The sequence below is a fragment of the Tenrec ecaudatus genome, unplaced genomic scaffold (genome assembly GCF_050624435.1).
Source record: "Tenrec ecaudatus isolate mTenEca1 unplaced genomic scaffold, mTenEca1.hap1 Scaffold_2234, whole genome shotgun sequence".
In the NCBI taxonomy this organism is placed as follows: domain Eukaryota; kingdom Metazoa; phylum Chordata; class Mammalia; order Afrosoricida; family Tenrecidae; genus Tenrec; species Tenrec ecaudatus.
Genome location: NW_027458461.1, coordinates 14482 through 75694, shown reverse-complemented (window position 1 = coordinate 75694; position 61213 = coordinate 14482). Strand labels below are relative to the sequence as shown.

General features: G+C 42.4%; 1 long non-coding RNA gene across 2 annotated transcripts; it reads right to left on the bottom strand.

The window, feature by feature from the left end:
• Window positions 1-512: 512 nt before the first annotated feature.
• Window positions 513-45728, bottom strand: LOC142436342 (uncharacterized). Of its 2 annotated transcripts, none has more exons than XR_012781893.1 (3): window positions 45593-45728; window positions 45256-45298; window positions 513-707 (listed from the first exon to the last, which is right to left on the bottom strand). It is a non-coding gene; the product is annotated as an uncharacterized LOC142436342 (long non-coding RNA). The 2 variants fall into 2 exon arrangements; XR_012781894.1 differs by having other exon boundaries at window positions 513-680.
• Between the last annotated feature and the right edge of the window lie 15485 nt (window positions 45729-61213).

Genomic DNA, 61213 nt, shown 5'->3' with positions numbered 1-61213 from the left:
ATCAAGGGTTCATGATGGAGAGGCAGTGAGCAGGGAGGGGGGAAATTGAGGAGCTGATACCAAGGGCTCAAGTAGAAAGCAAATGTTTTGAGGATGATAAGGTAACACATGTACAACTGTGCTTGACACACAATGGATAAATAGATAATAAATAGATAAAGCTATCATGTTAACCTTGAAAAAACACAGAGCTCTTACAAGGCACAATGCACACATAGCCTCTCTGCACCAAAGGTCAACACTCACATTTATAACACGTAAGGAAACTTAGTAGACTCATAGTCACACTTGATATAAGAAATCAGTATAACACTAAGAGCCTTATATTCATGGGGAAACATGACATCATGCTCCTGAGAGGAAAGTACTACACTTGTTTATATAACAAAGTATTCCCATTACTCAGCTCACATACTGCAATAGCATCACTGAGTATGAAACATACACAAATATACATATACACACGCACGCACACATCTTTCCGTTTTTAATGAAAATATTCATACCTACTGAGGCCAGGTTTCTAAAAGTTTCCATCATCCCGTGTCTCTATAGTTTCCTCTCAGAAAGGTCCAGCAATGCCCATTCTTCCTCGGAGAAATTCAGAGCCACCTCCTCAACAGCCACAGTGTCCTAAAACATCCCGTATATTCTGGCTTGGCAAGGTACCATGCATTCCACTATGTGAAAGGATGAAGAAGACAGTCCTGGGGAAACAGAGACTTCACATGGGCATTAGACACAGGGGTCTTGCTCTAAGGATTTCCATCAGGGTTTAGCTAACCCACTTCACCCACTAGATCAGCTGTTCTGAACCTGTGGGTTGCAACTCCTTTGGGGGTTGAACAACCCTCTCAAAGGGTTCTCCCGTTCATAACAGTAGCAAAATTACAGTAATGAAAATAATTTTTTGGTTGGGGGGTGAGCACACATGAGGAACTGTATTAAAGGGTTACAGCATTAGGAAGGTTGAGAACCACTGCACTAGACACACTCCCTCACTAATTACATGTTATCCCAAGGACTGCATGCTTCTAGCATAATGAGTTTATCTCTGTACAGTTTGTCTGTGACCAACTGCAGCCTTATTTCTATCTAGCTGTTTCAGAATAGAGAACAGTCAGAACACATAAATCAGATGAATGATCAAAAATAAAAGCCTCGATTCCAAATTCATATCCTCTCTTCCATTGGAGGGAGGATTGAAATTAGAATATTTATCAGAACAGGAAGCACAGGGTGAAAGGAAGATGACAACTAGGAAACACTGCAGAATTTGTGCTTCTCCCTGTCGCCCCTCCTTAGCCATTGGAGAGCTGCTGGTATGAACTAACAAAGTAGGGACCCAAAGCCCTGGAGTCATGGTATCCTCTTGGAGAATTCTACGTGATCAAGAGCTGACGTGTTACCTGGTGATAGAGATGATTATTTGGGGAATTATGAAATTTTCTATAGAGTGTCTATGTTACTCGCCTACTTTCCAGTCACTCTGCAGTTGCACGCTTGTGTATTTTGTATTTTCAATGAGATAGGACAAGCTATTGAAAAGGGAAACCGGGCAAGAGTGAAAGGTAACAACAGAATATAGATACCCTCTGTACACTGGTACAGATAGGAACATGGAAACAAGGAATCCAAGGTGGATGATCCATTCAGGTCCAGTGGTGAGAGTGGCGATACCAGGAGGATGGAGGGAGGGTGGGGTGGAAAGAGCGAACTGATTACAAGGATCTACATATAACCTCCTCCCTGGGGGATTGACAACAGAAAAGTGGGTGAAGGGACATTTTGGACAGTATAAGATATGACAAAATAATAATTTATAAGTTATCAAGGGTTCATAAGGGAGGGGGTAGTGGGGAGGGAGGGGCAAAAATGAGGAGCTGATGCCAGGGGCTTAGGTAAAGTGCAAATGCTTTGAGATTGATAATGGAAATGAATGTGCAAATGTGCTTTACACAATTGATGTATGGATTGTGATGAGTTGTAATATAATGATTAAAAAAAAGAATATATGCAGATATCTTGAAAATTTTCCCACTGAGACAAAGCTACTGTCATGTAATTATTATGGACTGCTCCCCTCAAAAAATACTGGATACGCACATCAATACACACTAAGCTCATAGGATATACTGACAAAAGAGCACAATATATTCAGTATCATAATAGCATGTCCTTTTTGCTGATTGGGAAAATGTACTTAGGTTCCAATTTTCTTATAAGTTGACTGAACTTCAGTGCATTTCAATGTTAAACTGTTAGGATACTAGGACTTACATACCAGGCTTTGAGATGTTTTTCACATTTTAGATTTTTAAAGATTTTTTCACATTTGCAGATCATGGAAGGACGACTAGCTGAACATGATGACCACTAGCATTCTCTCAGCTGTGGGACTGGCCTCCATGACTTGTCATACTTTTGTTCCCGCATCTTTTCAGGAGAGACCAGTCCCTGGAGAAGGACATGGTGCTTGGTGAGGGAGAGAGAGGCAAAGAAGAGAAAGGCCTTCGCCAACATGGATCGACACAGGGGCTGTCGCAATGGCTCCAACGTGGGAACATGTGAGGATGGTGCAGGACAGGGCAGTGTGTCGCGCTGTTACATAGAGGGCTTTAGGGGCTGGAATGGACACGAAGCCACCTAACAACAACATAGAAAAGGTTGCACTTTATGCTAAGATTTCACAGCATGGCCAACTAGCTATGGCATAAAGTCGCATGAGCTGTCACGGTCACTCCACAATTCTGCTACAACAGTGTAACCTAGTGTCGACCCAATAAGCCTTTCAAAATCTCATCCACAGCAGTGCATCGGGTGCCGGGTTTTAAAGCCTTCCCTTTCCTTCATGATGAACCAAAACCAAATGGACTGCGGTCAAGTACATTTTAACTCATTTTGACCATAAAACAGGGAGTGGAACTGCTCGCTAGTGTTTCCAAGTCTGTAAATCTTCACGGGCCCACGCAGCCTCCTTGGCCTCCCTTAATGGGCCTGGAATGCTGGAGCCACAAAGGGTCTGGCCAGCGGCATCGATTAAACCAGTGAACCACTAGGGCCTCTTTCACACAACATGTTCATGATAAAACACTGCATTTATTCAGCAACCACGATTCTGAGGCAATTTCCAAAAAGATTTGGCCACATTGGCTCATTTAGTCCTCTTGTCACTCACTTTTAAGCAGATGTTGCTCCCAATGGGATAGAGCTGAAGTCACCAACATTACTCACAATTTCAGTATTGCTCAAATGAAAACTTGTTGAACCAGGTCAGCATGCAGGTCCATGTGTGTACAACTAAATGCCTGGCAATTACATTTCTGTTCATATGCCCAGAGCTTTTTATTCTGTCAGTCATCAGTTACAGAGATGATCTGGATCTTCTGTGTAGTACAAAGAGGAGATGAAGAAAACAATCTATTCAATTCAGATAACTGGAACGCATTGTCCTGGAAAAGCCAGGACCCTCAGACAATACTGCTTACCTCAGGGCCGTACAACTGGCTCTTGCATATAAGAAATTATTAGATTGATTGAGCAAATAAAAAACCATTGAGCAAATCAGAACAAAACCAGACCAATGTGTTCTGAGAGGGCACACCATTCCAAAACCAACAGTTCAACCCTGGACACATGAGGTGGCTATGAGTTGAAAACACTCCACAGTAAAAAACAAGAACAAAAGCACAAGGCCAAATGATAATAACTCTTATGAGAAATGCAACAGAGGTGGAGTCTAAGCATTAACACATACATATTTACATTTCGTGAGCTAGTGTAGGGAGAAATAAAATGATCACTTTAGGAAACACTAGCCAGAGAACCCTGGCATGATAAGGAAATTCTAACAACATGGGAAGGTTCTGTGATGAATTTGCAAATGCTCAGTTCGATTTCCGTTTCTCAAACATACAGGCTAAGGAGTCAAAGAGCACCCAGGTCTTCAGGGGCCGGAGAGGGAAGCTCCATGGTCAGCCACTAAATGAAAAGCTCGTTAGCAATAAGCATTCATGGAACTTCCCACACTGGAAAATAAGTGGAGCATGAAGAAGCACCAGCAAGAAAGTAAAACAAAAGAGGCAATAGTTAAAAGAAATGCAAATGAGGACGTTCAGGTTTATGACCAATATGTGAAGAGCTCAAAGTCACCATTCCAGTCTCAGAGATAAAAGCTGACCATGTTGAAGTCAGAGTACGGAGGTCACAGGGCATGTTTTTCTTTCTGGTGTACATTTTTTTAAAAAATTACTGTCATTGAGTCAATTCTGACTCAAAGCATCCCCACAGAGCAGAGTAGAACAGGGCCTGCGCGTTTCTGAAACTGCAACTCTTTAAGGGAGTAGAAAGCCTCATCTTCTACTGTGGACCAGTGAGCGGTTTTGAATGGCTGAACATGTGGGTACCAACCCAACGCATAGCACACTACATCACCATGGGTGCACAGTGTTGTAATAAATTGGAGAAAACTAGATGGTAACTAACAACAAGAAAAGCATCCTTTTAAATGCCTCTAATTAATTACTCTAGTTAGGACCCAGAGCAAACATCTGTCCTCAATACAGAGGGGCGGTGAAAACAGGTACTCTCTCAGCTGATTTCATTGTGAAATCATTCTGTGTACCTGCCTATGGGGCCCTTTTGTTTACAAGTGGTTTTCCTTATCTGCCCTTAGTAGTCTAATCAATTGCATTCATTGAAAACAGTGATTTGAAGGATGTGATGGGATTAACTAATGGGTAGTCCAAAAGAGTTTGTTCCTAGAGGAGAAAATACCAGACCACAGGGTATTAGGAAGAAATGTACTTGCTATGTTTTAAGGATAGTCAAAGCCCAGGTTGAACAAATACATTTTTATAAGGATAAAGGAAGTCAGAAAGGTGTGTCGTTGGGATTTCAATGAAGAAATGCAAAAAGATTGAAATCAATAAAAAAGTAGCATGTTCCAAAATTTCATACCATTGTGTGCTCACTTTCCCTATAAGATCACTAAAGACAAATGGGGGATGAACAACAGAAAAGTGGGTGAAGGGAGACATCGGACACAGTGGATGGATGTATGGATAGTGATAAGAGTTGTCTGAGCCCAACGTAAATGATTAAAAAAAATAGCATGTTCCAAAAAACTCTCCTCCACTAATATATCAGTTCCCAAAACTGTCAACAAAAAATATTCTATTTTTTGCACTTCACAAGAGTCCACAAAAAATGTGAATCAAATTGCATTTAGCCTCAAATAGCTAATAAGGGGTCAAGAACAAGGGTTGGCATTGTCCGCACATAACTCCCTGCCACCACATCTGGTCCAACTCACAGCAGAGCTATCACAGAGCAGAACTCCCTGTAGGACTCCCACGCCTGCACATCTTTAGTGGAGCAGGCAGACTCATCTTCTCTGCACATTTCTGGTGAGTGTGCACAGCTGCCCTTGCAGTCAGCAGCCCAATATTTAACCCACTGGACAAAAGGACTCCTTTGTTCACGTGTCCCACATACAATAAAGTATCATTACAGGAACTCATGAAAGACCTACAGAAAAAGAAAAGCAGCTCCAGAAAGGCCCACCAATTTGTAAGGGAAGCTAATTCCTGACACATCAGGCTACACAGGGCTCTGCCTGCAAGCACTCACACTTCAAGATGCAGGTCCCTAAATGGAGTCCCTGAGTAGTGTGAGCAACAGAGTGCTCAGCTACCAAACAAATGATTAGAGACTGAAGGCAACCTTAGAAGAAATCAACAACTTCTGAAGTTAGCCAATGAAAATCTTACGGAGCATAGTTTTACTCTGAAACCACATACGGTCACCATATGGAACCCAATGGTAGGCAAAATGATTGATATTTAACAAGTATTACTTAATTGAGATACAAGGAGCTCATTGGTAGCCAATCCTTCATGCCATGAATGCACAAGGGGTTTTTGAAAAAGGCCATGGGAAAATGGAATAAAAATAATGGAATTTTTCCATTTGGAAGCTACTGCATATCTTTTCCTAATAGATTATGCTAAACAGTGCAAAATTATGCTAAATAGAATAATGTCATAAATCTTTTTAAATTCCTCAAATATTGTACATCTTTAAAGTATTTAGGATCCCTGTTCATCTTCCATGATAATTCAGAAAGAATACTAAGCTATTTACATATAGCATCTCTCTTAAAGATCTATTAAAGCTGATATTAATTTTATTCTCTATCTATGGTAAAGAGACCAGTTAGGTTACCGTATATATGTACGATACACATAAAAACTTGAGAGCTGAAAATTTACAGAATGACTTTATTTTTCTGGGTCCTGCAAATTTTACAAATTCAACTGTGTGGTTTTTCATGTTATAGTTAGAAACTCAATCTCCTTGTAGTTTTGAATTTTCCTTCTTTGATAGATTGCCAGGTTTCATAGGTTCTGGCATGTGTGTACATACACACATGTGTGTCTTGCTTAGTTTTTTATGTCCCTGAGCATGATAATGGTTACCATGGATAGGTGTTCATGGAAAGGCTGGAAGTTTGTGTCTACTCAGTCTCCAGGGAAGAAAGCCTGGGTGATGCACTTGAGAAACCAGTCACTGAAACCCCTCGGCAACATCCCTGCACTCTGACTCACATGGAGTCCCCAGGAGTTGGTGTGGGTTTGATGGCAGATGCTTGATTTGGTTCATTCCTTTGGGGGAAAAATGAATTCTGGTATCATTTGCTACTCTGCAGGCTGGCAGTTCAACCTCACCAGCACATCTGCAAAAGGAAAATGAGGCTGGTTGCTTCTGTATAGATTTTGTTATCAGATACCTATGGAGGAACACTATGAGTCAGAATTGACTGTGTGGCAGTGAGTTTGTTTTGGGGGGTGGGACAAAGTTTCTAGGTGGCACAAACAGCTTGCACTAGACTGTTCCCCTGAGGCTTGATGGGGGTAAACAGCCCGCATTACTGTGGAAGAACAGGAGATCTGCTTCCACAAACATGATGCTCCAGAAAAACTATGGAACAGTTCTGCTCTATAACACATGACATAGCCATGAGATGGAACTAACTCCATGACACCTAACCAAAGGGGAAATTGAACATGATCACATATTCTTGTCTATGTATACACATGGATATTACATTGAAATTATGACTAAATCAAAAACAAATATAATTCCCATTAAGAATCACCATGTCTGCAATGAATAACATGTCAGTGTGGCCCATCTAAATTAGTCCGTGAAGAAGCCCCACTGCTCCAGTGGTTAAAGGACTGGCAGCTCCATGAAGTGGCCATCTGGTAACGCATGATTATAGCCTAGAAACCCCAACGAGGAGTGGAAGGTGCTGTGACATCACTCACAGAATCCACTGTAGCGCAGTGGACAAAACAAGCCTCTTATCAAGAACGCGTGGATAAAAGGCTAGAACATTCAAGCATTACCATGCAGTGGGGCACAGAGAAAATAACATGCTATCTTACTATATATAACAGTTATATATCTGGAGGTTGCCTTCTATTAGAAATAATCATGACACAAATTTTAAAAGGAGGAGCTATTAGTAGGACTCTGTTCTTGAACAGCAAATGCAAACAAATTGAAGAGCTAACATATGAAAAAAAAGTAAATCAAAAGATTAATCAGGGCCACAGGGAAAAGGATCAAATGCAAAGCTTCACTGGAGCTGGCCGCCAGGAAACAGCTGGCGCTCAATCCATCGGGCCCCAAGCGCACTACTTGAACTCTGGTTTATACAGCAAGAAACCACGAACGGTCGGGAATACTTTTCTCCTCCGATCACAACTGTACACGCTGACTAAGGGGGGTGGAGCAGCTAGGGAACTTCCTGCTGATATCCAACATGGGCATGGGCAGCAGCCCACTAACATTTTGAATCTGGTGGGTCCGGGGACCAATGCAGAAATAGCAAGCTTAAGCAATGGAAATATAGAGGCGAGTGTCAGCAGGTTAGCAAATGAGACTTAGGGTCGTTCAGTCACAGTATGCAGCCATTAGGATGTGGATGTATGTCCACTATTAATGATTTCAAAATAAATCATGTGGGGAGAGGGGGTTGGGGAGGATGGGGACCAACTCAAGCATAAGCTGGAAAATATAGAAGCTAAATTCATCTGGTTAATTAATAAACATCAGGATATTTCAAACGCTTTCTGTATCCAGTAGGATAAATGATGGATTTCAATCTATGTCACTGTGAAAATAAAATAACTGAAATTACCAAAAAGTGCTGACCTTGACCACATGTGCCACTAACTTACATCAATTCTGACTCACAGTGACCCCAGAGGACAGAGTAGAACTGCCCTGTGGATTTTCAAAACTGAAACACTACAGGGGAAGACCTATTATTTCTCCACATTAATATATAAAATGACTTGAAAATAAGTAAGTAAAATAATTGCTGGGTCCTGCAATTCAAAAGGATGTAAAAGGAAACCAAAACTCCCTATTAAAAATATGAGTGGATATTAAATCTGGGCCAGCAAGCTCTAAGAGCCAAGAAGGATCATAAGAGGGTGGCGGCAGGGGGGAAAGTGGCAGTTTAAAGAGAGATGAGCCATCAATGCAACCAATCTCTGAGATGAGGCTTATAGGGGAAACATCCCCCCCTGGGGCTCTTCACACTCCAAGTGGAAAAGTCCAGCATCCGCAGACACAAATCTCAGGAGCTGTATTAGAGATTAAAGTCTTAGCACTCCAGTGAGTAAAGCGCTATAGGATAGATGGCTGTAGATTAAGCCTCCATTGAATTCTTTCTGATCATCAAGCAAGGAAATAGATTAAATTGGCCCAGGGACAGAGGAACTGGGAAGGTGAACACCATTCACTGATCTCCAGGTAATGCAGAGGGTCCTATAGTCAGGAGCCCAAAATGCCTTAGCAGTTGAGCCCTGACTGCCTGGGTCAGAAGGACTTGGAACAATCTTGTAAAATGCTCTATCTGGCAATGAAGGTGGCTCAGTTACAGTCCTGTCCCTGCTTCTGTAGTCCCATTTATAACATGCTGTACTGATGCTCCACCAATCAGAAACGTGTGACCGTTTCCTCTGTTGCAATCTTATTTCATTCGATTCCCGACTTGACTGTTTCCCTGAACTGCACTATGATCTCCATCCGGTGATGGGTCCGTGTCTTTGTATTCTCTTTGTCTCTTTTAATAATTAATAAATGTTCTCCGTAAATTATATTTGAGATTGGAGTTCCTTTTGTAGTCCAAATCAGAGCACAAGCTAGTTTTTGATGGGCAGAAATGGTTAAGAACATGCAGTAGAGTAAAAAGGAGACCGCGTTTTAAATATAGTTTAAAGAGAACATCTATTAAATCTTATGAGACAAAGACAGCACAAGGGCACAAACACATCATCTGAATGAAGGAAGCCACCAACAGGAGGTGGAAATGGCTTCCAAGGTTCACAACTGAGATGTGAGCCAAAGAGGGTGTGGGGGAGGGGCGGGGCAAAGGAAACTCACAAAAGCATGCATCTCAATGGCAGACATTCCATCCTTAGATAGCAGGCTTACAAAATGGGTCCAGGGCCTCCTGACCAATGCAGTCAGGGAAAGGCTAAAAGCAAGTGGCTCCTGACTAGGAGTCCCCTGGACTGTCTCCAGTTTGGTGACCTCCATCAAGGACACACACTCAGGCAAACCTCCAAGAGAAACTGCTTCTCCATGGGCTGCCTGCAGAGGTGAAGCAAAGCCACCCTGCAAAGCCTGAGGGCCAGATTACCTACTACCTTGGTTCCTGGGCAGAAACCACTCAATAGAGGCTCACTCCATGTGGGGCTCTGCAATCTATGCAAGGACCAGATCTGTGCGGGGATTTGGGGCTGTCACTGCTCTGGTACCCCTTTGCAAAGCAGGGTGCTGAGAAGTTAAGCTCTAATACAGACCTCGGTCATCAGTGGGGTGGCCTGATGACTGCAAGGCTGCCTCTCCTTTCAGTAAAGGCCACTCTGGGGTCCCCAAGCTCTCATGCCCGCGACCTGACACGAAGGGACAGGCCCCAGGCAACCCCCCCCCCCAAAAAAAAAACAAAAAAACCACGCAATCGCGCCTTTCTGGACGGAGGAACTCTGAGCAGAAAAAGCGGCCAGAGTATTTCCGCGCCCGAAGGCAAAGGCCTGCAACCAATTCAATAAGGATTTAACTGGAAATGTCCCAGGGGGTCGCGGCGACCTGGAACACTGTTGTATGGGGTGCGGGAAGTGTAACGTCCACGGGAACCCGGACACAGCTGGGACTCCAGGCCTGCAGGGGATTCCGCGCCAGGGATCAGCACAGAAACACAGAAACTCACCCACAGAAGCTCTTGGGCCGCACTCTTGGATCCTTCTCACTCAGAGGAAATGGGTTCAGCAGGAAACTATCACCTGGGGAGGGGGTGGGGTGGTCTCTGTGGGAAGGGGCGGGGCCTGGAGGTAATGAGGGTGTCGTGGAGGGAGGTTCCTGGAGGTGAGGCTCAGGGCCTGGCAAGGCAAAGGATTCATTCTTAGTAGTTTCTTCTTAGTCTGGAAGCCCTGCTGAAATCTGAGCACTTTGGGTGGCCCAGCTTGCATTTGAAAAGCGTTTGCATTTGAATCCCAACACCACACAAGTCCAGGCACAAAGACAAACTGAAAGAAAAGTGATGGGTGGAAGGCATGCTTCCCAAGTGGGAATTTCCCCAAGAGACACTCCAGCAGCTAGGGCCACAGAGACACACACTTGACAGCATCTGCTGCCATCTGCTCCACCTGACCACATCTCTCCTGCTTTTCACCTGGACGCCTCTAAAACTCAGACACTGATTTCAGGCTCTGCTCCCTGTGCTTCAGGCTCTGCTCCCTGTGTATGATCAGGTGAGCATCAAGATGGGGAATCCCTGAAAATGCCAGTTATCCTGTTGTCTTCTTCTCCTCCCTTGCTCTCTCTCTCTCCCAGCACTGCTTAAGATTTATTTCCCCCCAATCTGTGGGTTCTTATGTTCACATAGGTTTTTATGAAACCTTTCTATGTGAACAAGTGTCTATTTTGACCAAGTTACAGTCAACTAATTGTCCTACACAGAATGTTTCCTTTAATATATTTCATGTGTTGAGGTCTCTCCTTTCTATTTCTATGTTATTGAGGGTTTTTATCAGGAATAGGTAGTAGATATTGTCAAATGCCTTTTACGCATCTATTAATATGATATGGTTCTTATTATTTGTCCTATTTATGTGGTTGGTTACATTAATTTTTTCTAATATCGAAACATTCTTGTATCCCTGGTAATAATCCCACTTAATCAAGTTGAAATATGAACTCAAAGTCAGGGATAGGCGCTCTCTAACTCAATCCATCCCATTTCCACAAATGTAAAGATAAATTGGTCTGATGTATGATCTACTCACTCACCTAAACCAATAGTTATGTAATCATCAAATATGTTCCTTTATTGTTAAAATATTAGTATAATATATTCTGTTGTAGAGTGTATTTTATAAATAATTTTACCCCATATTCTCTGTAGTCATAAAATTTTCTTTTAAAGTTTCTCATGCATTAATAAAAAGGTTTCTTGTACAAATCTATATTTATTCAATTTTGTCCTTTACTATTGATTCATATTGCAGGTATACATATTAAAACCATGATTATATTTTTTTTCAACAAGATTCTGGAATGATTATTACTTTACTGCTTATTTTAAAAAGAAACACTCTAACATTTCAGTACTTATTGTACATACAGTCCCTGTACAAGAGAGGTTGTTAGGTGTCACTAAGTTAGTTCCAAATCATAGTGACCATATCACCACAGGGAGAAACACTGGCTTGCCCTAAACCGTCCTCATAATTGTTCTTATATTTGAGCCCATTGTCTCAGCCTCTTTCAATCTAAAAAGTTTTCCTCTTGTTTACCAAGCTCCATGGTTGAAGTGATATATCTCTTGTTTTTGCCTCCGGTTTGCAAATACACAAAACTCTAAAGGTTTTACATATATGGAATAAGAAAATACATTTAAAAGAAGAACAATAAAGTCAGAGCTGTTGTGTGAATTCTGACTCATAGAACCACAGAGAGCAGAGAAACAGCTCCTTAGGCTTTTGTGTTTTACATTTTATAGAACATGTTTCATCTTTACCACAGCAAGTAGTGTCCTTATAGACAATAGTCCAAAACTAGACAGGTGATGCAGTGGTTGATTTTCTCAGTCTCAGACATGTATAAGCACCACCTGGAAGTTAAAATGTACTCGACTATCCAAGAGCTGAAGAACATATTCAGTTTATTTTGTATACAACTGTGTCGATATGGTAGAAGTGTATTCTTAATTGTTTTATGAGGCCCTGAGCACAGCTGTGAGATTCTGGTTGTAAGAGAATGACATCCTGACCCACTATCACAGTGACTCAGGCGTCACCTTTTCCGATGTGGATACTGAATGTCACAGGTTGGTGCTTTTAGCTCAGTGCTGTATGGGATATGTGACTTTGATCATACATGTAATACTAATCTAACCGTTTTTCAGGATAAGAATCTGGTGGGGGGGGTTTTCCCCACTAAGACCTACACATTGCATTATTTCCAACTCATCTGAATTATTTCCTGTATGGTCAGTGTTATGAAGAACAAACTTTCAGATACGTTGGTGGGAATTTAAGCACCAGGAACTACTGTTTTTGATGTCTCTGCCACATCCATATTAACCTCTACCACATCCATATTTTCCTGAATATCTGTGCTTAATGAAGTCTGTCCTGACTGAATTTTCACTTATGTGTTTCCCAATCACACCCATGACTATGCTTCTCCTATTCCGGGTCACGCTGAGACAGGACAGAAGTGGCAGTGTCCTAGCCGGAAGTGAGGGTCATAGCTAGGTTCCTACTTGCTGTGCACGGTGTGGAGCCAGAGAAGTGTTGCAGCCTGAGCTCTGTGTAGTCGGCGCGCCCACGTTGGGGTCGTGTTGGTGACCAGTTGGGGTGACCTTGCCGCACACAGCAGCCTGGCTCGGGTGCAAGCACCCTTCTCCCCTCACCTCCTCTTATCCAGTACCTCTCCCCTTGTACGGTGAGATGTGGGAGGGTGTCCCAGAGACTGGTCCCATCCCCCTGTTTGGGGATTGGTTGGAATTCCTTGCGAGAAACCTGTTGGAGAAAGGGGGATCCCAGACTGGCTTTGGGCGTCTGTGTTCCCGATTAGTCGCTTTGCAGGTCTCTCCTAAGCCCCCTGCATTGTCTCCATACAGTGTGCCACCTCCCCGAGACTCCTGGAACATCTTCAGCTCAAAGATGAGCCCCGGGTCCCTTTCTTCTCTCGCTATGAAGAAGTGAACGCTATTCAGGAAGCGAGTGGTTGCAGCTGGTGCACAGAACGTTAGGGCTTCCTCCTGAGTTTGCCCAATGTTGTGACCTGTGCAGTAACTTTCCCCGGGGAGCGGGGCGGGGGGAGAACCCAGGTCTGGAAATGCCCTGGCTCCTTGCCAGCCAGTAGGGTGTCTGCGGGGAGTACACCCACCCTTGAGGTTGTTGAAGTGATATTCCAGCGCACGCACGGCGCACTGAGACATGATTGGCATTCCCAGGTAGCTGGGCTAAGTCCTTCCAGGACTGGAGGCCTCAAGCGAGGTGACCCAGGTTGGTGGCTATCAGTCAACAGTCTGGCAGGTGGCAAGTAAAAGGAGAAAGAGACAGGCCCAGCTGTACAAAGATGGGGTTCAGTGAGCAGGAACTCAGCCAAAGTGAAGGCCAGTCTTTCTTTGGGAAAGCGTATTGGTCTCGATAGAAGGGCAAGAGCCAAGTACGGAAGATCTCCCTTCCCACATACACTCTTCAAGAATTTTGCGTTGTTTCTTTAATTTTTACAAAGCCGGGGGAGTGTGGGAGCTGCTCCTGCTTATTTATTGCCCAAAGGTAAATTTCTGTTTCCTCTGAAGAAGTTTCTAGTAGCTTGTCCTATGTTTAGACTTATGCCGACTCCATTTTAACTGTGTATTCCCACCTGGAGTCATTTATCTCTATTTTAATTCCCTGAGTGTGTTGCTTTGTTTGGGGACATTTTTTTAAAATTTGTTTTTATCTTGCACACTCATACAAGGTTGTGTCCTCAATTTCAATCCATTCATTTGCATAGGGAAAGTATTTTGAAATCATTTCTTGAGGTAGTTCATCTGCCTGGATTTGTGAAACATATTCTGCTGTGTGACCCTTGGCTTTATATATGGATCAATCTGTTCTAGTATATTCTCTAGAAACTAGCTCATTCACATCCAGAATACCTGAGACACAAGTGAGTGATTTTTTTTCCAGGTGGACATTTCCAGAGAAGACTGTCTTAGGGACTCAGAGACAAGTCTAGCGATGATCCACTTAAACTGTGATTGTCCGTTTTCCCATAGGTCAATCTCAGGTGCAGTTATAGGGATTGTCCCCCCACCCCCAAACACCCAACTTAACTGCTGTTGAATCAATTAAGATTCATAGAAACTGTACAGGACAAACCATCATTGCCCCTTTGGATTTCTGAGACTGTAAAACCTTCCATGATCAGAAAGCTTTGTCTTTCTCCTGAGGATTAGATGATGGTCTTGAACTGCAGAACTTGCAAATAGTAGTCTATTTTGTAATCTACAACACCACTGGATCTCCTAGGTATGGAGTGTCTGTGTAGTTTTGGCCTTTTTATGATGGACTTGTTTCATTTTTTTAAGTTGAAGAGTAATTTTTAATAAACCATTTTATTGGGGCTCATACAACTCTTATCACAATCCATACATACATCAATTGAGTAAAGCATCCTTATACATTCATTGCCCTCATCATTCTCAAAATTCGCCTTCCACTTGGGTTCCTGGAATCATCTCATTTTCCTTTTTCCCCTACCCCTCCCTCTTTTCTCCCCCCTCCCCCATGAACCCTTAATAGTTTATAAATTATTATTTTATCTTATCTTACACTGTCCGGTCTCTCCCCTCACCTTCCTTCCCGTTTCCCATCACCCAGAGAGGAGGTTACATGTAGATCCCCTAGATCGGTTCTCCCTTTCTATACCCCCTTCCCTCCAGGTGTCGCCACTCTCACCGCTGGTCCTAAGGGGTTCATCCGTCCTAGATTCCCTGTTTCCAGATCCTTACTGCACCGCTGTGCATCCTCTGGTCTAACCAGGTCCCCAAGGCAGAATTGGGATCATGAGAATTGAGGGGAGGAAGCGTTCAAGCACTAGAGGAAGGTTTTGATTTTCATTGTTGCTACACTGAACCCTGAGTGACTCATCTCCTCCCATTTCTTTTAAAATATGGTCAGTAATTTCCATGTCCTTGAAGATAGACACTGGGATCTTGGTCAGAAGTTAATTATAATGGTAATTGCATTATAATTATAGATTGCTTAGAGTGTGTTATTTTCACAAAGCTGAGCCTTCTGCTTCATGAACATGGTCCATTAGTCTCATTATTTGCATTTCTTTTGGTAACTTGGAGTAGTGTTTTTCTTATAGACTTCTTTCTACAAGACTTTGGTTCTCTTAGGTTTATTCCATTTATTTTATCTTTTAGGTAGCTATTGTAAATGATATTATTTTCTGATTTCCTTTTCAGAGCTTTCAACAATTTTCTTCTAGGGCTTTTGGATTTTCTATGTTTAGAAAATCATCAGCAATTACAGAGAGTTGTCATCAGCAATTATAGAGAGTTTTACCTCTTTGTTGCCATTTAGGATGCATTTGGTTTTCATTTGTTGACTGATAGCTATTGTTCAAAGTTTGTGTTAGTCAGGGTGGACTAGAGAAACAAACTCATAGACACTCAAATCTGTTTAAGAAAGACCTTTACATAAAAGAGCAATTGTATATTGAGAAAACATCCTATCCAAGTCCATACGTCCTATATTAACCCATATGTCCAATACCAATCTAAAAATACCGCTTCAGACTCATGCAACACATGCAATGACCCTGGATACAGGAAGATCGCAGGCCAGTAGGTGGAAAGACTTGTGGATCCAGAGGCAATGGAAACTCTCAATGCTGGCAGGGGTCTCTACAGGATCCTCCAGCTGCAGGAATCTAGTGTAGCTCCATGTGTCTTAACAGCAGGAACGTGTCACAGGGAGTGTGAGGTAAAGGTCAGCCTCCCACAACTAATTGCAGGTTTGATAGGCACAATAGTACAGTTGAGATATATAAAGATTATAATAAAGTCCTAGAGAATACGGAGAGATTAGAAGAGAGATTGAAATAATGGAGTCAGACACATTTCCTGGTAGCATGCTCACCTCAGCCCCACTTGGTGGTCCACGTGGAGATGGGAGACAGGAGGGCAGGAGAGAGGAGGAGAGGAAGGAGGACAATGGGAAAGGGAACAGGGGAGCAAGGATGGAGGGAGATGAAGGGAGAGCTGAGAGCCAGGGAGAGTGAGGGGAGAGAGCTTTATATTGTTAACCCAGGCTTATATATCTTCTTTTGGGTGGGGCATGTAAGCCCCCGAATTACAGGTAAAGACATACATCAGAGAAAAGGGTTGTGGAATAGGTAATACAGTAGTGGTACGGGGGGGGGGGTGATATAGGGGTACATACACTATAGGAAGAGGAGGGATTAAGGGTTTACATGTGATAAGATGGGTGGATCCTAGATTCAGGATGGCAGCCTAACTTTGTATGTCACCAAGCAGGTTTGACCTGTTTCCTGGCTCTCCATGGAAACCATTAACAGTTGGGTGGGTACCCCACCTAGAGTGGAACAGATGCCTGCAGGAGGAATATGTCTAAGCATCTGACCTCCCACCATGAGCTTTCAAATAACCTCTGTTTGTCAGAAATTTGTGTGAGACAAAGCTGGGGGGCATTTTGTATCCCACAACTAGAGTGAGTGTGTATCCCTCCTCCAGCAAGCTATTTATTTCCATAGCATTACCAAATGAGGTCATCAAGCTGTGACCCGATTGACAGGCTAAATTCCACCCCTTCACTTTCAATATTCTCAAGCTGACACCAGATTATTTAACTACCACAGTTTCAGCACAATACGAATTAAGATTGGTATTTAATGATAGCCTTATCTGATTCCAATTTGAAAGGTGAATGCCTTCACTTACTCTGCATTGAGTTCAATGTTTGTCATTGACCTTGCATTTTGCTGTTTTAAGTCCTATCAAATAAATTTGGACCCACAGCAACACTAGAGAAAACAGAATGAAGCATAGGTCTTGCTTCATTCTCACAGTTGTGATGTATGAGGCCTTTTTTGCAGTTACTGTGCCAATCTAGCTTGTTAAAGGTTACCTTTTTTAATAACCTTATGTTTCATAAAGCATTAGGTCCTTATCCAAGTTCTGATTTTCCTAACAAATGTCCGAAGTACTTGAGATGAAGTAATCACCTCCTCCCTTCTTTCTATTAAGCATTGCACATCATTCAATATACAATTGTTTGTTCTTCTGGTGGTCCATCCTACCATCAAATTATTCTCCAGTACCATAATTCAGGTACATCGTTTGATCTTTCATCCTTTTCATTCATTGTCCGACTTTGACATGCACATGAGACAATTGGAAACCTCATAATTTGGGCCAGGTACATCTGAGTCTTCAAAGAGACTTCCTTGCTCTTCACCTTTGACGAGGTCTGTGCAGCAGGTTTCCTCAACTAAATGCAGCAGTTGATTGAGTCAAGCTTCCATGAATATTGATTGTAGATCCAAGAGAGATGAACTTCTTCCAAATTTCAATATTATCCCCATTTATCCTGATACTTTCCATTGGTCCCATATTAGGGAGTTTAATTTTCTTTACATTGAATTTTAATCTAAAGTGAAGGCAGTAATCCCTGCTCTTTATCAGTAAGTTATACAAGTCATATTGTCTTACAACATGTAGTTTTATGTCATTTGCATGTGCCGGATTATGAACCTGGCTTCCTTCAATCTTGATGTCATAGTTTTCAGTTAGTACAGCTTCTCAGGTTATTTCCTCAGAACAGCGTGTTGCACAGAGAAACTACTACAGCTTTCAATGATTCTGTATTACTGTGATGCACAATGAAAATTCATGGAAAAAACAAACAAACCACACTACAGGTTGTATTAAACATATATGTTTTAGAAAAAATATTCCGTGAAAGTGCTTAAAATGTTTTCCAGAAAATATGGCCAGGTATTCTGTAACCATTCCAAGAAAAGATCTCAAAAACAAAGTCAACCAAATAAACAATAACACCACCAATGAGTAAGGGGAATTAACATATTTGTATGTGTATCTTTGCAAATTGAATGTCCCCTTTAGTCAAGTATCTATTCATGTCCTTTGCCCATTTGCATCTCAAAACTCTGTACATGTCCACCATCACAACTCGTGCTAATTTACATGTTAGGCTAAAGAAAGAGGACTGAATTTTCAAGAGACTATTCAGAGAAATGAGAGAACACAGTAGAAGTAATATCCACTGTCAGCTGGGGGTTAATGAAATCAGAATTTCTTAACACTCTCTAAGCTTTCTGTGTCCAGACATTTTCTCCACTCTTTGGTGTAAGGAACTTGAGTTCTCAATAAATGGAAGCCAATTCCAGAGAAGATGAAGACATTAGACTCTCTTTTCGGTTTTTTGAGAAAAGATTGAAAGTATCTCTACTTTGTTCTCCTTGGGCTCTAACATGCAGATCACTCCTTCAATTTCCAGGTTAAAGTTCAAAACATGGTGAAAGGCACCACACTGGTCACAATTCTCCAGAAACTGTATAACTTGTCCGCAAGTTTTTATTTTCTTTCATATATTCTTTGGCCTGGAAGTTATGTCTCTGGTAATAGCAAGAGACTCCAAAAATGGGTTAACATAAAAGAGACTTACATTAGTTGTCAGCATGGATTTTTTTCCTCCCTGTCCTGGGTGCCCCGTGACAGGTACAGCATCAGGATTTGAGCCCAGGAGTGATGAATCCCTCACAAATCCTCTCCCTAAGATTTGCTGTCTCTTGTGGCTCCATATTTCTGGACCTGAATCTACCACAACCAGCAGAAAAGTTTGCAGCACTTGTTATCAATATGTTTGAGCATCAGGAAACAATTACCTGCCTTAATGCAGCTGACTCTCAAGCGCCAAAAGCATATCCACCAAGCAGTTCTCCCCGCAGCTGAGCGCAATGACCACTGAGGGCACAGCTGTCCATTACTGTGTGAGAGGAACAGTGAGAGGACTCAGTGCCATCCAGGCACAACCTTCCCTGTAATAATGACCTTAGTCTATAGGGATCACATGAGCTGCACAGAACACAGGAGCCAGACTTCTGGGCAAGGGCAATGGGGGAGGCATGGGAGCAAGGAGCTTCCTCTTAGTATCTAGGGTTTCCTTTCCCTCCAAAACATTTTCTCTGAGAATCTTGTCTTCCTAAATATTACAAAACACCACATCAATTTCAATATTCATTCATTTATATGTTGTATGCATAAACACATTTAAATATATGTATGCATAAATGAATCCTGGTGGTGTTTTGGTTACTCATTAAGCTGCAACCTGAAATTTCAGGAGTTCTTAAGTACTAGCTGTTCCACAGTAGAAAAACAGGGCTTTCTTCTCCCTAAAGAGTTACAGTTTCAGAAGTGCTCAAGGACAATACTACGCTGTCTATAGGGTCATGATGAGTCTGCACTGGCTCATGGCAGTGAGTGTGAGTGATGAATATATGGATATATACTATATTATTTGTGTCATGAACATGTGTTTAATGATTTTCACATCCTAGATGGCTGTACTGGATTAAATGAAATCACAAGACAACAAACCGTGGGGTTCATCTGAAGAGAACTTAATGAGGAATTCATAGCAACACACAGTTGTATAGTGTAGAAGTAAAACTCTGAGATTGATTACTTCAGTTTCCAACTAATGGAACTAGAAAAAGGTGAGTATGCATAGGTAATATCCATGGCATAGGTAGCACGGGCCTGGGAGAGACAATAAAAAAGTAACCAAGATAAATGAAATAACAGGAACACAACCAGTAAGCTGATTATATGAAAACTGACTCTTTTAGAAGATGAAGAAAAGTGATAAATAGCCAGGTTTCCTGATTATCACAAAAGCAGGAGGACTGGAATCTCTCAGATCAGAAACCGGAGAGGAGACACCATTCTGCATGTTTTGTGGACATGCTTTATGAAGAACTTCCTGTCCATACTGTACAAATATCACTGAAATATGGAAATGCTTAGAAGGAAAGAAAATCAGTAAGGTTCCCACACAAGAAACAGATAATAGAACGGTCCACTATCATCATGTGAATCCACACCATAAGGGGAATCAGAGAGGATGCATTGTGAATGCTCATACCACTCAATTAGAAAGTTTGTTATGTATGTAATATAAAGTTTACAAATTGAAAACTATTTCTTAAAAAGATTGATAATTGATAACAATTAAAGCAATGCTTGATAAACAACCTGCTTAAGAGCTGTTTTCTGTTGGGAGTGCTCGTTCAGTCTGAGGGAGAACTCTTGTCCATATTCTCTACTCATCTGCTTCTAAATATCAGGGGACATGCAAATGCAGCTCTCTGCCTGCTGATAAAACAACCACAGGCCCTGATGTGGGACTTCTCAGAGGACAGTACCCATTTCTGGGGTCTCTGCTGTTAATATTTTGAAAGCAAGAGCTAGTCCAGAGGACACATAATGAATTTGGTACCAAACGTGGCTTTCATTTTGGCCATTTTACATGGTAATCATTGTAGAGCTTGCTGTGTGTGTGTATAATTGTGAGTGCATGTGTTTGTATGTAAGTCATCTAATCAGAGTGTCTGTTTGCAGGTGTTCAGTGTGAGGTGCACCTGGTGTAGTCTGTGGGCGATCTGAGAAAGCCTGGAGAGTCTTTGAGACTCTCTTGTGCAGCTTCTGGATTCACCTTCAGTGACCATGGATGAGCTGGGCCCGCCAGTATCCAGGGAAGGGCCTGCAGTGGGTCGCAGGCATTAGTACTGGTGTTAGTACATACTATACAGATTCAGTAAAGGGCCAATTAACCATCTCCAGAGACAACGCCAAGAACACGCTGTATCTGCAGATGAACAGCCTGAAAGCCGAAGACACAGCCATGTATTACTGTGCAAGAGACACAGTGAGGGGAAGTCAGTGAGAGCCCGGACACAAACTTCCCCTGGTGGGAGGATATTGGTCTCCAGGGGGTGCGCAGGACCCACAAAGCACAGGACTCAGACCCAGGAGCAGCTGGAGCTCAAGGCTGGTTTCCTGTGGTTATATGTGGATTCTCAGAAATCTCAGTTCCTTGTGGGAAATCTCTAATTTAAAAAATAATACTTCTGTGCCTACTCCTGGCATCTGTGAATTCAAAGTTATATTGTAACCAAAACTATATTCTGTCCCACAGCAACAATCCGCTTCTTAACCTTTAAGGACAGGAAATGACTTTGCCAGCGGTCCCTGCATCAGAGTTCTCAAGACGCTCAGATAAAATATTTTCCAATCAGACTTCAGGAAAATGGTGCCTGGGTAAAGGTATCTATTAAGTGTTTGAGTATTGGCTGAAAGTCTAACAGTATGTTCTTTCAGCACACTCTGAGGAATTCTGGCAATCATCTAGCTAATAATTTAATAAAAGATAGGCAGTCTGCCTATTTTATATTGAATTGTTTCTTCAAATGACACAATTTTTGTTGTTGCTGATTTTTGCTTTTTTTGTTTTCCTTTTTTTTACCCCAGGGTAGAGTGCAAACGCAGGGCTCTACTACCACAAATTATTCAGTCAAGTTTCCAACATTTGGGGAAATCTCAGGGGTCAGGACAGCTTTGGTTGTTTTTCCTAACCTTTGTGGCTGTGTGTGTGTGTGTGTGTATCTTTTCTGGAATCCCATCTGAAAATACATAAATTCGCCAACTGCATTTTATTATCTGGGTGTTAATATCCTATATCAGTCTATCCTTCAGAACCTGTAGCCCATGATAGTCCAGGAAACACACTACCTTTTTGTGAAAATTCAGGATTCAGGGAGAGCTTAGGGCCAAACGGGATCATTCAGTTCTTCATGCTGGATGTTGTATCTTCACCTTCACAGCCCCAAAGAATGTCGGCCACTCCTTCTGGTTTCACCCAGAGGGTCCACATTTGTCCTATTAATGAGCTCATCCTCCTCCTAGTGGCTTTGCTAGTATTTTGTTGTTTGATACCGGTAACATTCCCAGTATCCATTGACACACAACCTTAAGTGAAGAATTTCAGCTATTTTGGTATAAGATCCTGTATGAAATGTAAGATTAGGTGTGAATAACTTTATTAATGATGACTTTGTGGATACTACATGTCTTCCTGTGTCAAAGGTAATTTTTTTAGTGTTGCATGTACTCTTTCCACACTAGAATAACTCTTGAGTAGATGTAGGAGTGTAGTTGTCAAAGAAAAGTTCTTCCTTCTTAGTGACTTACAAAAGCCACTCCTATTTACAGCACACATTGAATGGGAGCTATTTTTGGCTGAATTCAATGAGATTTCTAGATTTAGCTGACCTTCAAATATTTGAATATCTAATTTTACATAATCTATTGCAGAGAGAAAATGTGTATCTGACAATTTAAATGCTCTTGGTTTTGTTCTGAGTATCTTAGAAAGATATAAGTCCCTGAGAGGAGAGGACTACTGCCTTTATTCCCAAAGCTGTTCTCAAACTTAATTTGTGTCTCCCTCCTCAACCATCTTCTTCATCACTTTCTGTGGCCTGAAAGAATAGGCCTTGTTCTTGAAGAATGGAGAAGTCACGGAAGGGAATGTGTTCTATGAGGAAGCAGCCAACATTCTCATCTCAGATTGACCCCTTTTAAACTTTATTACAAAGTTACCACTCACATGCAAATCTGCACATAGTCCATTGGATATAGTCTCATGATGTATTTACTCAAATTTAGCTCTTATTCTGATTTAATACACCTGGGAAAATAGGCCTCATTGCCAATATGTCAGTTTCTTCCTCTTCTTGGGGAAACTCTCAGAGGTGAAACGCTCAGGGATTGAAGCATGGGGTTTTGTGACTGCTTTATCTGTGAATCAGGCTCATTCTCTTCAGGAGAAGCGTATGCAAATAAAGGCCCTCCTTATGCTGATAAAAAAAACACCCCAATCCCAACAAAACAGTTCTTGGAGAAGATCCTCAGTACCATAATCTACAAGAGTCGCTGTTCTGAAATTTGTATGAACACAGAATCATCATGGAGTCTGTACTAAGCTGGGTTTTTCAGGCAGCTATTTTAATAAGTAATGCTATTGAGAGCAAGTGTGTGTGAGTGGGTATGAGTTGCACACAGTTGACATGTGTGATCGCTTTCATGACCGGCATATATTTTGTTTGAAAATGGCAATTGCAATGTGCAACTGGTTGAGTCTGAAGGAAACTTGAGGGAGCATAAGACATTTTTGAGATTCTAATGTGCAAACTCTGGATTTACATTTAGTAACTTTTCCATGACCTGTATGAGCCAAGTTCCAGGCCTGCAGGGTGTCTTATTAGTACTGTTGATATCACATATTGTACAGATTCCATGAAAGCTGGTTTACCATCTCCAGAGACATTGCCAAGAACACACCGTATCAGCGAAAGGACAGTCTAAAAGTCAATCACACGTCCATGTATAATGGTGGGGAAGAAACACAGAGAGAAGTCAAAGTGAGTACAGACACAAACCTCCTATGCAGGGAGGGAGCTGTGTTGCAGGGCTCTGTAAGGGCATGAACAGAAGGAATGATTCTGGATCATGTGCATTTGGAGAGGGAGTTTCTAGTCTGGATCTCTATTGTGATCCAGGGTTCTTCATCTCACTATTTCACACGGGAATTTATGTTTTGTTTTCTTTTTATGATTCAGTTCCTACCCTTAATATCTGTGAATTCAAAGTTGTATTGTAAGAAAATAAAACATTCTCATAGAGAGAAAAACAACCAACCAAAATGAGCTTGTCCCATAGGGAGTAGAAATTTTCCAGGGGTGATCAGCGTGTATTTTGAGAAGGTCAGTGTTTTAGTCCTGGTGGACTGGAGAAACAAATTCATAGACACTCCTATGTGTATAGGAAAAAGCTTTATATAAAGAGCAACGGTATATTGAGAAAACACACCAGTCCAGTGCAGATTAAACCCATAAGGCCAATATTAGCCCATATGTCTGAAACCATTCTGTAAATTCCTCTTCAGACTCATGCAATACATGATACAATGCCAGGTGCAAGAAAATCACAGGTTAGTGGGTGGAAAGTCTTGTGGATCCAGTGGCATTAGAAGCATCTTACTGCTGGCGTGGGCCTCCACGTGACTCCTCCAGCTCCAAGGTTCTGGCTGCCATTAGCATAGCTCCATGTGGCTTGTCAACAACAATGCCTCACAGGGAGAGAGTGTATCTAGCCTTCAGTGAGCTATTCATCTCCTTTGCACCTCCAAATGAGGTCATGAAGGCGTGACCTGATTGACAGGCTAGACTGCACCCCTTCGCAGGTTCACAGGAGATCATGTAACTGCCACAGTCTGAATATCTTTCAGGAAGACTCAGTGGAGTGCTAACCGTTAAGGCCTCAATTAATGGCTGTAAAGTTGGTGGTTTGAAACGTGGTGTCATTTATTCAAGTACAATATATTGTAAAAAGTTGCTTTCACCCAAACTAAAATTCTGTTGACATTGATCAGTTCCAAGTCATAGTAATCCTAGAGGACAGACTAGAACTGCTCCTACAAGATTTCCAAGCCTGTATTTCCTTATGAGATTATTCCACCACAAATTCTCCCACACAGCAGTTCGTGGGTCTGAATGACTGAATTTTCATTTAACAGCTAGGCAAGTCATGACTGTCCCATTAGGATTGGTAGTTCTTACTTATCTATCAGTTATTTTTAAAAAATATTATATCCTGTCAAACAGTCTTCATAGTTTAGAATTATGTTTTTCATCAAGCCTTGCTGTTTTTCATCCAGATTCTTCCCCTAGATCAGGGGTCAGTAAATTTCTTTTTTCAAAAAGACCTCTGAAAACTATAATTGATTATTCCATTGGTCATATAGACTTGGAGACAATTATTCAACCTTACTGATTGTGAAAACAACAGCAGGAAAGAGAAAAGGGCATAGCTGTGTGCTAATAGAATGTTATTCACAAAGACAGGCACTGGGCCATGAGCCTGTTAACCAAAGCCCTTCAATGAGGGTCTGTGTAAGTAACAGATGATCTTCTGTTTCTTTTCTAAAACAGTTTTATTGGAATTTCATGCACATGATATAATTCAATCATATCAAGAAGAGGCATATACCTGTCTTGATTTTCTCTGCAGTAGGAGCAGCTTGCCTGCCACTACCCCTCATCCCCTAAAAATTTTTGCCAGTGCCAAATTCTTCTCCACTCATCCCTTGGTCAGGAATGCCTCCCAGCTGATGAGGTGTCCCATCTGTGGCGCAGAAACATCCTAGACACTGACAGAAGAGCGCTTCAGCAGCTTGGCATCCCTACATTCCCTGACTTGATTGATCCCTAGTCACAGCTTCCAAACCAGCATATCTCAAAGGACATTGACACAGCAGCCAAGCTCATTGGGGCTGCCACAGTTGGAGTGGCATCTCTGGAGCCCGCATTGGGACTGGGTTTGGGAGCCTCATCCTTGCTTATGCCAGGAACCCTTCTCTGAAGCAGCCGCTCTTCTCCTATGCCATCCTGGGCTTTGCCTTCTCGAAGGCCCTCGGGCTTTTCTGCCTGATGGTGGCCTTCCTCATCCTTTTTACCATGTGAAGGAGCCATATCTACCCCCCACATTTCTCTGTCCCAAGTCTCTCTGCCCCAAATTTCCCTTCCCTGCACCTCCCCGGACAGCCTGGGGAAAATAATTGGCTCAAGGTTTGACAGAGACAAATAAATACTGTATTAATAAAGATGCTTCTTTTTTTTAAAAAAAGTGGGGGGCATACAATCATCATCACTATCGATTAAATTTTTTCTTCCTTTTGTTCATATCATTACATTTTTGGCAAAATGTACATAAGAAAACATTCTCCAATTCAACCACTGTTATATGTACAATTGAGTATCTTTGATGATACTTTTCATGTTTACAACCATTATTGATATCCTTTTCAAAATTATCCCATCACCAATAATATAAACTGAATTCCCCCTAAGCAACAACCATTTCACCTTCACCCATGGTAACCATTGGTCAAGCTTTGTTTGTTTTTATATAGTTTTAAAAATAGATGTATATAATATTCACATATCAGGCATCAAAGAACAAAAAAATCTTTATAATTGGGTGCATACCTCCATGATACAATCACCGAGGACAAACAGGTGCATATGCAAATGTGGTGAACAAAGCTGATGGTGCGGGCTATCAAAAGAGATAGTGTCTGGGGTCTTAAAGGCTTGAAGGTAAACAAACGGCTATCTAACTCAGAAGCAACAAAGCCCACATGGAAGAAGCACACCAGCCTGTGTCATCAAGAGGTGTGGAAGGGATCAGGTATAGGCATCATAAGAAAAAAAAAATCTTACCAGAGTGAATGAAGGGGAAAGTGCAGAGTGGTGACCCTAAGCCCATTTGTTGGCCACTGTAGATCCCCTTGCAGAGCGGTCTAGGGGAGGACTTGAGTCAGTCAGGGTGTGATATAGCACTGATGAAGAATACAGCTTTCCTCCAGTTCATAAATGCTTCCACCCCTCCCTCCACCCCACCCCACCCCACTACCATGATCCAAATTCTACCTTGCAAGTCTGGATAGAGCAGAGGATGTACACTGGTGCAGATAGGAGCTGGAGGCACAGGGAATCCAGGGAGGATGATACCTTCAGGACCAGGGTGTGAGGGGTGATACTGGCAGGGTAGAGGGTGAGTAGGTTGGAAAGAGGGAACCGATTACAAGGCTCTACATGTGACCTCCTCCCTGGGGGACAGACAACAGAAAAGGGGGTGAAGGGAGACTCTGAACTGGGCAAGATATGACAAAATAATAATTTATAAATTGTCAAGGGAACATGAGGGAGGAGGGAGCTTTGAAAATGATGAGGGCAAAGAATGTACAGATGTGCTTTATACAATTAATGTAAGTATGGATTGTCATAAGAGTTGTCTGAGTCCCTAATAAAATGTTTTTTAAAAATAGTATTCATTTACATAGATGTTTAAAATGTTGTACTATATGTATATATGCATATATATAATAATGAATTCTTTGGTTCTCTCCCCCTCCCACATTCATTGTTTGCTCCCGAAAGTTCCTCACCCTTCCTACTCCTCTACTCCCCTAGGGCCCTATAGACCATTGCATCAGTTATTGTCTCTAGGGATCCGCGCCTTCTGTGCTTTACAAACTTTGAAACCCAATAGAAACAACAAAAAACAAAACCAAAATAAAACAGCAAGAAGAAAATAATAATAATATAAAGATAAAAATGAAAATGAAGAATAAAGAAGGAAAGACTACCATCAATATTTTAAAGTTCAGCAAAAAAAAAAAAAAATCCTGTCATGGAACAAGTGAGAAATGCTTTACCTTAGAGCAAGTACAGGTTGGATTGAGAGGTAGGTCAACTGACCAATTGTCATATTATGCCATGGTCTGATCCACCGTGATCAAGTTCGCAGTTATCTCTGTCTGAGAGTAAAGCTTTTCAAGGGGATCTGCCAGAGGTTTAATATGACTAAATATTCTTCAGATGGATTTTTTTGAGTTCTCACTGTTCACCTACCCTTCGACAAATTGGATGTTCATAATTTGAGCTCTGAAGGTTTTTCCTTCATCACATTTGAATTGTCACTATCTTTGGGTCACACATGCTGGTGTGCTTCTTCATTGTGGACTTCCTTGACACCTGACTTAGATGGCTGCTTGAAGACAAGCCATTTAGATCCCAGATAATTGATACCCTGGTACCATCTGCTTTCTTCACCCCACTTTGCTATAATGCCCCTATCTTCATTGATTTTTCAATGAAGGTAAGTATTGAGCAGAGCCATGTTAAGATCCTGTACCCAGAATATGATCACCTAGAGGATGGATCTAGCTAAATCCTGTCATATACCATGGGCACCTCTAACTAGTGCCTGGAAAGTGAACATGTGAAACTCCACAACTATGTTAGTCTGGGTGGACTAGGGAAAAAAATTCACAGACATTCATATGTGTACAAGAGAGAACTTTATATCACAGAGAAATTGTACATTAAGAAGGCATAACCGCCCAGTCCAGTTCAAGTCCATAAGTCTGATATTAGCCCAGATATCTGACACCAGACTATAAATTCTTCAGACTCATGCAACACATGCAATGATGCCGAATGCATGAAGAGCACATGCCAGTGGGTGCAAAGTCTTGTGGATCCAGTGGAGATGGGTGGAAACATCTCAAAGCTGTTAAGAGTCTCCACGTGGCTCCTTCAGCTCCAGGGCTCTAGCGTAGCTCCTTGTGCATTGTTGACAGGAATGTCTCATAGGGCATGAGACTGTGTCCTGCCTCCAGCGAGCTATTTTTCTCCTCAGTGCCTCCAAATGATGTCATCAAACTGCACCCAGATTGACAGACTAAACTCCATCCCTTCATCTTAAGTCTCAAATTGACAGCAGATTATACAACTACCACAGCAACCATGGAGGCAGATAAAGAGCAGGACAGGAAAAGCGAAGTAGGTACCTTCTCTATTTGTTTTGTACTCTACTCTTATTTGTATCTTTATGTCATTATAATTTTTCTTTATGTTTAATTATATCTTTGTTTTTAATTGTTTTTGTTATTATCTCCAAGTTTGGAAGTAAAGGAGTGGATGAATAGAGACCATAACTGAGGCAATGGTTTATATGGAAGGGGGAGGAGTAATCAGTGGATCTGTGAAGCAGGAGGGAGCATTAAGCTTATTTTGAAAATGGGCATACAACTTTTTTTTAGAAGTGTTTTAAGTATGGAAATGTGAATGTTATATCAGGAAAAGAAAGAAAGAAAGAAAGAAAGAAAGAAAGAAAGAAAGAAAGAAAGAAAGAAAGAAAGAAAGAAAGAAAACGATCTATGGTTACCATGTGTGAAGTGGGAAGAGATTTGGCTTAGGGGGGCATTAAATTAAGTTTAACTGCAGTGAAACAATATGCAGGGGAATAAAAATAATGGTTCTACAACCTGAAAAGAATACTCAATGGCACTGAATTACACATGTAGAAGGCGTTGAATCGGTGAAAGTTTTGTTGCATACAGTTTTGCAAGTATGTGAAATATATTACATGAATAATGATTACAGAGGGGGAGAAATTGTTCTATAATTGACTGTGGTAAAGATTATACAACTCTTCTTGATATGGTTGAAGTATTGAATTATATAAGGGGGAAAGTTCTAATAAAAGTGTTTTGTTTTGAAGTGGATGCTCAGAAATATTCATCATTTTACCTTCCACTTTAACTCAACAGCCTGCACATCTCATGGGCTACCCTTGTCCTAAGGGTAGAACTGGGCTGCCCAGAGAGAAAGTGGAACATTCCTAGGAAAATAGTATCCCCAGGAATTCCCTTCATTATGGCTCACACCTCAGGCCAACTGTCTGCATTTCTACAAATCTACCCATGGTTTTCAGGAAGAAATTGTTTGTCCACAGTCAGTGCAAATGATGAAGGGTAGAGATTGACCTCACAGAACACAGGTCAGGAAAATCCCCTCTAGAGGCCATTACTGCTCCTCCTCAGAGCCATCCTCTTTCTGCTTCCACAAGCACAGCACACGTGGATCGCCTACAGTAAAATATGGTAACAGAGCTCCAAGTCACACATGAAAGTCAGGTATCTTAGGCCTTCATCCTTACCATGTTAAACAGAGATGCCTGTGGAGGTGACACCCTTCTGGATTCTTCTTGGTGACATGAATGTCCTACCCTGTAAGCACCTTCATGTCAAAAGCAGTTCTTTTCATCTTAGAATGGTTTTAAATTATATTTCCCCCCGTATTCCTAGGTGTGATCGTGCAGGTAGAGCTGCTACAGACCAGTCATGAGTTGGGAAAGCTATGTGCTATGTCTCAAAGTGCTATGTCTAGCTTCCAGGTCTGAAAATATCAATGTTTCTAGATCTAAAAGGCTCTGGGAAACACGACCTGTGTTAGGTGGCACAGAAGCCTTGTGATGAGTCTTAGCAACAACTCAGTTTTCACATATTGATGCATTGCAACCACTATAGCTCAACCAGCTGCATGTGTTTTAACAATCTGAAACCTGAGGACACTGACATGTAAAATGTAGGAAACGTACTAGGAGACACAATGAAGGCTTAATGGTCAAACATCTCAAGCATCACAACCCTAATTTGGCAGCAGAGGGAGCTCAGGGTACATGGGACACAATCTTTGCCACAGGAGCAGGTGCAGGGGGTGCCAAGTGTTTCTTTGCTCTTGTGTCTGGAGTTTTCCAATTCACCCATGTGGAAGACCACTTCAAGGAACCTTCAGCAACTAGGTTCGCATGCCTCTTATTTTCCTGGAGGGCAGATCCTAAAAATTAAAAGCCCATATTCTTCCTCAGAAGACAGGGGAGAAAGAAATCACACTTGGGACAAGTTGAAATCAATCCCAGAAGGACTGGTAGTCTCTCTATGCCGTTAAATTCTGACCTCCATGTGCTTCACTCACACAATCAGTTTCTCTCCATCCTAATTATTTTTTCCAAATTACTTTAGGTTGAAATTGTATGTGTGTGAATCCCAGCCCAAGTATCTCCTGTGAAGAGAAAACCAAACCAAACCTGATTTTACCATTTCTGAAATAATTGACAGTTGTATATTATTTTTGTCAATATTTATTATTTTAATAGGTAATTATTCTCTTGAGAAAAACATATCCTTTAACCAGGATTTGTCAAATTATTTTTTTTACATTTTATTAGGGGCTCATAAAACTCTTATCACAATCCATAAATATACATGCATCAATTGTATAAAGCACGTCTGTACATTCTTTGCACACCAGCCTGTATGATCATGAGGTGTACACGTGATCATGTATCAGATATCAAAGACCCAGAACAAAATAATATCTTTGTGAATGAAGAAGAGTGTGCAGTGGAGACCCAAAGCCCATTAATAGACAATTGGACATCTCCTTACAGAAAGGTCACAAGAAAGAGAAGAGCCAGTCAGGGTGCACTACAGCACCGATGAAACAAACAACTTTCCTCTAGTTCTTTAATGCTTCTCCCCCCACTATCATGGCCTCAATCCTACCTTATAAATCTTAGTAGACCAGAATATTTACACTGCTACAGATAAGATCTCGCAACACAGGGAATCCAGGACAGATAAACCGCTCAGAACCAACAATGAGAATAGAGATATCAAGAGAGTAATGGGAAGGTGGGAGTAGAAAGAGGAAATCAATCACAAGGATTGACATAGAACTCCCTCCCAGTGGGACAAACAGCAGAAAAGTAGGTGAAGTGAGACAGCAGACAATGCAAAATATGAAAATCATAATTTATAATTTATCAAGGTTCATGAAAGAGGGAGAGTGGGAGAGGGAGGGGAAAATGAGGAACTGATATCAAGGGCTCCAGTACAAAGCAAACGCTTTGAAAATGATGATGGCAGCATATGTACAAATGTGCTTGACAATGGATGAATGCATGAATTGTGATAAGAGCCCTAAGAGCCCCCAATAAAAGTATTTAATAAAAAAGAAAGCATTAGTATTGTAAAGCATAATACCTAGATTTTGGAGAGCACAATCAACTCCTCAAGCATGGGAGACTTCCTCTAGTTTTTGGAAGATGCCCTGGAAACGTCCCGATGTGTTATGCAAATTCACAGACAGCATTGGCTTCTCTGGGTATGTAGAGACCTTCAGCATCTACAGAACTTCTAAGTTTAACTCAGTACCTTAAAATTCTTGGTGTGCAAAAGATTTGTGAAGGGAAGGCAAGCTTGATTCAAGGCAAGACAAACCTGCAGGGAAGGAGCGAGACTCAGGAGCCGCTGTCATATTCAGCTCAAGGGGACAATTAAGGGAAGGTCTAGAAGGGGCTGGGGAGGGTTTTACTTTTAGCATATGAATTTTCTTTTCCAAAAGATAATTTAAAAGAGAATTAGACAAGGGAAGCTTGTGTCAGATTAAATATATATTTCTAGGGGAATATTTATTTAACTGCATCAAGAAATGAATAAGCACCACACTTAAGGGGTGGAGAGGAGGAGGGCACATTTCAAGGCACTGTCTCTAACTGTAGGTTGACATTTCCATTAAGTCAATTCTTTCTCTTAACAACCCTATAGAATAGGGCTGCCCTTGTAGGCTTCTGAGTCTATAAATCTTCATGGGTGTGTAGAGAATTCTTCCCCCTGCAGAGCCATTGGAGATTTAGAATGACTGACCTTGCATTTAGCAGCACACTGCATAATGAACCCCACACGCAGGGCTTTCCAAGATATCTAGAACATTCTTATCTACTCTTGGAGTGACTCTCTTAGAAGTCATTCAACATTACTTATGACTATATAGGCAGAAGGTATGCAAATAGACCCCTCCCCTGCTGAGGAAAACCATCCAAGTCCCAACTCTGAAGCTCTTGGACAGTTGCTCCACCTCTGGAATTCCAAGGTACCCCCATTCAAGACTGAACAAATCAAGTCACAATGGAATCTCTATTGAGCTCAATTTTCCTTTTTGGAATTTCAAAAGATGCTTTGATGCAGAGAAAGTGTGCATGAGGGGGCATGAGTGAGAGGCAGTAAATATGATTTTCAGGATCAGGATGTCTGTGTGTTTGCAGGTGTCCAGTGTGAGGTGGAGCTATGGCATCTGAGGGAGACTTGAGGCAGTCGGAGGCTTCTCTGATATTCTCCCGTACAGTCTCTGCATTCATTGCCTGTATTTATAATATACACTGGATCTGCCTAGCCCCAGAGAAGGGGCGGCAGTGGGTTTCATACATGAATAGTGTTGGTAGGACTCTCCGAAGGGCCAATTCACCATCTCCAAAGACAATGGTAAGGACATACTATAACTTCAAATGGACAACCTGAACTTCAAGGACACAGTTTTGTATTTCTGTGCAAAAGATGCACAGTATGGTAGTTACATAATCTGGTGTGAATTTGGTACTTCATAGGATAAAGAGGGAAGGGTTGGAGTCTGTCAATTGGATCATAGCCAATGAAGCCTCTGCGTGGGCATGGCCTTCTGAGAATTCTGGGAAATCCCGTATTCCATCTTGGAGGTGGAAGAGAGATTCTCTAATCCCTGGGAGACACCCTACTGACAAGGGTGACTCTCTGTGAGACATCCCTGAATAGAAGCCACATGGACCTACCCCATGCAGCCCTGGGTTCTGGAGAAGACATGTAGAGACCCGTCTCCGCTGAAAAGCTTACAATGCCACTGGATCCAAAGACTTTCTGCCCACTGGCCTGTGACCATCTTGCATTCTGGATCATTGTATGTATTTCATAAGTATGAAGAGGAATTTATACATTGGTATCCGACACATGGGCTAATAATGGACTTATGGGCTTGGCCCTAACTGGGGTTAAGATGCTTTCTAAATGTACAATTGCCCTTTATATTAAATCTCTTATACACAATATACGTGTGTCTATGGATTGGTTTCTCTAGTCTACCCAGACCAACGCACACAGTGAGGAGAAGTCAGAGTTAACCCAGACATGAATGTACCCTAGTGGAAGAGGTTAGGCTGCAGGAACCCCTCAGGATCTGCAGAGCACAGGACTCAGACCCAGGAGTAGGTCCAAATGGAGCTTCACTACTGGCTTCCTGTTGTGTCTGGGGATTCTTCTCCTTCTCAGCATCCCTCAGGGAATCAGTGCATCTCCTCCCGTCTTTCTGAAACACTCACCCAATCTCCCTCTGATGATAGGATGATTTCAAACTTAGCTTGTTTCGTTTTTCCCTTGAATTGTCTCAAATTTCCCATGTAATTGGTAATTCCTGCATCTAGGACAAATTCTGTTCAAATCATCGGCTTCATCAAAAACTTTACCCCTTGCTTTCAATAACCCTCCTGTATTCCCTCCTTCCTCGGGATAACAGTCCCTGCTGTGCAAAGGATCTCACTTTATTATCTTTGTATGTGTGTGTGTGTGTATATATATATATATATTTCCACACAACATACTACATGAACTTACCACCAGTAGCCCAATCCTAGATCAAGTCACCTCTCTCCATTCATCCAAATGGAGACTTTCTTCTCTGAGTTCATTCATTTTATTCATTCACAGCTCCTGTCTGTCCTTGTCCACCACAGGCTAATTTGAGAGTCAGTGTTTTTTTCTCCAAAGGCTGTTTAATTTAGCAGTTGTGCATATTGATACAAGAGTAGGAAAAGGGAGATAAGACACATTTTATGCTTAGTCTCAACATGCCTCCACAGACCTCACCTCCCTTCCTGCCCTATGTCCCCTTGTGCATGGGCTATAAGCATCCTATTCTGTACAGGGCACCCACAGGTTCCCTTCAAGTTCTGTCAGAATATCCTTCTCTAGAGACATGCCCAGGGACTGATTTTCTGTCAATCAGTACTGTGACTGCTGTAGTTATGATCACATATTTCTGAGTCAGGCACACACAGAGGGAAAGGCTATGGGTACCCAGACACATACACCCATACAGGGAGAGGGCGGGGCTCAGGGGTCACTCAAGCCCACAGATAACAGGGACCCTCAGGGGAGAAATGTAGAGGAGCCTAAGAAGGATTAGTAAAATTAGGTACCTATTTCCTCTACCTGCAGAGAAAATGTCTCTGCCACACACCTCCACATTCTTGTAGCTCAGTGTGTATATTCTTGTATGCACTTTGTCTGTTTTTTTGTATGTGCTAGTACACATGAACTACTCTGTGCCTTAATATGTTATACTATGTGACAGAACTTGTAGTCTGTTCTGCATTGATTCTATTATTATAATTCTAGTATATTTTAGTGTGTCTTTGTGGGTTTTTTTCTTAAGTAAATGCATGTATATTTATTAATCTGAGGGTATTGTATGAAGATTTGTTAGTTCTAGTATATGTGCTGATTTGTTCATAGTAGGCATGTGTATGTTAATATGACTGTTAAAACACAAATGTCATTATGTGAGTTTCCTGCTTGCGTGTGTTCAGTCCAACCCATGTGAGCTCTTCAAACTTTATGAGCTCACATCTCCTTGAATAAAATACTTTATTGAGTGTTAAGAAATTACTAAGCATGGGGGAATCCATTAGAGGCCCATAGTAATATGCACAGCAGAGTACGCTAATCCGTGAAACTTCTTTTTAAAGTGGACAATAAGAAACAGAAGGACATGAACAGCAAATCCTAGAGGTGAACTAGTCAATGCAGAGACATCCTTAACTAGGAAACAGGCCCAGAGGGATGTTTATTTTCTCCTCTCTGAAGCTCTTGTGTTTATGGATGGCAATGATAAAGCCTTTGTAAAAGAATGCACGCTACACTCAAAGGATGTCTAGTTGTAGGTACATGGGTGATGCCAAGAGCCAACGTGAATGCAGAAGTTTAAAGGTAAATGAGATGGATCAAGGAAAAGGATGACTTATCTTCCATCATCTTTGCCCAGAGAATGGGGTTCAAGCTCTCTAAATAAGGTTAACTGATGAAAAATAACACAAACTATTGGAGAGGGCTTACTCCTATTCCTTTCAAACAGCTAAAAGAACTCAAGGTTGCTTGTGCCCAATATGGCCCAACTGCCTCTTTTACTCAATCTTTATTAGATACACTTTCCTTCGAGGTGCTTCCCGCCGCAGAATGGAAACAATTGGCTTTTGAAAATGCAAATACTGCCTGCCAGGCAGCGCTGAGACCTTTTGGAAAAAAGGGCAACCTGTCCGATTATATCAGACTATGCTCAGACATTGAACCTTTCTTTACTCAGGGGCTTGCGATAGCAGCTGCTTTGTAAGGAAAAACAGTAAAGGAGGGTTAATGATACTATGGAACTTATGGGAGCCCTGCAGGCTGGGCTCCCTTCCCCCTCTGCTATTCCAGCCAATACATATAAGATCATTTTAGATTTAAAAGATTGTTTTTATACCACGCCCTTGGATCCAAAATATTGTAAGAGATTTGCCTTTAGTGTCCCTTCCACCAACTTCAAAGAGCCTATGAAGAGATATCATTGGCTTGTTTTGCCTGGAGGAATGGCCCCAACCCGCTATTAATATGGGGAGGAGGGCATGTTTGGGTTTTTACACAGGATGCTGATGGAGCATGGGGGCTGCCTGAATGGTTGGTGCAGTTTGCAAACCATGCAGATGGTAATTTGCCTCAGAGTGCTTCTGGGGACATGGCTCAGTGAGAAGTACTAGGCTTAAGTTTCTGATCCACCACTCTTACTTCCTGCTGTCTGGGAAGGTCTGGAAATCAAGATGTGGGTTAATGACTCACGCCCTCCCTGTACAAAGTGAAGGAAATGTTATTCCACCCACTCCACAGTCTTTTTCCTCATGTAGACTAGAGATTCAAAAGAATAATAAAACCATATTGTGGAGATCGTGTCTCACAGACAAGCCCATCAGGTATAACGTCACAAAAGAGAGATATATCATCGATTGGTCTGTTAACCAGGACAATACTAAAAAAAAAAACACTGCCAAATGGGAAAAGGGGCTGTCTGCAGGGCTTTGGTGGTCAGATTTGGGTTTTCCACAAACTCAGTGGTGGAAAATAGGGGCTGCTTAGGGGGACATGAAGCTTATGGGCCCTACCTCCAGACCACAGGGAAATGTTACTGCCTGCGTACCATCGCCTTATGTACTTTTGGCAGGGAATATTACTATAGATCATGATGACTCTAAGTTTAACAGGTCTTGTAATAACTGCAATTTGTCTAATTGTATTACCTGGTCCCCTGAAGGTATTGTCATCGCCATTTTATATCAACCTTCTTTTGTTATGCTGCCAGTGAATATTACTGGGCCTTGGTATTCAGAAAGAGGGTTACAGGTATTAGAAGAGACTGAAAAAGCATCAACCAGATTTAAGTGTTTTGTAGGTTTGCTTATAGCAAGTATTTTAGCTATATTAAGTTTAGTTGCTACTGCTACTACTGCAGCAATTGTACTTTCACAAATCTTACAAACTGCCCACTGTGGAAATGAATTATCCAAAGATGTGACTAATGTTTTGGGTACTCAAGAAGATATAGACAGGAAGTTAGAACAAAAAGTAAATGCTCTTTATGACATGGTCATGTATTTAGGAGACGAGGTGCAGGGGCTTAAGGCCAGGTCTAGTCTACAGTGCCATGCTGTACATACATGGATCTGTGTTACACCTAAATAGTACACTAACAGTCAGTATAGCTGGATTAAAGTGTAGAATCATCTTCAAGGTACTTGGCACAATGCTAATGAGTCTTTAGATTGATTACAACTCCATCAAGAAATATTAGCCATAAAAGATGCTAAGTCTCTTTATTTTGATGTCGACAAGGTTGCTGAGGATTGGCTCCAGCATTTTCAAGATTCTTTCCCTTCGTTAGGAAATCTCAGAGGCCTACCTCACATGCTTTTTCTCTAGTCACAGCGGGAGTGTGTGTATTGTTTATCTTATGCATACTCCCTATGATACTGCACAAGGTTATGGTTGAATTATTGGCTTTAGGAACAAAATTACAGGAAGTACACCTGCATACTTCACTCCCTCCCCAAACAGGAGTATAAGGCAGAGGCTGGTTAGTCAGACGGGTAAAATCGAGTCTGAGTATTCCAACCTAAGACAGGTCATAGTCTCCTGCAGACAGTGACTGATGACGGGTAAGGGCGATTTCAGGACTTCACAACCTAAGACAGACACAGTGATCTGCTGACGTTTTGAGTAAAGACGTCTTCAGTAAATAAAAAAGCGGGGGCTGTTGAAGGCCATTAAGACTCAGCTTTGAAACAGCTGATAACTCTCATGAACTATGTGTCAGTGTTTGCTGATTTCTTCTGTGACTTTACGTTTTGAACATACTGTTAAGAACAAGAACAACAAAAAAAAAAGAACAAGAAAGTATGCAAAGTCTGGGAAGATACGTTGTTTAATTTTCTCAGGGATGTCTGCCTTGGCAGAAGACAAAATTGCTATGTGTAGCAAATGTGCTTGCTTAACAATGAGATAATAAACCCCGGGTTGTTTCTGCATGGATAAAAGGAGTATGTAAAACAAACCCGAAGCTTCAGTATTCACTGTTGCCCTCCCAATACTTTTAATCTCTTCTTTTTACCCTAATAATCATTCCCCCTCTTTCAGGACGGTTTGACTCCTGAGCTGGCTCCGACAGCCCCTCCTTGATCAAAATTCTTAATCTAAAGCTTGAGTAAATTTTAACTCCTTCCAGAAAAAAAATTGGTTGGTGTATAGAAAAAAGACCAAACAAACAAATATCCTGAATACTGAAAGTATAACAGTCAAGAGATCAATCATTGCATTAGATAAATCTGCTGAACAATGCCTCTTTAGAGTATTGAAAGGAAAAGATATTACCTGGAGGACTGGTTTCACCTGACCAAAGCAGGCTATTGTCAATTGACTCTTGTGCATTTGAAAGATGAACAAAGGAAGGCTGAAGAAGAATGAATATATTAGAATTGTAGTTCTGGACAAGAATGTCCCACATACCATGGACATGCAAAGGACAAACAAGTCTGTTTTGGAAGATGTAATGTCAGAGTGCTACTTAGAGGCAAGGATGGTGAGAGTTCATATTATATACTTTGGACATATATCAGAAAAGATCATTCCTCGAAAAGGATATTTTGTTTGGTAAAGATGACGGGCAGTGAAAAACATGAATCCCACTACCAAATGGATTAACAAAGTGACTGCGACAAATGGTTCACCAAACCCGAAGAATGATATTCCTGCTCAAATTGCCTAATGCACAGAGAGGACCATAGGGCCATCCCAATCACAAGACACGGCATCCCTTAATGACCCACAGCGCTATGAGGGACAACACTGTGGCACACTGTGGGAAATGTGCTCGATCTGACTTCACCACACTGGGGCAAAACTCTAAGGGCATGCAACAGAGCAGCAAGAGGAGCAAAGCAATGAAGTGCCCGGGAAATACAAAAAAACAGACTGAGTGGCCAAGGCATGGTACCACATCAGACTCAACCAACAGTAAAATACTCCTAATGATCAACGAACAAACCTGGAATGATTCTTAAGTCTTTTCTCTTTTTTTCCGGTGGTTGCTTCCTTTTTTGTTGTTGTTATTTTGCTCTGTCTTGTTTCTGTGCTTATTATTGTCTCCGCATGTCTGTCTAGATAAGATTGGCAGGATAAACACACCAGAGGAGACAACAATGGGGCTGATGGTTCTGGGGGGGGGGGATAAAGGAAACAGGGAAGTGGGGGAAAGGAAGTGGCTGTAAGCCTGGGGTCAAGGGCACAACAAGTGATCTAAAATCGACGTTGAGGAGAGTGTAGGATGCCTGGTAGGGCGTGATCAAGGGCAATGTAATGAGAGGAATTACTGAAAACTGATGAAGGCCAAACATGATAGTGGGACAAGAGGAAAGTAAAAGGAAATAGAGGAAAGAAGTAGGAGACAAAGGGCATTTATAGAGTTCTAAATACAGTCATTTACATATGTACACATATATATGACAAAAGGGTAACATATCTATGTAAATATATTTAAATTTTAAGTATAAAAGTAGCAGATAGACATTGGACCTCTACCCCAGTACTCTCTCAATGAAAGAAGACTTTGTTCTAATAACCTGGCATTCCATGATGCTCAGCTTCCTGACACAATCGATTAAGACAAAATGGTGCAGAAGCAAATATGGTGAAGAAAGTTGATGCTGCCTGGCTATCAAAAGATATAGCTTCTGGGGTCCTAAAGGCCATCAAACTGAGAAGCTACAAAGTCCACATGGAAGAAGCACACAAGCCTGTGTGATCATGAGGTGTCAATAGGATCAGGTATCTGGCATCAGAGACACAGAACAAAAAATCCTATCAATTTGAAAGAGGGGTAGTGTGGAGTGAGACCCAAAGTCTATCTGTAGGCAATTGGACACCCCCTTACAGAAGGGTGTGTTACACAGAAACAAAACCAGGACACTTGTGAATATATATAGATATGTGCATACATACATCTATTACATATACAATATATAATCATTATATATAAAACCATTATATATAATCATTATATATTATTATATATTCTATATAATGGATAGACATATAAAGCACAAAAGAATATAGCAGCTAATTTGTTCACACAGCTGTCCAGAGTGCTCAGTTCAACTCACTTCCGTGAAACATTTAATATACTGGAAGTCCTTCAACTCATGAGGGCCACTGGGTCCAAGGTCAAGGAAGCAGACAGGTGAGTCTTATGTACGGCAATGCAGGCAGTCTGGACACAGGCAGCAAACAAAGGGCAGATCATCAACAAAGAGCAAGAAGATAGGATCCAACAGTCCCAAGCTCAAGTGATGCATACATCAGCAACATGATGAAGCACTTCTCAAAGGAACCTCAAGCTCTAGTGACATGATCCACAGGTTGTTAGGCCAACACTTAGTGTAGCTCACAAGTTGTGGCAGAGAACTAGCAGGCGCACCCTGATCTGATGAGAAGAGTGCAAGAGAGAGAGAGGCACGGTTTGCCTAGCCATTTATCTCTTTGCCCTCCAATCAAACTGCAACATTATTTATACCATGTTCCTATGAGCCAGGTTGGCACAATAAACTAACCTATCAGAATGGGTCACAAGGATGAGCCAGTTAGGGTTCAGTATAACACCTATGAAACATACAACTTTTCTCTAGTTGTTTAGTGCTCCCCCCACCCCACAATCATGACCCCAAATCTACTGTACGAAACTGGCTAGACCAGAGAATGCACATGGGTACCGAAAAGAGCTAGAAACACAGGGAATCAAGGGCAGATAAACCCATCAGGACCAATAATCAGAGTGGCAATACCAGGAGAGTAAGGGGTAGGTGAGGGGTGAAAGGGGAAATGAACACAATGATCTACATATAACCCCTTCTCAGGGGGATGGACAACAGAAAAGTGGGTGAAGGGAGACATCAGACAGTATAAGACACGAAAAAGCAATAAAAAATTATAATTTATCAGGGCTTCATGAGGGAAGAATAAAATGAGCTGATACAGCGCTCAAGTAGAAAGAAAATGTTTTGAAAGTGATGATAGCAACATGTACAAATGTGTGTAACACAATTGATATATGCATGGATTGTAATACAAGCTGTACAAGCCCCTGATAAAATGAGTTAAAATAAATAAATTTTTTAAAAACATGCGTTCATCCTCAATTATGAGGATGGCACAGGAGAGTGCAATGTTTTGTTCTGTTGTGCAATGGGTCCCAGTGAGATGGCACTGACTCAATGACAGCTGATATGACAACAGTCTCAGAAACCACAAATATACACCCAGCGCAAACACAAAGACATTAGTGTGTTATGTTTACAAAAGATATTATTTCTCTCATGAAAAAAAGGGAAGAGGTTTCTTCAGTTAAAAAAAGTTGGAACAAACAAGGTGACAACAAAATCACTGAGGCATTTCCACCCCTCATTAGTCCATTCTTTTGGTGAGCTGAAGGCAGTTCTCTAAGGGCCTCACAGCATGCCAGGTGGCAGAGTACTTTCAGGAACATGGGCTCTAGTCTAAAACAACACACTCACTAAGTGGTGAGCAGCTATTTGTCTGTCTAGGAAACTGTAAATCATGCAGTCCTGTACACTGAGGGTTCAGCTGGAAGTTCAGAGGATCCAGCAGAGCAAGAGACTGACAATAATTACTCACTGGATTGCAGGATGCTTAGAAGGTCTATAATCAATTGAATCAAAATAAAATTTCTTGAGAAACTTCCAGCCTAACTGTAAGATAGATGAAAACTAAAAATTCTGGCAGCTAGAGTATTCACATAAGATTAATAAGCACTTTTTTACTGTTTTGTTGCTTAAGTTCAACTTATTGGGTTCCAACATAACAATAGTTTTTAGAGCACTTAGTAACATTTTCTATGAGACAAGAAATAACCTGATACCCATGTCAGATGACGATATTTTAAGAAAACTATAGACGAGTGTTGATAATGGATCTGAATGAAAAAGTTATTTTTAAAATAGGAAACTGAGTCAGACAATATATTAAAATAAGCATGCATCAAGATTAATTCTAATTCATCCCAGAATTGATTTAACACAAGAAAATGAACACTCAAATATGCCTAGTGATGGGGGAAAAGTCAATTATCTAAATTGACACAGAATGAATAATAAACAAAGTAAAAAGCTTTTCATGTTAAAAAAAAACAACTACAAATCTAACATGAAATAGGTAAAACTCAATATGCTAATATACATTCTTGTAAAAAAAACTTTGAAAATGTCACATGTAAGAGAAAGAGAAAAAAGTTCACCCCATCGCAGAATCAGGATAAACATACATATCCATTTTCACCACTCATATTAAAAATGATACTAGCTAGATTGATCAGAAAAAAAGAATTAATAAAAAGAAGAAAATGACTTCCAAAAAGAAGAAAAGAAAATTCCTTATTCATCATAAATTGAAGATGTCATGTAAAAAAGTTGCCAATTGAAGGCAAACAAGCGGCCATCTAGCTCGGAAACAACAAAGCCCACAGAGAAGTGCGCAACCTAAGCGAATACAAGGTGTTGAACGGACCAGGTGGCAGACACCAAGAACAAAAACCATCATTGTGTGATCACCTTCCTCTAATCTCTGGGGGATGGGCAATGGGAAGGTGGGTGAGGGGAGAGGCCTGGAAGTATAAGATAACATAATAATTTATAAACTATTAAGGGTTCATGGGGGAGGGGAGAGCGGGGAGGGAAGGGAAGGGATAAAAAGGAAAACGAGCTTATTCCAGGAACCCAAGTGGAAGGAGAATTTTGAGAATAACGAGGGCAACTAATGTATAAGGGTGCTTTACTCAATTGATATATTTATGCATTGTGATAAGGGTTGTATGAGCCCCAATAAAAAGATTTATTAAATTTTTTAAAAGTTGCCAAATAGGTCATAAATACTATATATAGGTAGTAAATGTTAAAATGTTCTAGGCAACATTTCAACACACAAAAATACTTGGTACTTAAACCCCTAATGATAAACTGCTAATCTCCAACTCCCAAACCATTAACCCTTACATATTAAGATGCTGACCATCTTTCAAACACACCTATACCCTTCTAAAACACAAGAGGAGGAGGAGGTGATGCTGTTTGCCAGAGAGCAGGGAGAGCCGGCCAGCCTGCCTGCAGGGCTAAAATGGGCAAAAGCAGTACTAGGAGATTTATATATGCAGTTAGCAGGTAGCACACATTTTGCCCTAACAAAACTACTGGTAAACATCCTTAGTTGTTATCAAAAAGGATACTACAAAAACGTGTATGGTACACACACATGCACTTATGTACACACCAAAATCACATAAATAATGAAATTGAAAATAGATTTTTGTGTGTGTGAAACATTTTGAAACAATGATAAGATCTACAAAAATAAAATGGGATCCAACTCAACTATTCAAGTTTGTGAGACAGGTGGGAAAGCCTGGGGACCCCAGGGTGGGAGAGTGCCGACAGCGGGCCAGGGATCCAAACGGCATGCTGACACACAAGTGCACAATGTGAGCATCTCCAACCCATTTTCCTAACAGGACCTCCTCATTGACCACCTAGGTAGTGTCGAGAAAAACAAGTCCCCACTCAGTGGCTGGCCTACACACCTTTTCCAGCATGTGGCTGCCCGGGGTTCAAGGCTAGGGGCGATCAGGGAGTGTGGAGGCAGCTCCAATCATTCCCTCTCACCTCCTTCCTCTCTCCTGTCCTCCCTCCTCTACTCCTGCCCCTCACCCCTCCACCCCCATCTTACAAGGAAGATTAGATCAAATCATCCGACATTGAAGGATTAAAAAGTGACATCACTATGAACACTTGGCCACCACAAGCCAGTTATCCCTGTGGTAACTTTTCCAACACTTCCTGCTGAAACCCCAACAGGTCAGAGGGATCTAGAGGTCCTTCTTTCATGGTCTAAATTCCTACTAAAAATCAAGATCCAGTGAGCTTCAACAATTTCTGCTCCAGGGGAGGTTTCTGTCCTCCCTCAGCTCGCCTTAGGACACCTACATTACCTTTACCAGGTGTACCGTCCCAGTCAAACAACCCACCTGACCCTGCTAAGTCCCTGCCTGCTCCAGGGAGGAGTCCCAAGGAGGCTGCAGCTAAGGCTCAAAGGGAGCACAGCAAGAAATGCCAATGCAGCGGCAAGGAGACCTACTGTGTGTTATGTGCACAAGATGCTCCAGTAGGTCCACTCAGACTCCAGTATCTCGTTCAGGGCCATGAACGTTGTGCACTCGTTGATCAAAGACACCTTTGGGCACATCGCCGACCAGGCATCTCAACTGGCACATTCCAAACTACTCCACCATCACAGCCTGCCACATCCTGGTGACCATGAGCCTGCTGCTGCCTGGACAGCTGGCAGAGGCGCCTTGGCCAAGGGCCCCAGGGCCAACGCCCACTACACCAGCCCCAAATAAATTGTCCTTCAGCCTCACAACGTTCAAACGCCAAGGGCCCATTTCAGGGTCACTTCCAGTTTCATCCCCCAAATAGAGGTTGAACACCTTAACATTACCTTGTTTTTGGTTCCTTTGTTTCAGTTTGGTTTTTGATTCTTCTGTGCATAGTTTAGTTAGATTACTTTTGTGATGGAGAGCATCTTTCTTTCTTTTTAACATGTTTTGGGGCACTTAATCCACATATCCCACATAATCCCACAATTCAGCCATCTTAAGCATTCCACAATCATTACCACAATCGATTTCACATCGTCTATTTTCCCACTATGATTAAATCGCCTTTAAGCAGACTTATTAGTCACCTTCAGTTGTAGTGTTCAGTCCCCTCAATCCTTCATTCTTACTCCCCAAGTCCCCTCACCCTCCCCAACTCCGCCAGCGACCCACCCCGACCCCACCCAGGCATCCTTACAGACACTCGCATGTTATTTCATCTCTAGGCATCCACTCCTTTTGTGCTTCACAAACTGAACCCAACAGAAACAATAAAGAATAGAAAGGAAATGAAATGGGAATGATTTTAAAAACCTTAGTAATATATAGATAGAAATAAAAACAAAGAGTAAGAAGAAAGGGCGGCCACCAATATTTTAAAGCCAGGGAAGACGTTTCTGTCACGGACCAGCAAGAGATCTTGCGCCTAGAACAGACTCTGGTCGGGTCCAGAGAGAGGTCAGCAGAACAAGATCCCGGGCTCACCTTTGAGCTGAGGAGGCACAAGGAGTCTCGGGAGGAGGCATCGCTGTGCGGAAGGAAACAAGGGAGGGGGGTTAGGAGACCCGCAAAGAGAGAATCAGGGAACCCCGAAGCCCCAAACCCCAGCCGGGATCCCCTTTCTCCAACAGGGACTCCCACCATGAACCACAACCAATCTGAAAGCAGGGAAATAGGACCGGCCTTGGGGACACCCGCCCACCTCTCACCAAGAGAAGCGCTGGCAGGGTTCCTGGGGGAGAGAAAGGGCGCTTGCACCCTAGTCAGCTGGAATAAAACAGCCTCCGCCCACATACATGTCCCGGAGCCCAGAGCCTCCCACCTGGGAGCGCCAGCAACAGGGTGCTCAGGCTGTGGACGCTTCTCTGGCACCGCAAGCAGAGCACCGACAGTGGAATCCTTGCAGTGAGTTGCAGTTCAGAATAAGACACCGCCACTTCCCGCCCTGTCTGGGCGTGACCCGGGGTGGGAGGAGCTGGCGGGGTCAGAGAGGGGTAGGGGTCTGCCTTCACTTCCTCTCAAGGCAGCTCTTTCCCCGCCCATTTCTGCTGAGATGCCAGCACAGGCGCCTGGTGAGGGGGTGGGCGGGGCCTGGCCGGCTTGGGGCGGGGCTCGGGGAGGAGCCAGAGAGGAGAGAGGCGGTCCACGCCAAAGGGTCCACACCTGTGGCTGAAACTCCAGCGGCAAAGACTCAGATAACAATGGCTGAGGCACCAGTAATTTGGCCGTTTGCAGAGGGAGTGCATGGGTGACATGGTTGAGATAGAACCATGTACGTTGGGTGTGGATGTGTATCCTCCTAACAAACTGGAAACACCCAACCCCCCAACTCTGCCAAAGTGTTAATGGGGCTGAAGCAAGAACTGAGGGTCCCTGCTTAACATATGAGTTCAAACAGTTACCGTACCATGGGCTCAGAAGATAAAGGGGGGCCTGGCCTCTATCACTTTCTGTTTATAAGGACAGGACTCCCTCATATGCAAATTATCTTTCAGGCACTAGGGTACAATTTCACCCTTGGGGTGGGAAAACTATCAGTTCTCTACAGACAGGGCTGTGGGTCTCTTGGGAAACAGAGCTGTGGTCTAAAGATGCTATTGCTGTGTGTTCTGCTGTGCCTGTGACAGTTCCCCAAGGTGAGAGATTCAGATATCCGACCTGGGTCTATGGAGATAGTTGTGACTGACATGGAATTTTCTTTTTTTAATTTGCAGGCGTCCTGTCCCAGGTGCAGCTTCAGGAGTCGGGTCCAGGACTGGTGAAGCCCTCCCAGAAGCTGTCCCTCACCTGCATTGTCTCTGGTTTCTCCATAACAAGCAGTGTTTACTGTTGGAGCTGGATCCGCCAGACCTCGGGGAAGGGGCTGCAGTGGATGGGGTGCATAGATTATGGTGGTAATACAGGTTATAACCCGTCCTTCCAAAGCCGACTCTCCATCACCAGAGACACATCGAAGAATCAGTTCTCCCGGCAGCTGAGCTCCGTGACCGCTGAGGACACGGCTACGTATTACTGTGCAAGGAGCACAGTGAGGGGAAGTCAGTGTGAGCCCAGACACAAACCTCCCCTGCAGGGAAGACACTGGGCTGCAGGGGGCGCAGAGAACCCAGCCTTAGACAGGCACAGATGGATGACAGGGAGGATTTCCTGTGGAATTAGGGCTTTCTCACTTAACTCTTAGCCTCCCCTGGCACAGGTTTTCATTTTGCCATCTTTTTATCTATTTTACATTGGGATGCAAAGTTCAATGTCAGTAGTTTGAAATCACCAGCTCCTCCAAGCGAGAAAGATGAGGCTGTTTGCTCCTCCAAAAGATTAACAGTGTCTGACACCCTACGGAGCAGTTCTACTCTGTCCTAGAATCACTGTGATTCGGGATTCAACGGTGCCAATGGCTTATAGTTATCGAATTTCTGAATTTGCATCTTGTTTTGTTTATTTATGTCCATTAATTTGTTTTCTGTGTATTCTGCATTGTGTTTAATCATACTTCATATTATTATCAGGAATTGTTCTATTTTTAAAAATTGTTCTATTTTTTCCATCATCCTGGTCTCCACAAAACTTCATATATCATATTCTCATTTTAATTATATCATCCTTTTCTGTGACATCTTTTATATTATTTTAAAAATCTTTCTTAACATGTTAATGGTTTTCCTTTTAAATATATTTTTCCTGATTGTGCTTCAATTTACAAGGTTCTTTTATAAAAATAACCTTATTCTCCCTTCAAGTTGAATTACTCCCCTTCTTGTGTACTGCACACATATAACTGTTGATTTCTGTTAAACCAGTGTCGGAAGTCACTGACAAAAGCTCAGCTCACACACAGGCTCTGTGTGCAACAGTAGTTTGCTCACAGAGAAGAGACAGAGCCGGCTCACCATCAGAGTAGGCAGCAGTCCTCACAGCCAGTGGTTTCACTCTGTGGCCAGTGCAGGGAGGGAGGTTTGCAAGCATCCCTCCTTTGTGCTGCAGTTGAAGAACAGCAAACATAGAGAAATAAGGCTGTGCTGTGAGCTGAAATCTCCTTGAAGGCAGGGAGTAGGTGTTTTTTGTTGTTTCTTGCTGTATTCAATATCATGCATATGACAAGCAGTTTGCGTGTTCAGCATGAGCCACAGGGCGTGTTGCAGGACACCAGCTACTAAAGAGTGCTTTTGGATCCAGAATATCCTGAGAAAGGCAGTCAACTGACAAGATCCTCACATTCCAGTAGCCAGACTGACACATCCGAAGCACACCTAGGTCTGTTATGGATTCCAAGGAAGGGCTGCTGACTGCACTTGGACTGCCTGCTTCCTCAATTTAAATTCTTATTGGAGTTTATCTCATGTATTTTGTCATTGGGGGATAGCATTCTTGAATTTCAGCGATATGTTTTTCTTTTTGATGGTAGATGAAAGCCAGAATTGATTAACATAAAGAGACAGCAAGTAGAATAGGGGTTTCTGGGACTACAGTGGAGTGGTGGTGGTGGTGGAATAAAGGGAGATGGTGCCACTAGTTGAGAAAGGAAGATGATGTTTTCAAGCTAATTGGGGTAGCAGTTGTATAATACTGCTTGATGCACTTGAACTACGGATGGATATGACAACTGCATTTGCTCCCAATAAAACAGTTTTGGAGGAAAAGTGAGACAATAAATAAAATATTAAATAAAGAATATTTATTCCATTGCTAACACTTTTTATAAATTCAAATTTCTGGCTTATATCATAATCTCTTTTCTGATTGAATATTTTAGCTAGTCTTTTGAAATGTTGTACCAGCAACACTCTCCATCATTTCTAATTGTGAGTAAAAAATGAAAACTATGTCATATTCTAAGTTATTTTTATCATATATGTGCTACAAAATAATATTTTCAACATTCTTCTCATACATAATTCAATGGAGAGGTACATAGTTTATTGTGCCAACCTGGCCGATAAACACTTATGGGGTCAATTGAAGGGCTGAGGGATAAATGGCTTGGTGAGCCTCGCCTTTCTAGTTCTAGGGTCACTTGTTTTCTGATGGTCAGACAAGGGTGCAGCTGCCTTAGACAGTTCCCTGCTTCATCTGGCAAGGCTCACTTCCTGCAAGAACATCCCTTAAGAGAAGCTGCATGGACCTACCCCCATGAAGCCCTGAGTGCTAGAACAGCTGAGGGGTGACCCTGCCTGTGCTGAGATGCTTACACATTCTCTTACTTGGCTTTCTTCCTGCCATCGGCCTCATTGTGCATGTTTTGTGAGATGGAAGAAGACTTTGTGGATTGGTGTTGGACATATGGGCTAATGTTGGAGTTGTGGGCTTGGGTACCACTGAGTTAGGATGTTTTCTTGATGTGCACTTAACCTTTATATAAAACTCTCTTATACATATGAGTTTCTGTGGATCATTTATCTAATGTACCCAGACTAACACAAATGGCATTAGATTATTATTGTGTTCAACAATTACCAACAGCTGCAAAATTCCCTCCCAAACGCATCACAGAAACCCATAAAAAGAATTCTCACTTGACAATTTCTTCCTTAACATGGAATAAATAACTCTATAACTCTCTTGCTTGAATTACTTTGAATAGAAATCTGCTTTAAGTATGGTTCCTATTTCTGTGGACAGAATGAACCCTAACCTCTGTTTAATACTTTGATTGTCTTTCAGGCAAATGTCTTTCTTGATTGATATTTTATTGTGGCATATATCTCATAACAATATCTATATAAATATCTACATGAATCGATCTCACTTCATTTCACTGCAACCAATTCAGAGTGTTCGCAACTTGTATCATTCTCTATGGCCCAAGCTTTTCACGGTGAGTGAGAGTCAGTGTGAGTCCAGACAGAAAACCAGTCTCAGGGAGAAAGCAGACTTGCATGGATGCTAAGGATCCACCAGCTCTGGACCAAGAGAAGATAGAAGTGAAGACAGGAGTCTGGGTAAGGACTGCAGTGCCTGGTCAGCTAGAACTGCTGTGCTGACCACTATGGTAGCTCTACTGCCCATGGCAGGAAACCTGCAGAGACAACTCCAGGTAATACTCCTGACCAAGAGTCTGAAAGCTCAGTACCAGAAAAGAATGTTGCTGAGGTACCCACAGTTGTGGAAGACAGTGTAAGTCCAGGAAACGCCTCTCGCTGTTAGCAGGCGCCTCTCAAAATACACTGAGCCCAATGCCCACCCTCGGTAATAACTCATGAGAGGATAAATGCACTTTTTCTTATTTCTGTGGTTTCTTTTAACCACACAATAACCATATTGTTAGGAAACCTTTTATTCCAACTCTAAATCTAGAAGATAGGGTTAAAGTATTTTTACTCCTTTCTAAATATTCTGAAATATCATAGGGCCAAGGAGCTTTATGGATGACATACTCTAGTTTCCCTATGTGTTCAGATGTATGGAAAGATTCAGGTAGGCCTGGTCTTGTTACCTAAATATCGTGAGGATAGAGATTGTCTTTAATTTCAATAGAACATCTGGGTATTTTGATGGAAATGACATAAAGCTACATTAAACATGAAATCTGCACAGATGTTTGTATGATTGCTAGAGTGAAGACCTCAGGGAGAAGACTGTATTCTCCCATGGCTGTCAGGGTAGCCAGCGCCTCACAAATCATCCCAGGTCTGGTAGGCACAATTGTACAGTGATAATAATTAAAGATTATAGTAAACTCATAGAGAATTACAGGCGATAGAAGAAAGAGTAAAATGATGGAATCAGACAAATTTCATGTTAGCATGCTCACCATAGCCCCGCTCCGTGATTCCCATAGAGATGGGAGACCTGAGGGCAGGAGAGTGAGGGGAAGGAGAACAAGGGGAGAGGGGACACGGAAGCGAGGACCGCAGAGGAGAGCACCACGGGAGAGAGATTCTTTATTTCTAACCAAGATTTATATACCTTTGAGGGTGTGCAAGCCCCCTAATTTCAGGTAAAGACACACATCACAGGGAGGGGTCATACTATAGGTAATACAGTAATGAGAGGATGAAAATCTAGGGGTATACAGGCAATAGGAAGGGGAGGGATTGGGGTATACCTGTGCCAAGATGGACGGATCTCAGATTCAGGATGGCAGCCTAACTTTGGATGTCACTGAGCAGGTTTGACCACTTCTCTGGCTCTCCATGGAAACAATTACCTCCCACAATACGCTGGCAAATAGCCTCTAATGTTTGGCATATTTTTAGGGAAGACAAAGCTGGGGAAAAGTCTTTTTAGATTACACACTTGGACACCACCATTCTGCCCTTTCCACCTTTTTACATACAACCGCACGTCCCACATGCAAATACCTAATTTGCATTCAGATGAAACCACAGCATACATGTACTTAAAGTCATATGCCTTCTCACCCTGGAGAGCATTCCTTTATCATGAATCTCAGCCACATGAACATGAATTGTGTATGGCTTTTCTTGTTTCTGGTGGCAACTCTGGGAGGTGAGTGCTTCAGAGATTCGTACATGAAGTCTGAGATTACAGCATTTGAGCACACGACTCACTGTGTTTGTCTTTATACCCAGGTATCCTGGCCAAGGTGCAATTATGAGTCAGGTCTTGGACTGGTGAAGCCCTCACAGACCCTGTCTCTCACCTGTACTGTCTCTGGATTCTCTTTAACCAGCTATGGTGTGTACTGGATCTGCCAGGCCCCAGGAAAAGGACTGGAGTGAGTTGGTGATATACGGGGTGATGGGAGCACAGACTATAATCCAGCTCTCCAGGCCCAAGTCAGCATCACCTGGGCACCTCCAAGAGCCAAGTTTATTTAAAACTGAGCTCTGTGAATCCTGAGGACACAGCCGTGTATTACTGTGCTAGAGACACAGTGATGGGAAGTCAGTGTGAGCCCAGACACAAACCTTAGTACATCAGGTCATGGTTTAAGCAGATGCAAGAGACTTAGGTCAGTGATGCTTTCCTCTCAGACGGTGTGGTTCCCTCGCCTTGTCAGCACCTCTCTAGGGACCATTGTGCAGAGTGTGATTCTAGGGAATCTCCAGGCATCTGACCATACTTCTTTTTATAGGGATGGCCTTTATTTACCATCTACCCAAAGGCAGACTTCACAACAATATGTACTCAGATCTCAGTTTACAATTCAGGACACTAACTAGTGCCATTTGTTGTCAAGTTAAAAATATTAAAAGAAAACCAAACCCAAACCCACTGCCATTATTTCAATGCCAATTTATAGTGAGTTTCTGATTTTTACTGATGTAGAATCCCCTGTCTTTCTTCCATGGAGTGGCTAGTAGTTGCAAACTGGTGAATGCAAATCTTAGCACAATGCATAACCACTATGCCACCAAAACTCCTTATAAAAATATTAATGCAGTATAAAATTCTTATGTGAGCCTCAAATCTTCTCCAATCCATCAGCTGCATGTCCAATATTTTCCTTCCAGTGAATACTCACAAATATATGTTTATGTAATAATTTTAACTTACAATAACCTGCATAATATTTTGTTAGGGATCTTTAAGTTGGCTTAAGTTCACAGTGATCACATGAACAACAGTGAGGTGGTTAGTTTATTGTGCAATGTAGCGGATAAACACGTGGTGTTAATTGAAGGGCAGAGTGCTAAATGGCTCGGTGAGCCTCATCTTTCTAGTTCTCGGGTCTCTTGTTTTCTGATGGTTGGACCAAGGTGCAGCTGCCTTAGCCAGTTCCCTGCTTCAGCTGGCAAGGGTTACTTCCTGCAAGACATCCCTGAGAAGAAGCCACATGAACCCACCCCAATGCACCCTAGATACTGGAGCAGCCATGTTGAGACCTCTGCCAGAGCTGAGATGCTTACACATTAATTGACTCAGCTTTCCTCCTGCAGTCGGTGTCAATACATGTATTTTTGAGATGGAAATGGACTTTGTGGATTGGTGTTGAACGTATGGGCTAATGTTGGACTTGTGGGCCTGGGCAGCACCGGTTGGGGATGTTTTCTTGATGTGCACTTGCCTTTATATAAAACTCTCTTATACATATGAGTTTCGTTGGATTTGTTTCTCTAAAGTACCCAGACTAATACAAACAGGATGAAATACTGCCCGAAAGTGCGCCATCCTTACAATCATCCCTCTCTTTGGACTCATCATTGCAGCCTTAGGACAATCAGTCCCATTGAAAGTCTCTCACATTTTCATTGACATTCTACTTTACCAAGTACAAGATCATTCTCTGGGTTCTGGTTCTCCTTAATGTCATGCCCATATAAGTGAGTTACAATCTTATTTGAATGATTACAAGAATTAAACAAGATGTGTTTACTCCAAGACAGACCTGCTTGTCCTTCAGGCAGCCCATGACAGATTTAATATTATTCTGTAACACCATGTGCTATTCTGGGTATACTAGAGAAACAAATCCAGGGAGAAACTCACATGTGTGTAAGAAAGAGTTTTATATCAAAGAGTATTTGTATATTAAGAAAACATCCCAGCTTAGATCAAGTCCATAAGTCCAATATTAGCCCCTATGTCTGATATCAGTCTATAAATTCTTCTTCAGATTCATGAAACACATGCAATGATGTAGATCACAGGCCGGTGGGTGGAAAGTCTTGTGGTTCTTATGGTGATGGAAGCATCTCAGCACTGTCATGGGTCTGCACATGGCCCCTCCAGTTCCAGGGCTCTAGCTGCATCAGTGTAGCTCCATGTGGCTTTGTAAACAGGAATGTCTCAACAAGAAGAGATGCTATCTGGGTCTGGCTTCCAGGGAGATATTCATCTCCTTTGCACCTACAAATGAAGTCATCAAGCTGAGATCTCATTGACAGGCTAGACTCCATCCCTTCCCAAGTTGACAAGAGATGATGAAACTGCCACAACATAACCCAAATGCATCAATTCCTTGATATGTCTTATGGGGTATTTGGCCATTACAGGAGTCACTCTTAGTTTTCACAATTCTGGGAGGTGTTTCTGGCACTGAAGACGGTGCCCAGGGTTACTACTAAAATCACACAATGCATTGGACAGAATCCCATATTAAACACTCAAGGAACAAATAATAGTAATAGTATTGACCTAGAAGAACTCTACATAATGTCTTAAGACCAGTCAACATACACATAAATATTCACCTGTAGGAAGTAAAAGTAGATACATGTAAATTATATGTAGTAGAACCTGGACCACGAAACTATGTGGGCATGATTAAATACTCAACTTCTAGCCAAAAGGTTGGCAGTTCAAAACCACATGGTGACTCAGTTGGTTAAAGACCTGATAAGGTTATCCCATCATTATTACAGAAAAGAAAATCCTTTCAGAGAGTTCTCTTTCATGTAGGGTCACTAAGAGTCTTTATGTTCCTGCACCCAAACAACCTTGGATGCTTAATGTTCTATAAATACGAAGACAAGACTTTTGCAACCAATATTTAACCAAGGCAAAATGAAATTCCACATAAGAACAATTATAAAGAGTGTAGTCTGTTACATATTTCCTTTTGCTACGGAAAATAAAACATATATCCTTTCCCCAGCACTGTCATTCAACTTTGGAAGAATATTGTGTCTTTTCATTTAATTTTGATGATGTTAAGTGCCACAGAATCAATTTCAAATCTCAGTGATTCAACGCAAAACAGAACTGAATAATGCCTAGTTCAGCACCATTATCACAATAAATATGTTTGAGCCCATTGTTACAGCCACTGTGTCAGTCCATCACCTTCTTCTTTACTGATCCCCTTTATCATTGATGATGTCTTTCTCAATGGACTGGTGTCATGATAACATGTTCAAGTACATGGAACTAAGTCTCACCATCCTTCATTCTAAGGAACTCCCAGGCTATGTTTCCCTCACAAGAGATCTGCTTGTTATATTGATAGCCCAGTCCATGGTACTTTCAACATTCTTTTCCAAAAGGTAAGTGAATGGCCATAAATTTGGTTATGGACCCCCTTATTCATAGTCCAGGGCTCATATTCATATAATAATATTGAAAGTATCACCACTTGGCTTCTCAAAGTGACATTTAAAAAGCCCTTAATATGGGCTTCTTAGTATAAAGATATACAGAGATGTGGTGATGTAATGGGATAAGTATTGGGTTGCTCACCACAAACCAGCCAACCATTCCTCCTAAGTAAGATGAGGTTGTCTTTTCCTGTTATTATTTACAGTCAGAGAATTTCTATGAGCAGCTTTAATCAATCTTATAAGGTTCCCATGAATCAGGACAGGTGCACTCGCAGTGGGTTTAGTTTTTGAGGAAGAGATCATTCATTTCCTAGCTCAGTTGCGTGGTTTACTGATTTTCCCTCAGTGCAGAAGAATGTCTGGTGTGTTCATAGCTCTCAGAACTCAAATGAATAAATTAATGCACACACTAGTGGATGCATTTTTTCAAATCAAACAATACAAGGTACACTGGAACTCGGATAATTTTATGATTGCAAATATTAGGATCTGGGAGGGTATAAATTCAGTGTATGCCTGTGGGCCACCCCACTCTCATTGCTTACATATCACTGCCATACAACGTGCTTCAAGAACCAGCTCTGAAGAAGCTTCCATGTGGAGCTGTGAGCCCTGTCAATTAGCACACTCTTAATAGTCATCCTCTGACCCCCTGATAACAGCCAGTAACACTCATAAGCAAAAGCCTGGTGTGGTTTATTATTTAAATGATATGAACACCCACCCCACCCTCAAGATTCCCCTCTGGAACCAGCAGAATTCCAGAGCCTGCTGTACCAGGGAGACTCTGATACAGAAAGGTCTGCTTGCATTCTTTTTCTCATTTTGATGGTACTGTGTCTCCCATCGTGTCAGTGGCAGGGAGATACAGTAGGTCACAGCAGTTTTAATGACAGGTGGGATATTTAATACTTGTTTTGTAAGTCTCCTTGTGTCCCGTCCAAAGTGAAGCTGCAGGAGTCAGACCATGAGGTGGTGAGGGCATCACAGACCCTCACGCACACTTGCACCATCACTGGGGACTCAGGCTCCAGAACCAGCGCTATTTGGGAGCAGATCAGGCAGCCCTGGGAGAGGCCCTGGGTGGATAGGAAGGAGCTTCTACAGGTAAGAGTGGTTTAGCGAATACACACCATCCTTCAGAGATCATCTATTCATCAACCCAGACACATCCAAGAACCAGTTCTCCCTGCACCTGAGCACTGTGGCCGTGGAGGACCCGGCTGCGTATGACTGTGCAAGAAGACACAGTGAGGGAAAGTTAATGTGAGTTCCCATATAAACCACCCTGCAGCACAGGGTTGGGGTTGAACTGAAGGGAATTCAGGGTAATGGGTGTGCTCAGGCCCAAAAAGCACAGGCCCAGGATCCAGGAGTAGGTGCAAGTGAGAGCACAAATAGGATGGTCTGCTGTGGTTTTTAGTTTATTTTGTTCAAACAAAATTTGCATTTTAGCAACAGATTTAGTAGGAATTCCAGTAGGAACCATTCTATTTTCTCTTAATGTAAAAGAAAACGAAGATGAAGCAGAAGTAGTAGAATTAGTAGAACAACAATGAGAAAGGGATTGCTGTAAAGCTTTAGAAAGGAAATAGTAGCATAAGGTAAAACGTTGTGGAAAGGGAAAACAAATATATTCCATGAAATAAGTGCTAAAAAGTGGTCAGGTGGAAAGCTGGAAAAACCAGGGGTAGAGAGTAGGGTTAGCCTCATTGGAGTTCACAATGACTGCTCTTCACTATAGTTTGCTGGGTCATTCAAGCCTGTGTCCTCAGGTTTCAATCCATTAATTTGCAAGGGGAAACTGTTTTCAAATCTCTCTTGAGTGGTTCATCTGCCTTTCCTTTATGAAGCATATTATGATTTGTGACCATTGGACTTATGTAGAAATAAATTCTTTTCAGCCTCTTCCCTAAAAACTGGTTGATTTATATTTAGAAAAATCAAATCAAGTGAGTCCATTCTGGGAGCTGTTTCCAGAGGAGAGTACCTTAGGAATTCAGACATGAGAGTGGGGAGATGCTCCTCTTGAACACATGGCTAACTGTGATTGTCCTTGTTACCTTGGGTCTATCTCAGGTGCAACGCTAGAGGCTGGACCCCAAACATACAATTCACATCTGTCCAGTCACTTAAGACTGATATAAACCCTATAGAGCACTGGTTCTCAACTTGGAGGGTCGATACCCCTTTGAAGGTCGAACTACTCAAGGTAATTAGTTTATTGTGCCTACCTGGCCGATAAACACATGTGGGATTGTTTGAAGGGCCGAGGGATAAATGACTCGGTGAGCCTTGCCTTTCTAGTTCCCAGGTCTCTTGCGTTGTGATGGTCGGACCAGGGTGCAGCGGCCTTGGCCAGTTCTCTGCTTAAGCTGACAAGGTTCACTTCCTGCAAGACATCCCCAAGGAGAAGTCGCATGGACCTACCCCAATACAGCCCTGGAGCAGCCGTGGCAGACCCCTTCCAGCACTGAGATGTTTACATGTTCTCTGATTTGGCTTTCCTCCAGTCATTGTGTGTATTTTGTGAGGTGGAGGAGGACTTAATGGATTGGTGTCAGACATGAGGGTTAATCTTGGACTTGTGGGCTTGGGTACCACTGGGTTGGTATATTTTCTCGATGTGTACTTAACCTTTATATAAAACTCTCTCTGATACACGAGTTTCTTTGGATTTGTTTCTCTAAAATACCCAGACAAACACCGTTTTGCAGGGATCGCCTAAGACCATCAGAAAACACATATTTCTGATGGTCTTAGGAACCAAGACACCAATCCTCTATCTGTCTCCAGGCAGATCCTCCCACATGCAAAAAACACCCACATATGAGTAACTGGCGTAATGATATCATAACTCCAACCCAATCACATACACCCCGTACAAATGCAAGTGTGTGTGACAGGGTTAGTGCCATAATGTGCTTTTGCTTACCAGTAACACATGTGTAGAGAGCAGCTACTTTGTAGAGAGCAGCTGCTGTGTTGAAAGTATCTAGTCTGTTAAAAGCAGCTACTGGGTTGGAAGCAGCAATACTGGAAGTAAAACAACACTTCATGAATTATAATTACAGGGTAAATGTAAAATCATGTACTGTGAAATCAACTACTGCAAAAATATGTAAACATCTGAACCATGGGAACTTAATTTGGACGCTGAATTGGAAACTCACAAGGGCAGTTCTACCCTGTCCTATAAGCATCCCTCTGAGTCCATATTGACTCGATCGCAGTGATTGATTTTTTTGTTTGCTTGTTTTATTTTTTTGACAATTCATGATTTATCCATGGGGGCAGAAAACCTCACATGAAAGCAGGTGTAGTAGTTACATAATTTCATATTCACCTGATAAATTAGTCTAGGGGTGAAGGTTAGCCTGTCATTCATGTCACAGCTCCATGATGCTTCCTGGTGGGCTTGACCTTCTCATGAGAATTCTGGGAACTTCCACTCTTTCTCCCTGGAAGTTGGCCAACTTCTTTCTCTCTGCTTCACCTTCACACTGTTCAGAGAGCCAAAAGAGCCACATAGAGACCTGAGCCAGCATTAAGAAAGTCTACCGCCATTGGATACACAAGAATTTTCAGCCACCGACCTGTGATCCTTCTGCATTCAGCATCATTGCATGTGGTGCATGAGTCTGAAGAGGAATATATGGACTAGTATTGGAGTAATGGGCTAATATCAGACTTATGGACTTGGTCTGGACTGGGCTGAGATGTTTTCTTGATATCCAATTACACTTTGATATAAAGCTCTTTCGTATACATTATGAGTGTCCCTGGATTTGTTTCTCTAGCCTACCCAGTCGAACAGGGCAGGTATTTCAAGAGAAGTCCCCTTTTCTTTGCAAAATCTAGTCTCTGTTTCCCAAGATTTAAGGATATGGCGAGTCCATCAGAACTGGCAACATAAATCAGTTTAATTCAATAAATATTTGCTGATAAGTGACTTTTTTTTTGATTCCTTATAAAGTTAGGCGACAGTTTTCCATCGTCTGTGGAATGATCTCACCAAATTGGGAAATGTAACAATATTGAAATTCTTGTATCTCCATTTTCAGCCAGCAACTTTGGAATCTGACTAGAACTTTCATAATGAAATTATCTAGTATAACAGCCATAAAAGAAGCATAGTCTTTATGGATGCAAATTAATAGGGACATGCTTCACTTTGATCTGTCCCATAAGCACTTGTTGTGAGAGACCCAACAGACAAGAGTTACTTGGAGGAATTAAATTTAAATTCCAGACCTCGCAATTTGGAAGAGTCTCTACAAATATTCTGCCCATGCACTTGAAACCATTGGATTGATAGAACCTCTGGTGAGTGATAAATTAAATTAGCAGAGTGGGGAAATCATGATATGCATAATTGAATCGAACTGTCATGTTTAACTGCCCCAATAGCATTCAAGCAAAATAAAACAAGATAAAAGCACAAACTCCAACTCTAAGGACAGTCAAGTTTAACAACTCCCCTCCCCCTTCTCCCATCACGTTTTAGTGCTCCCGCTTGTTTTATATTTAAATTTTGTTACTCTGACATAAAATTTACCTAGAGCATTTGATGCCAGCTACTTCTTTTTTCCTAAAGGCAGTCTTCATACATGACAATGCTTTGGGGAGCAGAATGGCCCTTCACCTCAAAGGTCATTAGTTTCGGTTCTTGCGTCAGCACCATTAACACCGTGGCAGGGTTGAATGGCTGGATGGTTCATGTTAGTGAGGAGGATGCCCCATCTGGGGAATCTGATCACAAGCTTACACAGTCCACGTACGTTGTACATCGTTTTATGTCTCCCATGCACACTCTCGGTGCTGGGAGAAAGTACCGTTTCTGCCCTCAGGTGACTTGGCCATCATTATCAAAGTCTGAGGGCCCATTGTTGCGGGAGGACTATCACTGGCTCCTCCCTGCGCCGCCCCAGGCCCCGCCTCTGGCCCCGCCCCCAGCCTAAACAGCACTCTGGTTCTTCCCTTCCCCAGACACCTGGGTGTGTGCATCCAAGCCAATGGTCCGGTCCAGAACCGCCTCAAAGGTGAAGTGAAGGCAGAGACCAACCCCGCCGGCTCCTCCTAACCCGGGTGCTCAGAGATGGGGTGGAAGTGGCGATGTCCCAGCCGGAAGTGTGGCTTATTGGGCGCGTCCTAGCGTCCTACTTACTGTGCGCTGCATGTGGTGCGAGAGAACCTCCTGGTACCTTAGCTCTGCGTAGTAGCCAGCGCTCCCAGGTGAGGGGCGCTCTTTCCCAAGCATGTGCGTGTGGGCAGCAGCCAGTTTGGGGTACCCTGGTGCACACAGAAGTCCTGCTGGGGTGTAAGCGACCTTTCTCTTCTCACCTTCCCCAGGGGACACTCCTCTCCTGGTGAGAGGTGAGCTGGTGTCCCATCCCCCAACTTTTGGATTGGTTGGGGTTCTTGGTGGAAATCCCTGTTGGAGAAAGGTAATCCCAGGCTGGGGGTCTTGTCTTCCAGGTTCCCAGGTTCGTTGCCTTGTGGGTTTCTGCTCACCCCCCTTTTCATTGTTTCCATACATCGATACCTTCTCCCAGAGACTCCTTGCACCTCATCAGCTCAACGGTGAGCCCTGGGGTCTGTTGTTTCTCTCGCTACGAAGAAGAGCACGCGTCTCCAGAAGCTAGTGGCTGCAGCTGGTGCGCAAAACATTAGGGCTTCCTCCGGAGGTTTGCTAAGACTTGTCACCTGTGCGGTACCTTCTTCTGAAGCAGGGCCGGGGGAGAACCCAAGGTCCAGTTCTAGAAACTCCCTGGCTCTTAGTGCCAGCTGTTGTGTGGCCGCAGGGAGCCTCAGCCTTGTGGGTGTAGAAGTGGTATTCCAGTGCAGCCACCATGCACTGAAACTGATTGGCATTCCCAGGTTGCTGGGCTAAGCCCTTCCAGGACTGGGGCCTCAAGGAGATGGCCCAGTTCGGTGGCTCTTAGTGAACACCTTGGCAGCTGGCAGGAGAAGAAGAGACACGCCCCGCCCTAGAAAGATTGGGTTCAGTGACCTGGAACTCAGTCAAAGGGAGACCCAGTATTTTGGGGAAAAGCTTATAGGTCTCTAGAAGGGCCAGAACCCTTCTAGGGTTCGTTGGAAGCCTTTACTAAGGAAAGCATAGGTTTCTTATGTTTACAAAGCTTCCTCCATATATCTTGCCACCCAGCTGTGTTGTCAGTCTGTGGAAGCTGGCAGCCAGTCCATTGGAGTTATCCAGACCACCCACAAAGATGTGGGGGAACCCTCCTATCAAAAAGAGTACAGATATCCCAAAGACTTACACACTCAAATTGAGCCTGGATTGGATTGGGCTCCTTCTACCCTCCTGCTGCTCTGGCCTCTTTTGCTCTCACCTCTTCTCTCTACCTGTAAGGCTGGCTCTCCCTCCCACTTAGATTCTTTCTGCAGGTTCTGCAGCAGACATTAGAGCTGTTTAACCCCTTCCTCACCAATTCTACTGTAGTTTGTTCATGTTCTCTTATGTAATAGTGGGTCTCATG